The 72089-nt window shown below is 35.1% G+C and overlaps 3 protein-coding genes and 1 long non-coding RNA gene across 4 annotated transcripts; 2 read left to right on the top strand and 2 right to left on the bottom strand.

The window, feature by feature from the left end:
- Positions 1-36621: 36621 nt before the first annotated feature.
- On the top strand, positions 36622-39379 carry LOC139852770 (uncharacterized). Its single transcript, XR_011761173.1, has 3 exons — positions 36622-36726; positions 36818-38961; positions 39039-39379. It is a non-coding gene; the product is annotated as an uncharacterized lncRNA (long non-coding RNA).
- A 437-nt stretch (positions 39380-39816) lies between these two features.
- LOC139852721 (plant UBX domain-containing protein 4-like) lies at positions 39817-43718 on the top strand. The gene is made up of 4 exons (XM_071842049.1): positions 39817-40331; positions 41793-42093; positions 42874-42969; positions 43104-43718. The coding sequence occupies exons 1-4, from the start codon at positions 39850-39852 to the stop codon at positions 43479-43481; spliced, it is 1257 nt and encodes a 418-aa protein (XP_071698150.1). The 5' UTR covers positions 39817-39849; the 3' UTR covers positions 43482-43718.
- Positions 43719-64834: 21116 nt separating this feature from the next.
- LOC139853414 (uncharacterized) lies at positions 64835-67002 on the bottom strand. Its single transcript, XM_071842807.1, has 7 exons — positions 66989-67002; positions 66353-66451; positions 66102-66253; positions 65863-66013; positions 65267-65774; positions 64938-64998; positions 64835-64851 (listed from the first exon to the last, which is right to left on the bottom strand). Exons 1-5 carry the CDS (start codon positions 67000-67002, stop codon positions 65321-65323), a joined length of 870 nt encoding a protein of 289 aa, XP_071698908.1. The 3' UTR covers positions 64835-64851; positions 64938-64998; positions 65267-65320.
- Positions 67003-67038: 36 nt separating this feature from the next.
- LOC139853413 (OVARIAN TUMOR DOMAIN-containing deubiquitinating enzyme 4-like) lies at positions 67039-68391 on the bottom strand. The gene is made up of 4 exons (XM_071842806.1): positions 67985-68391; positions 67709-67859; positions 67480-67601; positions 67039-67083 (listed from the first exon to the last, which is right to left on the bottom strand). The coding sequence occupies exons 2-4, from the start codon at positions 67839-67841 to the stop codon at positions 67039-67041; spliced, it is 300 nt and encodes a 99-aa protein (XP_071698907.1). The 5' UTR covers positions 67842-67859; positions 67985-68391.
- Between the last annotated feature and the right edge of the window lie 3698 nt (positions 68392-72089).

Genomic DNA, 72089 nt, shown 5'->3' with positions numbered 1-72089 from the left:
TGTTTGTGAAAAGTGCCAACGGACTGGTCATATCGGTAAGGACTGCAAGGTCACCACCCTGAATGTGAAGGCGAACCACAATGGACCTAAAAAGTGCTACGAATGCGGACAGACGGGCCACTTCAGAAATGCGTGCCCCAACAAAAGAAAGGACGACGGACCACCGCGTGGTAGAGCTTTCAACGTTAATGCAAGGGATGCCCGAGAGAACCCCGACTTGGTGACAGGTATATTCACTATCAACAATCTTTTAGCTTCTGTCCTATTTGATACTGGTGCCGATAGAAGTTATGTATGTAGACACTTTTGCGATAAGATTAATTGGTCGTTAGTCCCTTTAAAAGAGAGTATGCTTGTCGAGGTCGCCAATGGAAAACTTGAGAAAGTTGACCATATTAGTCAAGGAGCTATTATCAACATAGCTGGTGTAGATTTTGAGATTGACTTGATACCCATTAAGTTGGGAAGCTTTGATGTTATTGTCGGTATGGATTGGTTGACCAAGATAAGGGCCGACATTATCTGTGGAGATAAAGCTCTTCGTATACCACAAGGAGATGGTGAGCCACTGATCATTTACGGAGAGAGATGTACCTTGAAGCTGAACCTCATTAGTTGCGTGAAAGCACAAAAGATCATGAAGAAGGGACGTCTTGCTGTCCTAGCGCATGTGAAAACGGTAGAAACCGAGGTGAAGAGTGTGAACGATGTACGTATTGTGAACGAGTTTTCTGATGTCTTTCCCAGAGTTGCCTGGATTACCGCCACCAAGAGCAGTAGAGTTTCAAATTGATTTAGTGCCAGGAGCTGCACCTGTAGCTCGCGCACCTTATCGACTTGCACCTTCCGAGATGCAAGAGTTACAAAGCCAACTACAAGAACTACTTGACCGTGGGTTTATCCAACTAAGTTTCTCGCCTTGGGGCGCACCTATTTTGTTTGTAAAGAAGAAGGACGGATCCTTCCGCATGTGTATCGACTACCGTGAACTCAACAAATTGACGATCAAGAATCGTTATCCTCTTCCCCATATTGACGATCTTTTTGATCAACTACAAGGATCGAGCGTTTACTCAAAGATCGATTTGCGATCCGGTTATCACCAGTTGAGGGTGAAGGAAAGTGATGTAATGAAGACTGCATTCAGAACTCGTTATGGTCATTATGAGTTTCTCGTAATACCATTCGGTTTAACCAACGCACACGAATCAGCATTTCAAACCTTGAAGAAGAAATTGACCACCGCACCTATCTTATCTCTTCCTGAAGGCATTGACGATTTCGTCGTTTATTGCGATGCATCAAAAAGTGGTTTTAGTTGTGTACTAATGCAAAGATCAAAGGTTATTGCCTATGCTTCGCGTCAACTGAAGATTCACGAGCGGAACTACACTACTCACGATCTTGAACTTGGAGCCGTTGTCTTTGCGCTTAAATTGTGGAGACACTATTTGTATGGAGCTAAAAGTACTATCTTCACCGACCACAAGAGTCTCCAGCACATCTTCGATCAAAAACATGTGAACATGCGACAGCGACAATGGAGCGAGACGCTGAATGACTATGATTGTGAACTTCGTTATCATCCTGGCAAGGCCAATGTTGTAGCTGACGCTTTGAGCCGAAAGGAGAGGATGGCACCTCTTCGTGTTCGGGCACTGAACATCACCATCCATTCAATTCTCAACAGCCAGATCCGAGTAGCCCAAGATGAGGCCCTTAAGGAGGAGAATATATCTCATGAACACTTTGAAACGACCCGTCCTAATCCATCTGGACGAAGTCTTCAACAGTTTGTCCCATTGCGAGGTTCTGACCTCTATATACCATGATTGACTCCATGTAATATGAGCAAATGCACAGCGGAAGATTTATTTCAAACTTGAGAATAAACATGCTTTAAAGTGTCAACCAAAAGGTTGGTGAGTTCATAAGTTTATCATAAAACAATAAAATTCTGTAATTTTGATAGACCACAAGATTTAAATGATGCATGGTACAAATGGGCCCGAATCCTATACCCACCTGTAATGTACATGCGATATCTTTTAAATACAGTATACCTTTATCGTGTACGAAACTATTTTCATAAATCTTAGTAACCGTACACATATCTCGTGCACAAAAATAACATACACATAACCTGTGTAAAAAATCATTCTCTCGATACATAACATTCACATTAATTGGTGGCAATTATCATGTCCACATAATTCAATGGTGGCAATTTTCATGTCCACATAATTCAATGGTGGCAATTATCATGTCCACATAATTCAATGGTGAAAATTATCATGTCCACATAATTCAATAATAATCCGCAGAACTTCTGTCTGCATAATAATTCATTCGAGGAATGTTTTGCTTGTGTCTATCTCGTCAAACATTTATAAAAGCATTTCATGTATTCGCAGTTCAAAATATATTTCAAAAGCATTTAATAAAGCAGTTGTAAAAACAGCGCATGTATTCTCAGTCCCAAAAATGTAAAGAGTAAAAGGGAGCAAATGAAACTCACCATACTGTATTTTGTAATAAAAATACATATTACGACATTGAACAATTGTAGGGTTTGGCCTCGGATTCACGAACCTATATCATTTATATATATTAACACATATACTTGTAATCGAACAACTAAAGTTACATATTATTAGAAATATAATTGATAAATTATATATCTTATCAATAAGTAATTTAAATATTTCTATTTTATGTACATTAACTAAATAATTAGTATTTGTTAACAAACGTTAGTATAGATATATTATATGTTTTAATTATAGTGTTTTGTAATTAAAATTCATTTGATAAAATAATATTATTAATAATAAATAAAAGGTTGTATTATTTTTACAATAAAAATACTAACTTTGATAAAAATTCTTAATACTAATAATACTTAATACTAATACTTGTTAATAAATATATTAATGTTAATAATAGTAATAATAATAATAATGATAATAATAATAATTTTTAATGATAATAATAATTATAATATTAATGTGAGTAATAACAATAATTAGCATAATAATAACAATAAGTAATAATAAAAGCTACCTTAAGAGTATAATCTCCCCAAAAAAATAGTCACTGCCGGGACTCGAACACGCGACCTTTCGCTACCCAACACAACTCATAACCATCCGTTCTAATTCATTTTTCTGATTTGTATCGTCAACTAAATGTATATAACCAAATCATAATTTAGCTGCCTGCGGCCCAAATTAACTCAGTCCATCTGCTTAGTAATATGAGCCCAACGTTGAAGTTCATAAAACCATTTAGAACACAAATGGCCTAATAATTAATTAAGCCCAAATCTTAGCCAAATACTTATGCTTAATGGCCATGGTATAAATCAAGTTTCTGAGTTCTGGATTCATGGCTCGATAGAAAAATAAAATAAAAATAAATTACGTACAACCAAGCAGCTCGCTACTGTTCTCGACATCACCATTATACGTTTTATTTTCATCACAGATTCATGATCTTTACAGCCATCATCTTCACATAAAATCATACCTTAAATTATCATCACTCATCGCCTAATGATTTAAAAAGGTTCTGTGGGGTTCTCGTTGGTTGAGTCTCGGTTTAAGAATAATTAAAAAAAAAATTAGTTGTCAATAATCAATCACAAGTGGGGTTAATTGGTGATTGGCTGTCGGTTACAAGAAAGGAAAAGGACATGTAATTGTATTATGAAATCATAAAATTTCATAGTGGGTTATTACTTTACTAGTATTTGGTCATAAATAAAAAGGAACATACTAGTTAAATTCACTTTACAGCGAAATTTCATGATGTCTTGATTTGTTAATAGGTGTCTAATACATTTAGGATTTTTAAAATTGAAAGGCGATTAGTGGGGATAATGTGGAGTGGTTAAAAGGTGTCGGGTTTTCAAATATTTAAGCAGAAAACAATTGTTAAGTTTTATATTTTAGAGAGAGAGAACGAGAGGTGGTGTGTGGTTGTTTTGGACTGTTAACACGGGAGGGAGTAGCTGCAGCATTCGAACCAACAGACAGAAACCATGAGGATGGTGATTGTGGTTGTGGCTTTGGAACAGAAACAGGAACGTATAGCTACAGCAGTTCTCGGTGACTTGGTGGTGTTAAGGTGGTCTTGGTGGTTAATGTAAGTTGTAAGAAACAACCTAGGTTAGTTAAAAATCGTTTTTGCAAGGTAATGGTCCGGCTTCAAAGTTTACGGTTTGAACATCATTGTAAACCGAGTATCTTCTAATCACTAGAATCATTTTTAAGTTGTCAAGCTTGATCTTCGAAAATCATATGTCGTAGTTGGAGTTTTGCAGCTTCATTTGCAAACGTATCATTGCTTGTAGACAATTATATTGTCATGTGACTCAACAAAATGATGTTTGTAGGAGATGGGTTGTAGGGTCGTAAATGTAACCGAAGGTGGTGATGATGAGGTGGTGTTTGATTATGGCTATAACTAGTAGTCGATTGAGGTGAGAATCTAACAAAACAACCAGTGATGATATACGAAGGTGTTTGGTGTAAAAAAAATATGATCGAACGTTAGTTAGTGGATTCATGGTGTTTAATTAGTTGGTGATGATATTTGGGTTTTGGTGAACAAATGGAAGACAGATAGGAAGGTGAATGGTTGATCGAGTGAAGTGTAGATAGATAAATATGGTTAATCTATACAAAATATCTCATAATTTGACAGTGAAAGGAACCAGGAAATATTCGAGAGAACAACGAAGTAATAACAAAAATATTAAAGTTGATATCGACCTTGAACATAATTTGCTTGCATCGATTTGAGATAATAGACTATTAGTATATTTCAATAAAGTTTGATTGTGATAGTAAATTGAATTCGCGTAATTTTTTGGTCTTCATGAATTTATATGTAATTAATATTAGTTTTTAATAAATATATTAATTTAATAATAATGATGATACATAAATCCATATACCTATATACATATATATTCTATATGTTAACAAGGAAAACAGAAATATATATTAGAAATTGATATTGCTCAATAACAATATATATATCTATCGCAATATCGTATAAAATACTCTCGAATCAAGGTATGCAAATTTATATCGGAGAGTGATCTGTAAAGAGTTTTGATGATTTATAACCGTGGTTGATCCCGATACAAGTTAAAGTCTAATTAGTGCTCTAAAATGGTAAAACAAGGCTTCAAATGATTGGGAATTCGGCCAAATGAAAGAAGATTGAAAAGAAAACAAGACAGTCAATTTTAGTACAATGGGACGCCGTCCAAGGAAGTGGGACGCCGTCCAGCTTTTTATACTTGGACGCCGTCCAAACTTTTGGGACGCCGTCCAAGCCTTAACAATGGGACGCCGTCCAAAAGCCAGGACACCGTCCAGAAGTAGGTTTCAGCGAACTTTTGACTTTCTGACCTACTTTCTCCACTTTATAACTCATGATTGAAGGCCAGTTTTAGAGAGTACGAACCAGAGAATACAGAGACGAATTTTGGGAGCAATATTGGAGAACTCCAAGCTCTTGGAAGAGGCTCAACATCAAGGCATCAAAGATCAAAACTTTCTTCATCCAAGAACTCATAGTTCTTGTAGGTTATTTCTTGTTTTAAAGCAATGATTTCTATTGATAATCTGATTATTATGTTGTCTGTCACAATGATTGTTGACTAGTTTCTATAATGTTTGTCTATATTCTATATGTTAACAAGGAAAACAGAAATATATATTAGAAATATATATTATATATAATAAGTTAAAGTAATATAATATAATAATGATAACAATAATATTACTAATATTAACACTACTTATAATAATATTAATATTATTAATGATAATAATAATAATAATAATAATAATAATAACACTTATATATATATATATATACACACACATATATATTTACATATTTATTTACACACAATTATTCGTGAATCGTCGAGAATAGTCAAAGGGTAATTGGTTACATGAACACAATTCAAAGTTTTTAAGACTTCAGCATTACAGACTTTGCTTATCGTATCGAAATCAAATAAGAGTTAAGTTTAAATTTGGTCGGAAATTCCCGGGTCATCACAATACCTACCCGTTAAAGAAATTTCGTCCCGAAATTTGAGTGAGGTCGTCATGGCTAACAATAAGAATGTTTTCGTGACGAATATGAGTTGATAAATAGAGTTTTATCATTATTGAGTAATATAGATAAAATGATTTGATTATGTAAAGCGTACGAGTGAAGCTGTTACAAAGATTGAGATAGAGCTTTAACTTTTTGACGTAGTCACGGTGGATTTCCGGAATTCTAGAGATTTAAAGAAAATCTTCGAAATCTAAGAGATTTGATTCTTCGGCGAATAAAGAGATTAAGATCTCTATAATTAAATACGGTGATCTGCCTCGATTTTTTTTATCAGATATTTCACTATAAATTAACTTCTTCCATTTCGTTACTTTTACCATTCCTATACCCAATTTCCAAATTCAAAAGTTTATGAAAATGCTAAATCCAGTTCTGATCCTTGTCCTTATCCTTACTATCACAACCATCATTCTCCTTTTCCAACTTCCACCAGAGGAATCTGCTTATTTCTACTTTGCCCTTGGGGTTATAGTGCTTTTAATTCTCCCGTGTCTTTATGTTGCTATAAACATTGATATACACGATGTGTAATTTATGTGTTGTTATCGGGCTTTATATCTTCCCTTATACTTCGAAGTCCTTGCTTCTGTTTCCTAATAATCATTGTCATCCACAGTTAATGCTCTCTCCTATTTTGCTGCGATTTATACTCCAATTTTCTATTTCTTTTGGAGTTTTGTCCCTTCGTTTCTTCTTTTTACGATTGGACATCTCTGGTAATGGTTCAGAATTCGTAGATATGGAGTTTCGAATTAATTTAATGTTCTAAACAAGAAAGAACGTTATAGCACGATTTGATTTGTCAAATTACCAGAATCACTAAGAATATAACTATCAAGAATATACTTTCTTGATATGTTCAGAAGTTAAGCAGAATGAAAGAGTTATGTAGCATGGCACATGATGACGTTATGATCTGTGAATCATCATGTCCCAATAGAAACTCAACATGACTTACTGTAATATAATCACGTTGATCAAGTGTCATTATATTATATTAACTCATGCATCAGTTCTCAACACTACTTCAAAAACATTCATATTTTAAGCTCGAAAGTTTACAGAATATAGAAACTAACAGTTTCTATATGATGTAACACTGATAGCACGAAGAGATTATTGATTTCAGATAAGAATAGTTATGAAAATATCTTTAGAAATATGGAGGATATTTGTAATGAAAGATATGATAATATCTTTGAATATCTAAGATTAGAGGATGATGGAAACTATTGTCCACAAGGGTTTAGAGTAAGGAGCAAGATATTCGCTAAAGACTTCAGCAGGCATTGAATCATTTGGATTCTTTGAAGTCAAACTTATTCTTTGTGATTTGTCCACGGCTTCCTTCATAGTTTTGCATAATCCGCTTTTTGGTACTAAATTTTTTTATTGAGTGGTTCCAATACTCCATTCTTTATCATCAAACTTTCGACGGTTAAGGTCGTTTACGATTATCTACGGTTTCTGCTGCTTCATTCAGCTTCCTCAAAATTTGGAGTATTGATTCGTAGACTGGGTGCTTTTCAGAATTTTAGAATAAAAGATCATAATTCTAAGATATAAGTGTTATATGTATTCATATATCTGTTGATGTAGACATGCTACAAGATTTCAAAATACTGATTGCAAATTCTCGGTAATTAGAATGGCAATTCTCGTTATAAGATATGAATGAGTATATGATAGAGTTTCAATGAGTATAAAGATTTTTTTGGAAAGTCAAAGATCAATGGAGTTGCTGGCAAGTTTACTTCTAAGGTGGTGGAATATAAACAGTTCCCCGGTAACGATGACGAAATATAAACTTATATATCAAAGTTATAATAAGGTTTATTCAAATGAAAAGTTGAAATTGGTTTGCTGAAGCTGTGACATAATTGGCTACTTTGAAAAGGAATTGCATGGTTATTTTCGGTAATAGCAATACCGAAGGAGCTAGCACAGATACGTGTTAAACGTTTACTCAGGTTCCGAGTATTTTTCAGGTGCATAACTATATGCATAAATCTTTTCTTCCGTGGATGAAGTGCAGTTGGTTCATCCTTTCGATTGAGGTGTTTTCAAGAATCATGAAAGATTTTGAACGCAGATTGTAATCGTCAAGATACAAATGAAGTTTAAGATGAAATCAAGTGGCAAACTTGAAGAATTGTTTAGTTTCATATGTTATAATCAACATTTTAATTCATTTTAATTGTCCAATATTGGTAGTCCACAGTTGATAGTCCACAGTTAACAATTCAATAATTCATATATAGTTTAATATATAATATTTGAATTAATTAATACGTATCGTGACCCGTATTCGTCTCAGACTTGATCACAACTCAAAGTATATATATTATTATAGAATCAACCTCAACCCTGTATAGAGAACTCGATCATTACTGCATATAGAGTGTCTATGGTTATTCCAAATAATATATATATATATATATATATATATATATATATATATATATATATATGCGTCGATATGATATGTCAAAACCTTGTATACGTGTCCCGATATTTAAAGTGCGTAAAATAAATACAGAAATTAAATGACAATAAATAAAATTGCGAGAATGTAAATTGCGATAATTAAATTGCGATAAATGAAATGTAACCAGTTAGCTAGGAACAGTTAGTGTGGATTCTTAACAAAATTCTTTTCATAGTTAAATTGTTTGTTTCTAACAAATTTTATTTTTCCAATGTTTTCTTCATTATGCCACTTGTTGGGTTCTGATAAGTCAAAACCCAAATATGAAATTGAATAAAAATGGTTATTCGGTGATTAACGGATTCGTATATCTGTGGACGTAAGTAGGGTAGTAAATGACTGTTGAATCAGATTCGCAGAATGTACTGTGTAACTGAGTAATGCGCAATCTAAATATTCCTCGTGTATTACCTACCCGTTAAAATATTTTTACCATTAACAGTTGTACAAAAGAATTTTTAATTACAATCTTTATGAAAATATACTTGCATATATATTTTCTTCAGATGCAATCATGGATTTAATGAGTTAATATGATATTAAACTCATTTGATTTACGTTAGAACAAGAATATATAATCTCTAAAACATTAGAGATTACATATTCGCCATGTTGAACGAAGATAAATGATGTAGAACTTCATGTAGAACAATGATTATGCTCGGGGTACCGATTGTGATGTTGAGGCGTGTGTTGTTGTGGTTTGTGTTGTTGCTAAAGCTGGTTGGTTTTGCACCACATTTTCTAAAATGATTACTCGAGCGCGAAGTTCGTTGACTTCTTCCATTATTCTGGAATGATTGTCGGTCGAAACGAGCGGATGAATAAGGTTTAGAATTTGTGAGATTATATAATCATGGCGAGATATTTGGGAAATGGTGCTTCGGACTGGTTCGCCGGTAAGTGCATTAGGTTTTTCGCCAAAAGGTGAATTTGGTTGGTGGAAGAGATTACCTTCTTCTTGTCTCCAATGATTAAATAGACTACGAACCCATCAGATGAATTAGGGATGACTGATTGGTTGATTCATTCCGATGACGCTGCTTCCGGAGCTTAGGTGAACATCCATGTCGGAATAGCTGTCGGAATAACTATTGGAATGGCTATCGAAATCTGAGGGACTCGAACTGGTTGAGGGATTCATCTCGTACGATCAGATAAAGGATTTTTGATAAGAAATAGATTATAGGATGTAGATTAGTACCCTGCAATACATAATTTACAAATGCATATATAATACTAAAATCCCATAAGTTACGGAGGAATCTACGGAAGCTGTCAGGTAAAGGTAACAATAACAGATACGCTAAGATATGAATTTATCTATACACTGTCTATGAAATAGAGACAGTAAGACGTGTCTAGACTTTAAGGATGATAAGTAAATAATTTTCGACAATAAATGATAAGCAAAACTTTTGACATGCAGACGCGGTCGAAGTCCAGACCCACTAATGCATCTAAACAACTATCAGTTAGACACACTAATGCAAAACCTGGTTCGCTAAGACCACCGCTCTGATACCAACTGAAACGACCCGTCCTAATCCATCTGGACGAAGTCTTCAACAGTTGGTCCCATTGCGAGGTTCTGACCTCTATATACCATGATTGACTCCATGTAATATGAGAAAATGCATAGCGGAAGATTTCTTTCAAACCTGAGAATAAACATGCTTTAAAGTGTCAACTAAAAGGTTGGTGAGTTCATAAGTTTATCATAAAACAATAAAATTCTGTAATTTTGATAGACCACAAGATTTAAATGATGCATGGTACAAATGGGCCCGAATCCTATACCCACCTGTAATGTACATGCGATATCTTTTAAATACAGTACACCTTTCTCGTGTACGAAACCATTTTCATAAATCTTAGTAACCGTACACATATCTCGTGCACAAAAATAACATACACATAACCTGTGTAAAAAATCATTCTCTCGATACATAACATTCACATCAATTGGTGGCAATTATCATGTCCACATAATTCAATGATGGCAATTTTTATGTCCACATAATTCAATGGTGGCAATTATCATGTCCACATAATTCAATGGTGGCAATTATCATGTCCACATAATTCAATAATAATTCGCAGAACTTCTATCTGCATAATAATTCATTCGAGGAATGTTTTGCTTGTGTCTATCTCATCAAACATTTATAAAAGCATTTCATGTATTTGCAGTTCAAAATATATTTCAAAAGCATTTAATAAAGCAGTTGTAAAAACAGCGCATGTATTCTCAGTCCCAAAAATGTAAAGAGTAAAAGGGAGCAAATGAAACTCATTATACTGTATTTTATAGTAAAAATACATATTACGACATTGAACAATTGTAGGGTTTGGCCTCGGATTCACGAACCTATATCATTTATATATATTAACACATATACTTGTAATCGAACAACTAAAGTTACATATTATTAGAAATATAATTGATAAATTATATATCTTATCAATAAGTAATTTAAATATTTCTATTTTATGTACATTAACTAAATAATTAGTATTTGTTAACAAACGTTAATATAGATATATTATATGTTTTAATTATAGTATTTTGTAATTAAAATTCATTTGATAAAATAATATTATTAATAATAAATAAAAGGTTGTATTATTTTTACAATAAAAATACTAACTTTGATAAAAATTCTTAATACTAATAATACTTAATACTAGTACTTGTTAATAAATATATTAATGTTAATAATAGTAATAATAATAATAATGATAATAATAATAATAATAATTTTTAATGATAATAATAATTATAATATTAATGTGAGTAATAACAATAATTAGCATAATAATAACAATAAGTAATAATAAAAGCTACCTTAAGAGTATAATCTCCCAAAAAAAAATAGTCACTGCCGGGACTCAAACACGCGACCTTTCGCTACCCAACACAACTCATAACCATCCGTTCTAATTCATTTTTCTGATTTGTATCGTCAACTAAATGTATATAACCAAATCATAATTTAGCTGCCTGCAGCCCAAATTAACTCAGTCCATCTGCTTAGTAATATGAGCCCAACGTTGAAGTTCATAAAACCATTTAGAACACAAATGGCCTAACAATTAATTAAGCCCAAATCTTAGCCCAATACTTATGCTTAATGGCCATGGTATAAATCAAGTTTCTGAGTTCTGGATTCATGGCTCGATAGAAAAATAAAATAAAAATAAATTACATACAACTAAGCAGCTCGCTGCTATTCTCGACATCACCATTATACATTTTATTTTCATCACAGGAACGTATAGCTACAGCAGTTCTCGGTGGCTTGGTGGTGTTAAGGTGGTCTTGGTGGTTAATGTAAGTTGTAAGAAACAACCCAGGTTAGTTAAAAATCGTTTTTGCAAGGTAATGGTCCGGCTTCAAAGTTTACGGTTTGAACATCATTGTAAACCGAGTATCTTCTAATCACTAGAATCATTTTTAAGTTGTCAAGCTTGATCTTCGAAAATCATATGTCGTAGTTGGAGTTTTGCAGCTTCATTTGCAAACGTATCATTGCTTGTAGACAATTATATTGTCATGTGACTCAACAAAATGATGTTTGTAGGAGATGGGTTGTAGGGTCGTAAATGTAACCGAAGGTGGTGATGATGAGGTGGTGTTTGATTATGGCTATAATTAGTAGTCGATTGAGGTGAGAATCTAACAAAACAACCAGTGATGATATACGAAGGTGTTTGGTGTAAAAAAAATATGATCGAACGTTAGTTAGTGGATTCATGGTGTTTAATTAGTTGGTGATGATATTTGGGTTTTGGTGAACAAATGGAAGACAGATAGGAAGGTGAATGGTTGATCGAGTGAAGTGTAGATAGATAAATATGGTTAATCTATACAAAATATCTCATAATTTGACAGTGAAAGGAACCAGGAAATATTCGAGAGAACAACGAAGTAATAACAAAAATATTAAAGTTGATATCGACCTTGAACATAATTTGCTTGCATCGATTTGAGATAATAGACTATTAGTATATTTCAATAAAGTTTGATTGTGATAGTAAATTGAATTCGCGTAATTTTTTGGTCTTCATGAATTTATATGTAATTAATATTAGTTTTTAATAAATATATTAATTTAATAATAATGATGATACATAAATCCATATACCTATATACATATATATTCTATATGTTAACAAGGAAAACAGAAATATATATTAGAAATTGATATTGCTCAATAACAATATATATATCTATCGCAATATCGTATAAAATACTCTCGAATCAAGGTATGCAAATTTATATCGGAGAGTGATCTGTAAAGAGTTTTGATGATTTATAACCGTGGTTGATCCCGATACAAGTTAAAGTCTAATTAGTGCTCTAAAATGGTAAAACAAGGCTTCAAATGATTGGGAATTCGGCCAAATGAAAGAAGATTGAAAAGAAAACAAGACAGTCAATTTTAGTACAATGGGACGCCGTCCAAGGAAGTGGGACGCCGTCCAGCTTTTTATACTTGGACGCCGTCCAAACTTTTGGGACGCCGTCCAAGCCTTAACAATGGGACGCCGTCCAAAAGCCAGGACACCGTCCAGAAGTAGGTTTCAGCGAACTTTTGACTTTCTGACCTACTTTCTCCACTTTATAACTCATGATTGAAGGCCAGTTTTAGAGAGTACGAACCAGAGAATACAGAGACGAATTTTGGGAGCAATATTGGAGAACTCCAAGCTCTTGGAAGAGGCTCAACATCAAGGCATCAAAGATCAAAACTTTCTTCATCCAAGAACTCATAGTTCTTGTAGGTTATTTCTTGTTTTAAAGCAATGATTTCCATTGATAATCTGATTATTATGTTGTCTGTCACAATGATTGTTGGCTAGTTTCTATAATTTTTGTCTAGATTAATAACCAAGGTATTGGATGTAATCCTATTGATTGTATGTATTATGTGTGAAAGATTGAAGGTTGAATTAAAGAACCATGCTTATTGATGTTTAATCATTTGTATCTAGTTAATTGATATGTTGTTGATAAAGAGAACTCTTGTTGATGTATCATATTGATTTACAATCAACTTGTCTTAGATTGATTGTTTACTAAACCGGACCAAGGGGGTAAATTAGATCAATACGATTAAACGATATAGGAATGAATTGTGTAGAGCGAACGCAAAGAGAATTGTTATTTAAGTCTTCGATCTTGCTAATCAACTAGTCACAAACGAAAAGGTCTAGGTAATAGGGAACCCTCACTTAGTACTTCTAGTTTGAGTACTCACTAAAGAGAACTCTTGGCGGGTCGATTTAGGTGATTAGCATATTTCATAGTTATTTGATTACAAACACAAGAACTATAGAGAAAAGGGAACCCTTGATCTTGTAATTGTGTTTGCGTGTTTATTTAAGAGAACTCTTAGTGAACCTATTAGATAACTTACACACATAATCATTCAATCAGGCCTTAATAGCAAAACTTACATCCAATACCGAGGGTAAAATATCTAGACAAACATTTCATTTCTTTGATCCAAATCAAACTATCTTACTTGCTTTCTTTGCATTTGTTTTCATTATAAACTTAAAAGACCAAAAATATTGTTTTTACTTTTTAACCTTCTTTGATTTGGCTAAATCGTTAAATAGCCACAAAAACATAATATCTTGTACTTTTAAGTTTCATTTACTTAGTTAATCATAATATAGTTTCTAATTCTAGTTTGGCTAATATAACTGTCCTTGGAACGATACACAGAACTAAACCATTATTTATACTACTACACGATCGGGTACACTGCCCGTTAGTGTGTAACAGTCTTTTTAACCGGTATTTTTCCATACAATAATTTATATACCTGAGTTCGCACATCAAGTTTTTGGCGCCGCTGCCGGGGACAGTTTTGTGTCAAAATAGAATTATTGACTAATTTGTGATTAACTAGTTTCTTAATTATTTTAATTTATTAATAGTCTTTGAATTTTAGACTTATAGAATCGATGCATTTAATAGTTTTGTTAGTTGTGTGATTGACAGATTTTAGGTTGCATATGCCACATACCCGAAGTTCAGATTCTCCATTACTTACACCGCTTACGGAACCTGATAGAAAGCTTGGTAGGATCCCGAAAGAAGTACTTGAACTTTTTGAATCTTCATCAAAACAGAAAACTTTTGATACAGAATCAAGTATAACCAAGCCGGGATATTCTGAATTTGGTGAGCCCGTTCCTCCTCCAAAATTTGAAATGAAAGGAGAAGCAAGACCGGTGGTACTGATAAGGCTAAAAAGGAACATATATTTCATAGCAATATCCCTCCTAAATAATAGGTTTTCATATGTAATTGTATTATATTTTCATTGTAATTGTTTAAATAAATAAGTGCGAAGACAAAAGGCGAAAACGAAGATTTGAAGACACAAACGTCCAAAAAGCTCAAATGTACAAGATACAATTCAAAAGGTTCAATTTATTGATGAAAAACGTCTAAAAATGACAAGAGTACAAGTTACAAAACGCAAAGTACAAGATATTAAATTGTACGCAAGGACGTTCGAAAATCCGGAACCGGGACATGAGTCAACTCTCAACGCGCGACGCAACGGTTCAAAAATTACAAGTCAACTATGCACATAAATAAAATATAATATTTAAATAATTCTTAAAATTATTTATATATTATATTATTATTTAATTACGTCGACAAGCTAAGATCCAAAAAATTGTGAGCTGAAAAATCAAACTCCACGACTCGCGGAGTTTGCAGGCTTAAAACTCCACGACTCGCGGAGTTTGAAAAATCAGAATTTCCCTATAAAATGAACTAGCTTCTGCCGAGTTCAACCATCCCTAATATCAATCTCTCTCTGATATATAATATATATATATATATATATATATATATATATATATATAAAATATAAATTAGTTTAGTTTTATATTAGATTAGTTTGGGTTATGCAAAGGTTATTTTACGGGTTTTAAAGTCGGAGCTCTGTCCGTGTAACACTACGCGATAAATAATCAATGTAAGCTATGTTCTCCTTTTTAAATTAATGTCTCGTACTTAAGTTATTATTATGTTTATTTATGACGAAGTAATCATGATGTTGGGCTAAAAATATTAAAATTGGGTAATTGGGCTTTGTACCATAATTGAGGTTTGGACAAAAGAACGACACTTGTGGAAATTAGACTATGGGCTATTAATGGGCTTTATATTTGTTTAACTAAATAATAGTTTGTTAATTTTAATATAAAGATTTACAATTGGATGTACCTATAAATAACCATATACACTCGATCGGACACGATGAGCGGGGTATTTATATGTACGAATAATCGTTCATTTAACCGGACACGGGAATGGATTAATAGTCTATGGAATTATTAAAACAGGGGTGAAATTATGTACAAGGACACTTGGCATAATTGATAACAAAGTATTAAAACCTTGGGTTACACGCAGTCGATATCCTGGTGTAATTATTAAACAAAGTAATAAAACCTTGTTACAGTTTAAGTCCCCAATTAGTTGGAATATTTGACTTCGGACATAAGGATAATTTGACGAGGACACTCGCACTTTATATTTATGACTGATGGACCATTATGGACAAAAACCAGATGGACTTATCAAATAATCCAGGATAAAGGACAATTAACCCAGGGTAATAAATAATCAAAACGTCAAACATCATGGTTACGGAAGCTTAAATAAGCATAATATATTTTATTTCATTTTTCCTCGTACTTTTATTTATTGTCATTTTAATTATTGTTATTTATTTTATATTGTTATTTAAATATCGTCATTTACTATATGCTTCGCTTAAAATATAAATCGACAAACCGGTCATTAAATGGTAAAAATCCCCTTTTATATATTATTATATATATATATTTATATATTTTTGTACAAATGTAATTATATAAAAATATAGTGTAACCGTCTCCCTGTGGAACGAACCGGACCTACTAAAAACTATACTACTCTACGATTAGGTACACTGCCTATAGTGTTGTAGCAAGGTTTATGTATATCCATTTTGTAAATAAATAATTAAAACTTGTGTATTTTGTAACGTATTTCGTTGTAAAAATTAATACTATTTCATATACCCCTCGCCGCACATCAGGTACCAAGACAATCAATGGCGGCCAAGATGAAGGCAACCCGAACCGGACAAGGTAGTGCCATTACTTCACCCACTGGTGAGGTAAATTTTGAAATAAAAGGACCTATTCTTCAAATGATTAATAACAGGTGTCAATTTGGTGGTGGTCCGAATGAAGATGCAAACGAACATATTCGTCTTTTTCAAGAGATATGTCTTCTTTTCAAACTTAAACCAGAAACTGACCAGGCCATATTTTTAAGACTTTTCCCATGGACACTCCACGGGGAAGCACGAAGTTGGTTGGATTCATTGGCCGAGGCTACGATAGAAACTTGGGATGGTATGTTGGAAAAATTTCTTAAGAAATATTTTCCAGCTTCTAAGTCCTCGAGACTCCAACACGAAATTACCCAATTCTGTCAAAAGCCGATGGAAACCTTGTACGAAGCATGGAATCGATTTTTCAAAATGCTGAGAGGTTGTCCAAACCATGGTTTGGATACTTTCCAAAAAGTCCAAATCTTTTACAAGGGTTGTGATGTTGCAACCCGAATTTCCATTGATCAAGCGTCCGGAGGTTCACTCATGGACAAAACCGAGCAAGAGGCTTATGAGATAATTGAGAAGCTAGCCGATTATTCTCATGAGTGGCATCAAGAACGACCAATTACTCGTAATGCTCAAGTCCAAAGCGCCGGTGCTTATGATGACCTTAGTTCCCTAAGTGTGAAAATAGACGGTGTTGCTCGAAACATGGACAAAATCACCAAGGAAATTCATAGTATGAAAGTAGGTTGTGAATACTATGGTGGACTCCATTTAGGGAAAGATTGTGATGCCGGTCTAAGAATGGCTCAAAAAGAAGAAGTGGTTTTCATAAGCCAAAGAAATAATAATCAATTTCAAGGAAGAGCCCAGTTTAACCGAAACTTCAACAACCCCTACAACCCTCAAGGTCAAAATTCCAATTACCAACAAGGGCCAAGAAGTGGGTACCAACTACAAACTCCGGATTTTTATCAAAAACCCCAACAGGAAGAAAAAAAGTCAAATTTGGAGAGTATGTTGGAAAAGTTGATTGCCTCACAAACCCAGCTTGTTACAAACATAAATCAAACGAACGAGAAAAATGAACACCAATTTAGGAACCAACAAGCCTCAATTCAAAATTTGGAGAAGCAAATGAGTGGTTTAGCTAGTTTACTTAGTGAGAGAAAACCAAAAAGTTTACCGGGCGATACCAATAAGAACCCCCGAAATGAGCACGCCAATGTTATTACCACACGGAGTGGTTTAGCATACGATGCTCCAAGAATGCCCGAAAATTCTGATTTCAATGTTCCGCTGAACCGAAATGATGAACCGGTTAAGGAGCCGGAACAAGTGGTTGAAAAGGAAGAACGGAAGAAACCCGTAGTGAAACCATATCAACCACCGCTCCCATACCCAAGAAAGCAACAACAAGAAAGGCTAGAGGCCGAAAGGTCAAAATTCCTAGATATGTTTAAACAAATTAACATAAATATGCCTTTCATTGATGTAATCTCAGGTATGCCCAAGTATGTCAAGTTCTTAAAAGACTTACTTACTAATCGGAAGAAAATGGAGGAACTTTCATCCGTCACCATGAATACTAATTGTTCTGCAATTTTGATGAACAAAATACCAAAGAAGTTAGCAGATCCTGGAAGTTTTACCATACCATGTCTCCTAGGAGATTTGGAATGCATTAAAGCATTAGCGGATTTAGGGGCTAGCATTAATTTGATGCCTTATTCATTATATGTTAAGCTAGACCCCGGGGTATTAAAACCAACCCGAATGGCAATTCAACTAGCGGACCGCTCTATTAAATTTCCTCGTGGAATTTTAGAGAATATGTTAGTAAAAGTGGGTACCCTAGTATTTCCAGCCGATTTTGTAATTTTGGACTTGGAGGAGGACACACGTGTGCCTCTTATATTGGGTCGACCTTTCCTCAATACCGCTAGAGCTATGATAGATGTTCATGGGCAGAAATTGACCCTTAGCATTGAGGATATTAAGGTCACCTTTTCCGTTGACCATGCCCTGCAATACCCTGAGTCTACTGATGATCAATGTTATTATTTGCAAACCGTAGATACATATTCAGAGTTGTTGCAGGAATTTTCAGAATTGAAAGGTTCGGGAGAATGCATTTTTGCAGAAGGTGATGAAGAGAACATGTGGAAGAAGTGGAGATGTTGACCGCTTTGATGGCTAACGGTTATGAGCCAAATGATGAAGAATACAGAAAGTTGAATTTAAAAAATGAGTACCGATGTAAAACATCGATTGAAGAACCTCCCATTTTGGAACTGAAGCCACTTCCAAGTCACTTGGAATATGCTTACCTGTAAGAGGATTCTACTCTCCCGGTTATCATTTCATCCGAACTCTCTGTAAGTGAGAAGTCTAAACTTGTTTCCATGTTAAAAGCCCATAAAACGGCTCTAGCGTGGAAAATTCATGACATCAAGGGTATAAGTCCTTCTTATTGTACGCATAAGATTTTAATGGAAGATAACTATAAGCCATGTGTACAAAGACAAAGGCGACTGAACCCTAATATGCAAGAAGTCGTTAAAAAGGAGATTGTCAAACTCATTGATGCAGGTCTTATTTACCCAATTTTGGATAGTCCTTGGGTGAGTCCGGTCCAATGTGTACCCGAAAAGGGTGGCATGACTGTTATCACCAACGAAAACGATCAATTAATTTCCACTAGGACTGTCACGGGTTGGAGGGTATGTATTGATTACAGAAAATTAAATGATGCTACCCGAAAAGACCATTTTCCCCTTCCTTACATTGATCAAATGTTGGAAAGGTTGGCAGGAAAGAATTTTTATTGTTTTCTTGACGGTTTCTCGGGATATTTCCAAATCCCTATAGCACCCGAGGACCAAGAGAAAACCACCTTTACATACCCTTATGGTACTTTCTCCTATCGACGTATGCCCTTTGGCTTATGCAATACTCCTGCCACCTTCCAAAGGTGTATGGTAGCTATTTTTCATGATATGATTGAAGACTTTATGGAAGTATTCATGGATGACTTTTCAGTCTTCGGTGATTCTTTTGACTCATGTCTTCATAATCTTGAGCGTATGTTGATTCGGTGTGAAGAATCTAATCTTGTTCTTAACTGGGAAAATGCCATTTTATGGTAAGAGAGGGCATTGTTTTAGGTCATAAAATTTCCTCTGCGGGACTGGAGGTGGACAGAGCTAAAGTGGAAGTCAAAGCCAAATTACCACCACCGTCAAATGTGAAAGGTGTAAGAAGTTTTCTGGGGCACGCCGGTTTCTACCGTCGGTTCATTAAAGATTTTTCTAAAATTGCAACCCCAATGAACAAACTTCTTGAAAAAGACGCTCCATTTGTCTTTACGGACGAATGTCTTAACGCCTTTAACCTCCTTAAAGCAAAACTCACTCAATCACCCATTCTCATATCGCCGAATTGGTCAATTCCATTCGAACTTATGTGTGACGCTAGTGACTTTGCTATTGGTGCCGTCTTGGGGCAGAGAATTGAAAAACATTTTCAGCCCATTTATTATGCTAGTAAGACATTGCAAGGAGCCCAACTTAATTACACTACCACCGAGAAGGAACTCCTGGCAATTGTCTTTTCGTTTGATAAATTCCGATCTTATTTGGTACTAGCAAAGACGGTTGTCTATACAGACCATTCAGCATTAAAGTACTTGCTTGCTAAGCAAGATACTAAACCCCGGTTAATACGTTGGGTCTTGCTTCTGCAAGAATTCGACATTGATATTAAAGATAAAAAGGGGGCTGAAAACTTAGCTGCCGATCACCTTTCTCGTCTTGAGAACCCGAATCTTGAGGTTCTCCATGAGACTGTTATCCAAGATAACTTTCCAGACGAAAATCTCATGAAAATTGAGAAAATCGATGATCCTTGGTTTGTTGACATCACCAACTATCTTGTAGGAGGGTACTTAGAAACCGGTTGGTCACATCAAAAAAGAAAAAAAAAATTTAGTGACCTGAAATACTACTTCTGGGAAGACCCGTATCTTTTTAGGCATTGCGTAGATGGTATGATTCGGAGGTGCGTTTCGGGAAAGCAATGCACTCAAATTCTTCTTGATTGTCACCGTGGTCCAACGGGTGGGCACTTTGGTCCCCAAATTACGGGGAGAAAAGTCTACGAGGCCGGGTTTTATTAGCCTACAATATTCAAAGATGCCTACGCCGTTTGTAAGGCTTGTGACGCTTGCCAACGGGCCGGTCAAATCACTAAACGGGATGAAATGCCTCAACAAAGCATCCAAGTATACGAGGTGTTCGACGTGTGGGGAATTGACTTTATGGGGCCCTTTCCAAAGTCTCATTCTTACCTCTATATACTCGTTGCCATAGACTATGTGTCCAAATGGGCGGAGGCAAAACCTCTACCTACAAATGATGGCAGAGTTGTAGTTACATTTTTGATGGAACTTTTCTCAAGGTTCGGCATGCCAAAAGCCCTTATCAGTGACCGCGGCACCCACTTTTGTAATAAGCAGTTCGAGAAAGTGTTGAAAAGATATGGGGTGACCCATAAAATTTCAACATCTTATCATCCCCAAACAAGTGGGCAGGTGGAGAATACCAATCGATCTTTAAACGCATACTTGAAAAGACCGTTGGTGCAAATACAAAAGAGTGGTCTGTTAAGTTAAACGATGCATTGTGGGCCTTTCGTACGGCTTACAAAACACCCATTGGAACCACTCCTTTCCGAATGGTATACGGAAAAGCATGCCATCTCCTTTTAGAGATTGAACACAAAGCGCATTGGGCGCTTAAGGCATGTAATTTGGATTACCAAGAGGCGGGTCGGTTACGTTTGACCCAGTTAAATGAATTAGACGAGTTGAGGCTTGAAGCCTATGACAACTCTCTAATTTACAAAGAAAAAACCAAACAATGGCACGACAAGAGATTGAAAAATCCAAAGGAATTCATTGAAGGGGATCGTGTCCTTGTTTACAATTCTCGTTTCAAGTTATCACCAAGAAAGCTTAAGTCCCGATGGTCGGGACCATTTGTTATTAGAAGGGTGTACCCTTATGGTACAATTGAAATGGTGAACTGGAAGGGCGATACTTTTAAAGTTAATGGCCACCGGGTCAAGTACTATGTTGATGGTCCCCTGGAAATCCAAGATGGGGTTAGCCTCAACTTCGAGAACAAAGCTTAAATCAAAATGGGGACTAGTTGGGTGAACGACTCGTTAAAAAAATGGTTCACAGGTGTAAATATTTTGAATTATGTGTACGATTGTTTTTAGTTTTGTGCAAAATGATTTACGTTTGGATTATAAACTGGCGAGTGTCGAAAAATTTGGTCAGAATGTTGCAGTTGATCTGGACGCCGTCCCACTCATCTGGACGCCGTCCCATTTTTAAAACCTGGACGCCGTTCCAAAATTCTAGACGCCGTCCCACACTTTAAAGTTGGAAGCCATCCAGCAATCTGGACGCCGTCCAACGTGTCTGACTCAGAAAAAAAATACGCGTTTTAAACCCTATCCACCCCATTTTTCAACCACAAAACACACTTCTATCAAATTTTCTCTGCCAAACACGAACCCACTCCCAAAAACCCTAATTTCTTACTTCAAATTCGTGATTTCTTCTATCAATTCCAAGCTCCAATCATGTTTTCTAGGGTATGGTTACTTCATTTTCACACTTTCCTTTCTCAATTACTTGAATTGTATGTTTATATGTATACATTGGTGAAAGATAAGTGTGGGGTGTTTGATTTTCATGATTCTTGTTAAGATTAACATACCTTAGTTGTTTAATTGCCCATATTGTCTTGATTTTGCAAAAATTACATGTTTTTAAGGGTATGCTCATGATTCTAGGGTTTGTAGTAACTGAATCCGAATTTAGGGTAATTAAGTCAAGATATTGAGTTTGTGTATGATGTTTATGAAGCTTGTGAAAGGTTTAATTGTAGTTGATGATGAAGATGTTAATTTGGCCGGGTCATAAATTGAATTGTGGTGAATTTCTAGCTTGCTTTGAATTTTTATGTTCTTATGAAAGATGTATGCTAGTTTCTCACATGTTTAAGCCTTTTAAAGTGGATTGATGGTATGGAATGCTATAATGTAGTGGCGTTATAATGGTCCTTTTGAGCTAAAATTGTGAAAATTTGTGTTATGATTTGTGATGAATATCATTAGAATGCAAGTTTAAATGCTATGACCTATGAACGCAACATGCTTGAGTCCTAAGTTGATGCTAAATTTTGAATTTGTGATTTTCATTTTTGAAAGTGTATTAGCGAGTTTGTGTTGACTTTGGTTGACTTTCGTTAAAAATTTTGACCATACGCTTTTACTTAAATGAATCATAATGCTTATGAACTATGAATAGAATGACTAAGTGCTCTTGCTATCCGGTTATGTTTTTAGCTAACATTAACACAACGGTTTCTATGTTCTTTTGGTTTGGTGTTATTATGTTTTGCAGGGACAATCTAGCAGAAGAGGACAACCAAAAAGAGGGAGGACCTCAGGTTTGGTTCCACCACCACCACCACCGCAACAACATTCATCATCCTCATCTGGAGAAGATGAAGAGGAGGATCTAAATGATCCTCGAGTTTGGTTGACCAGGTTCAAAACGACAACTATTACGCAGAAACATTTGAGAGGATAAACAGTAGGCCCATAAATGCAACGTGGTACTTTATTTGAGGCCCATTGGATGAGGCAAATATGCACCAACATGTTTCCCGTTTGCTAGCCATCCCCTACGATAGGATCGTTACCTACGCATGGGAGCACGTTTTTAGCATCCGCGAACCAATTTTTCCGGTGTTGTTAAAAGAATTTTACTCAACAGTACGGTTTAATAATGTTCGGGATTATCTGTCGAATGATTTTCTTCGGTTTCGGTTAGGGGGCGAAAATAGAGGGATGAGCAGATTTGAGTTGTGCAGAGTGTTGGGGATTTTTGAGGAACTTACCGACAACCAATTGGGTGATTACTTGCGGGGTTCCGATTACGTTGGTCGAGAGCCCATTAATGAGATTGCTTATTGGCGAAGAATTTGTGGGCCGAATGCATCTACACCATTCAAATCGAGCACACACAGGTATAATGAGATTGCATCCCGGGATGATAGACTTCTTCATCGACTTATTGCATGCACTTTCAATGCAAGAGTCGAAGGCAACGAAAAGGTTAAAACGTTGGATCTATGGATAATGGATCAAATAAAACGAGGTTGCTATACTGATATTCCTGGATTGATAGGAAACTATTTTCTGGCCATCGCTACCGAGACACGGAGAGAAAAGCCACTTCTTGGAGGCCACTATATCACGAGGATTGCTCGTCGCTTCGACATAGATTTCAGCCGATTGATGGAGTGTACTAACGTCATGAAACCATTAAAGAAAATTTCTTATATCAACGCTGAAATTCTCATGAAGGATGCAAATGGGCATTTAGTACCTTTTGTGGCAGGTGGCGCAGGTGGCGCGAGTAGTAGTGGAGCAAACGTGCAGCAGGAACAGCAGGTAGAGGAAGAAGCAGAAATGGAAGCCCAGACAAATGTTCAAGGTCAAGGTCCTTTGTATCCGTCTCAATCTGGTTGGGATGATTTGGTCAACAGTATGAACAGTATTAGGTTGGGTCAGCAAGATATGGAGCAACGCCAGATTGCTCAAGTGCATAACCAGGGATGGAACAGTTATGGTATTGACTGGAATAACCATAACACCGAGTTATATTATTCCAACTCCGATCAGTACTATGGCACAACACGTCTGACGCCCCAATACTAGGGCTGTAAATGAGCCGAGCTGCTCGTGAGCTACTCGAGCTCGGCTCATTAAAAACTCGATTCGAGCCGAGCCTAAACGAGCTCGAGCCCGAGTTCGAGCTTAAGCTAAGGCTCATTTCACAAACGAGCTCGAGCTCGAGCTTTACATTTCGAGCTCATTTAAGCTCGCGAGCCTAAACGAGCTTTCGTATATAACTATATTATTTATTTATATTGTAAATAAATATTATATAATTATATATTATAATTATTATTTTATATAATTATAGTTATTTATTTAATTGATGTCGTCAGAAACACTCAAGTGAAGAGAGATAGTTGCAGATATTAACGATATCAATTCGTTTTTAAGTTCCCAATAATCTTTTCAGTTTTCAATCTATATTTCCAATACACTCCGTATATGTCACCGCCAATCAAGCCAGTTACATGATATTATTTCTTCAGTTTCTTTTACTCTTTTCAACATTCATCTCCCTTCCCATCATTCTGACTTTTTTATTCTAGACCTTCATCTTCTTTCACATATACTACCATTTTTCAAATTCTCCACAAGGTTTGAAAGCTGCAACTATCTTTAAGGTAATGTTTTTTTATTTCAATTTTAAGTGCATGCATTTTAAATTCTAATACTCTACTAGACGCTTTAATTAGTTTTATGTAATAATTTGGATTCAAAAGGTGCAAGATAGTAAAAAATTATGAACATATACAAAGAAGCTTCACGTAAATTGAAAGTATGTTTTGGACTTTTGGTTTACCATTTTAATGACACTATCAATTAAAATCGTAATTTGAATTTCATTTACATAATGCTACGGAGTATTTGTTATTGCAGGTCATTCAAGTGATCAACCTTTGTAGCTTATTGAATCAAGAATCCAGACCGGCATATTTTTTTTTTTTTTATCTCTTTAGAGATGTTTTTCTTGAATGCTGCTTTTTTAATTGTTTTGATTTATGTTTCACATATTTCACATTTGTTTGTGAGATTGAGTATTTTTGCTGGAGTTGTTCTTGTTTATGTTTCACATCTTAATATTTGTGTATGTATGAGAAGCTACAAACTTTCTGATTATATTTGTAGTTATGATCTATTTTTATTCTGTTATAATAACTACTGTATTAAAATAAAATTGAATTTGAACTTGAAACATTGAAATTATAAGATGGATACAATTAGTAAAATAAATTTGTGACACTAATCTTTGATGAGGTTACTCAAATCAACTAACGAGCTTGGGTTTTTATTGACGGGCTCGAGCTTTGCATAACGAGCTCGAGCTTTGCGTAACGAGCTCGAACTTTGCGTAACGAGCCTCACGAGCCAAGTTCATTGTTTTAAAAAGAAAACGAGCTGATAACGAGCCGAGCTCGAGCTTTTGACATTAATCACGAGCCGAGCTCGAGCTAAAAATCTAAAGCTCAAATCGAGCCGAGCTCGAGCTCGAGCTTTTTAAAACCTAAACGAGCCGAGCTCGAACACCATCAAGCTCGGGCTCGGCTCGGCTCGTTTACACCTCTACTCAATACTACACTGATCCAGAAAACCCACCTCCACCTTACCCAATTTATGATACTAACGCTTCAATGCAGGATGCCAGGAGCCGATTTGAGCAGGAATACCCCCGAGGACGCCGAAGCAGAGATGGCTCAGAAAACTACTTTTGGCCTTACAACAACTGAAGGCCTGCGAGCCCATGATCATTTTGTTGAAACATTTTTGAACAATTTATTTGTTATGGTGTGTTTTTAAACAATGTTTGGTTTGTAATATTAACTAATCGTGTGGTTTGATCTACGGTTGTGGTTGTAAAAACACCGTTATTTTTATTATTATGTGTGTAGTTTGTTATTTTGTGCAGCGTAGTTGAACTTCAAAGACTGGCATTAAGTTCAGCAACATTTGATATTATGATGTATGTATGTTGATAATCGAGGAATGAACGATGCTCTTATGCTGGCAGTAAGTTCAACGGCATTCGTCTACATGTTCCACGATTTACAGGTCAAAAATTTGAAAATTTCTAAAAACACCCTATTACTTTGCCCTCTAAATTTAATCATTTTTCTGATTTCATGCAATGAGGGCCTTGCATGATCTTAAGTGTGGGGTGGGAGATAGAAATTTATCGGGAATTCGTTTAAAAAAAAAAAAATTAAGGCGTTTATGATAAAAAAATTTAAATTTTTTCAGGTAGCCTTAGAAACGAAATTTGTCCAAAACCATTTTTACATACATTGTGTTCTAAAACTAGAAAAGAAATGTTGAGTTATGTTTTAAATTATTAACAGTCTTTGAAGTTGCACTATCATTCAATTATTTGGATAAAAATCCTACTAGTTTAGTAGAGCTAACTTGTAGGTCACTTGTACTAAAACGAGTGTAAACCGTGAGAGAGCGGTGATTGTATAGCGTGGTCGGAAACCGGATCTCGCGCCAGATCGAAAACCCTAAGGACGATCCTCATTGTTTCTCCTAACAAGGACAATGTTGCGTCCGACCACTTCTTATGACCAATAGGATGTATCTATTCCATCCTCAAGGAAGTAAAGTCTTTCGAATGACACGCTTACTGATTCAATTCAGAAGATGTAGTCCAGACCAGTTGTAGAGTGACGAAAAATCTTGTAAAGTCATTGGTAAAATCGACTGGAAATCTATCAGGCCTCAACATCAAACAGGGAAACTGGTAGTCGAAGCTTTTCTCAGTGAGGGAGAATTGCTGGCCAAATGGGAAGCGCACCATGATACACAAAATGTTAGTGAATTGATCAGATTCCTAGTGGATAACCTCCGGAAAGGTAAGATATCAGCTTTTAAGCCTGATGAACCTCAATCTTTATGGTTGATTTAACGGATTAGATGATTACCTCATAATTGTCAATGATGTCCGGACGTAATGTGTATCCTCCTAAGCACATTATTTTCTTATCGACATCTCATGATGTTAGGTACCGTGGGAGGGATTGGCTTGACCAGTAGCGGGAAACCCGCACTCATTTTTCAAAATTCAGAAAATCTGACAAAATCGGAAAACGTGCCTAGTAGTAAAACTACCATGATATTTTCAAAACCATAAAGCGTTTTCATCAAGGTCCTGATTTCCCTAGGATAAAATTTTTCGGATACTTGACTCTAATCTCTCAAAAATGTGTGTGTGTATTTTCATTGTGTATATAGCGTGAGTGTGATTACAATATATGTGTGTTATAGTTAAAGCATGTGTTAATATAGCGTGAGTTGCGTTTCAAAAGAACGTGTGTGTTTCGTGTGCTTCGAGTAATTTGTGTAAAGTTTGTAATCTATATTATGTAAGTATGTGTGTGATATTGTTCTACTTTGTAAAGAAAGAATTGCTTGAGGACAAGCAAGGTTTAAGTGTGGGGTGTTTTGATATTGCTCAATAACAATATATATCTATCGCAATATCGTATAAAATACTCTTGAATCAAGGTTAATGAAAGCATTTCTACAAGTGATACGCCAAGATATGCAAATTTATATCGGAGAGTGATCTGTAAAGAGTTTTGATGATTTATAACCGTGGTTGATCCCGATACAAGTAAAAGTCTAATTAGTGCTCTAAAATGGTAAAACAAGGCTTCAAATGATTGGGAATTCGGCCAAATGAAAGAAGATTAAAAAGAAAACAAGATAGTCAATTTTAGTACAATGGGACGCCGTCCAAGGAAGTGGGACGCCATCCATCTTTTTATACTTGGACGCCGTCCAAACTTTTGGGACGCCGTCCAAGCCTTAACAATGGGACGCCGTCCAAAAGCCAGGACGCCGTTCAGAAGTAGGTTTCAGCGAACTTTTGACTTTCTGACCTACTTTCTCCACTGTATAACTCATGATTGAAGGCCAGTTTTAGAGAGTACGAACCAGAGAATACAGAGACGAATTTTGGGAGCAATATTGGAGAACTCCAAGCTCTTGGAAGAGGCTCAACATCAAGGCATCAAAGATCAAAACTTTCTTCATCCAAGAACTCATTGTTCTTGTAGGTTATTTCTTGTTTTAAAGCAATGATTTCCATTGATAATCTGATTATTATGTTGTCTGTCACAATGATTGTTGGCTAGTTTCTATAATGTTTGTCTAGATTAATAACCGAGGTATTGGATGTAATCCTATTGATTGTATGTATTATGTGTGAAAGATTGAAGCTTGAATTAAAGAACCATGCTTATTGATGTTTAATCATTTGTATCTAGTTAATTGATATGTTGTTGATAAAGAGAACTCTTGTTGATGTATCATATTAATTTACAATAAACTTGTCTTAGATTGATTGTTTACTAAACCGGACCAAGGGGGTAAATTAGATCAATACGATTAAACGATATAGGAATGAATTGTGTAGAGCGAACGCAAAGACAATTGTTATTTAAGTCTTCGATCTTGCTAATCAACTAGTCACAAACGAAAAGGTCTAGGTAATAGGGAACCCTCACTTAGTACTTCTAGTTTGAGTACTCACTAAAGAGAACTCTTGGCGGGTCGATTTAGGTGATTAGCATATTTCATAGTTATTTGATTACAAACACAAGAACTATAGAGAAAAGGGAACCCTTGATCTTGTAATTGTGTTTGCGTGTTTATTTAAGAGAACTCTTAGTGAACCTATTAGATAACTTACACACATAATCATTCAATCAGGACTTAATAGCAAAACTTACATCCAATACCGAGGGTAAAATATCTAGACGAACATTTCATTTCTTTGATCCAAATCAAACTATCTTACTTGCTTTCTTTGCATTTGTTTTCATTATAAACTTAAAAGACCAAAAATATTGTTTTTACTTTTTAACCTTCTTTGATTTGGCTAAATCGTTAAATAGCCACAAAAACATAATATCTTGTACTTTTAAGTTTCATTTACTTAGTTAATCATAATATAGTTTCTAATTCTAGTTTGGCTAATATAACTATCCTTGGAACGAGACACGGAACTAAATCATTATTTATACTACTACACGATCGGGTACACTGCCCGTTAGTGTGTAACAGTCTTTTTAACTGGTATTTTTCCATACAATAATTTATATACCTGATTTCGCACATCAGAAATATATATTATATGTAAATATATAATAAGTTAAAGTAATATAATATAATAATGATAACAATAATATTACTAATATTAACACTACTTATAATAATATTAATATTATTAATGATAATAATAATAACACTTATATATATATATATATATATATATATATATATATATATATATATATATATATATACATATTTATTTACACACAATTGTTCGTGAATCGTCGAGAATAGTCAAAGGGTAATTGGTTACATGAACACAATTCAAAGTTTTTAAGACTTCAGCATTACAGACTTTGCTTATCGTATTGAAATCAAATAAGATTTAAGTTTAAATTTGGTCGGAAATTCTCGGGTCATCACACACTTGAACATACTTGTCTCTCGATTCGAGGTTAGGGAGACTGGACTCCGATGTTATGCCGGAAGAATTTGGGTACCTTGTTATGGAGATCTACGAAACTTTATACTTGATGAAGCACACAAATCGAGATATTCGATTCATCCCGGAGCGGGCAAAATGTACCACGATTTTAAAGAACAGTATTGGTGGCCGAATCTTAAGAAGGACGTTGCAACTTATGTTGGTAAGTGTTTGACTTGCTCGAAAGTTAAGGCCGAGCATCAGAGACCCTCTGGATTACTTCAACAACCGGAAATCCCACAATGGAAGTGGGAAAGGATCACAATGGATTTCATCACCAAGCTACCAAAGATGGTGGGCGGATACGATACCATCTGGGTTATCGTTGACAGTCTTACCAAATCTGCACACTTTCTAGCGATGAAGGAAACGGATACGATGGAGAGACTCGCTCAACTATACATCAAAGAGGTTGTATCTCATCATGGTGTACCTTTATCGATCATCTCAGATCGCGATCCCCGTTTTGCTTCTAGATTTTGGCGTTCTTTACAAGAAGCCATTGGAACCCGTCTCGACATGAGTACTACTTATCACCCACAGATCGACGGGCAAAGTGAACGAACGATTCAGACCTTGGAAGACATGTTGCGTGCATGTGTCATTGATTTCGGAAAGGCCTGGGAACGGCATTTGCCACTCGCCGAATTTTCTTACAACAACAATTATCACTCGAGTATTAATGCCGCACCTTTTGAAGCATTGTATGGCCGCAAGTGCCGATCTCCTATTTGTTGGGCCGAGGCAGGCGAAAAGCAAATCACCAGACCCGAGGTAGTCCACGAAACAACGGAGAAGATTGCTCAGATTCAAGCTAGACTTAAGACGGCCCGTGATCATCAGAAGAGTTATGCCGACCGTAAACATAAGGACTTTGAATTCAACGTTGGTGACCGTGTAATGTTGAAGGTTGCACCTTGGAAAGGTGTGATTCGTTTTGGAAAACGTGGAAAGTTTAACCCACGATACATTGGTCCTTCCGAAATTTTGGAGCGTGTTGGACGCGTTGCTTACCGTTTGGATCTTCCAACACAATTGAGCTCAGTTCATCCTATCTTCCACGTGTCAAACTTGAAGAAGTGTCTTGCTGCACCTGAACTTATCATACCACTGGAAGAACTTATAATTGATGACAAACTCCACTTCGTGGAAGAACCTGTTGAAATTATGGACCGTGAGGTCAAAACTTTGAAATGCAACAAGATTCCGATCGTCCGAGTATGATGGAATGCCAAACGAGGACCTGAGTTTACCTGGGAGCGAAAGGATCAAATGATGCAGAAGTATCCTCACCTTTTCCCAGCTCCTCCATCTACCTCAGCTTAAAATTTCGGGACGAAATTTTCTTTAACAGGTGGGTAATGTAACGACCCTGGATTTTCCAACGTTTACTTATTAATAGTTATTATTAATACTTGTGTTTTAATGAATGTATTGTTTATATACATTTACTTGTTACCGCGATTGACTATTAATTGCCCGACACGTCTTTGTGACACACGTACATTACACGAATAATATTTTAAGATATTATTTACATTCATGATTAAGTTTTATTAATCATTTTTAATTAACTAAGGTTACTAGTTAATTACTTGGGCTTTATTGGATTTATTTGTTAACTACTTGAACTTGGGCTTTTATTAGTGTTAGTGGACTTAGAAGCCCACTCTACTCACCTTAATGGATTAATTAGCCCATTTTATTTATGCAAGTATTACTTTTAAGATGAAACTAGATGGATTAGTGCATGGAATCTAGTTACTTGTTATTTACACATCTTTCCCATGCAAACACCTCTAATAACCATCTTTTTAAGCCATTACATACAAGAACCTTGTGGACACATCCCTTCCCCCCACACTTGTGAAAACCGTCGGCCATACTAGGTGTAGGAGGGAGTTCAATTTTTTTTTTGATTACTTATTCATTAGTATACCTCATTCACTTTACACACACACACTCTTACTTGCATTTTTCTCTCAAACACTTCTCTCATTTTGCTCTCTAAATTGTAAGTAACAAGAACTTCTCTTCTTCCTTTTCTCTTGTCCAAAACCGAAACCAAACAATACATCATCATCATTCTTTTACTTGCTTCTTGTAGTTGTTTAATTACTTGAACTTTGTTGTTGTTTACTTACATGTTGTTAAGAATCAAACTCTTTAGTTTGTTCTTCATATTATCTTGTTTATTCAAGAACATACAAGAACAAAACTTTCTAGTTTATGTTCTACACTTAATGTTTTAAAGAAAGAAAGTTCATGTTGTAAAATCATACTTGAATTCATGTTAGTAAACTTAAAAGTTTACTTCCTTAAAGATCAAGACTTTGGCTTGAATCTTTAAAGTATGAACAACCATGAACTAGTTACTTGTTTATTTAGTTTATTACTTCATTTCTTGCATCTTTAAATTCGTGATTTAACTTGTTTATTTAGTTTATTACTTCATTTCTTGCATCTTTAAATTCGTGATTTATGTTGTTCTTGGTCAAGTGTTACTAGTTAACTTTGATCTCATTTTTCTTGAACAAAAGTTAACTTTATAAGTTCAAGAACATGGAAGTATAACTTTTTAGTTATAACTTCATACACTTGTGTTAGATTTAACTTAATAACTTTAGATCTAGACTTTTAGGTCTTGGATCTTCAATATCTAACTAAGAACTATGTTCTACAACTTAAGATCTTGATTAGTTAGTTTACTTTCAAATTTGTAGTTCAATATTACTTTTATAACTCTTGTATTTGTTGGATCTAAGGTCTTGATGTAACTTTGGTTCATCAAACATCATACAACTCTTAAGTGAGTTGTTCTACATATCTTAGACTTACACTAGTGTCATGATAGTCAAAACTTGGTTAATATTACCTTTAGTGTTCATGTATGTGTCGGATCTAAGATCTTGATGTAACTTTGGTTCATCAAACTACTTGCAACACTTAATTGAGTTGTGCTATTTATCTTAGACTTACACTTGTATTATGATGGTCAAAACTTGGTAAAGATGATGTAAACCCATCAACGAGTTGTACACTTGAAGCTACAAGCATCAAGGATGAGAACCGTGATGAACATCAAGCACCAAGAACCCACCGGAACCTACTTTTTACTGTTTTCTGGAACTGATCAAAATACCTGGGCTACTGTAAAGTTGATTTTCAGTTATCCCTATTCGAGTAGATAATTTTTCATTTAAGACTCTTCTTAATCCGAGTTACGGTTTAGGATCTATGGCCCTCCGAACGTCACTATGTCCTTTTAACGTTGTGCTGAAAATTCTGACCTACTCGAACTTAAACCGTCGCCACGGTCAAACGAAGACTAGTTTGGTTCTGGAATTTTTACAGCAAATAAAGGACTTATATACGGAGCCATGGCCACTAGTCTCACCTTATTTCAGTAGGTATAGAGGCCGTGGTGACTGATCGAAGTGAGCCTTTGTTTTAAACTCTTTTCATGAACGAAACTTACTTTACACCTTTGATTGATGATGAATGATGATGACCCTTAAGACCTAATTTACATACATTTAAACCTATTGAGATGATTTACTAACTTAGTACTATTTGACTTAGGTTGAGGACTTTCCGGACCTACGTACTTGCTTACTTCCCGACTCAACTTTACTACTACTTTACCACTGTGAGTTATAGCATCCCTTTTTACTTTAACTATTTTGGGAACTGAGAATACATGCGCATTTTACGTTTTACATACTAGGCACGAGTACTTAAACTTTATATATGTGTGGGTTATACAACGGCATAAACTTTCCCCTTAGCTCGGTAACGTTTAGTCATTGGTCTTTGAACCGGTGAACGCGAATCTTAGATATGGATCCAAAAGGGTTTGACATCCCCACTCGGGCTAGTAGCGCTAGCATTTAACGGGTGTTTAATACTTCGTAAACATACGCACTCGCCAAGTGTACTTTCAGGGGGTTATAAACGTTAAGTTAGTTACCAAGTGCCCACGGTTAAACATATACTTTATCATACTGTTTTGAAATGCTCTTTGTAGCACTGAAATCTCGTGGCCTACCTTACATACTGTTATACTTAAACTATAGCTCACCAACCTTTGTGTTGACGTTTTTAAGCATGTTTTTCTCAGGTGCGTAAGGTTAGCCGCTTCCGCTGTTGTACTAGTCTTGCTGTAGACACCCGCTGCTTTAGAGATGTCACCGCATGAACGTTTATCTTGCATTCATAAACACTATTACTTTTGAAACTATGATTTGTAACGACCATTGGGGTCACGTACAATTATTAATTGCTTCTATTCATAGAAGTATACTTTTGATGTAAAACATTCGACGTTAGTTATGACGTCACATTTTATCATGAATGCAAACGTATTTTGAAATAGCATATAGTGTTTGACCTTGTAATGATCCTGTTGTTGATGATTCATACACAATGGTTTTGAACGGGGCATCACACATGGGCGAAAAGTTTTTACCCGGGGGCAGGTAACGGGTCTCAACGTGCAAAAAAAAAACCCGACGAGCGGGTCGCGGGTATGTAAAACCCGTGCCCGTTACCCCCGGGCGCCATCCCTAGTATGGTCTGTTTTCACTTTTCATGTCCTCTAGATATTACAAATAAAAATTGTAGATTGTATTTTGATGAATTGTTTACTAAGGTACAATATAAACAACTAAATAAAGGGAAACAAACACAAAGAAACGTACAATCATAAATAAGATAAACACGAAGCAGACAAGGGCAATACCCGCTAACCGAAAACTTCATCCTCCTTCGTACTTGTAGGACATGGTAAAGAGACGTCATCGCCAAAGTTGTTGGTGACTCCATTGCTCGCACCCGCTTTGAAAGAAAAAGACGATCCATTTCCGGTCCTATCTCCGACGAGAGTATCCGAGTGTAGGACCCCAAACCTTGCAATATAAACTCATCGAAAAAATCACATTTTCTAACCACGATCCGAACCCGAACCCACAAAAGACCCGCCCACCGGGGCGTTTTTTAAATCATTTTGGATCCCTATCCCATCTTCATCGTCTTCAATATTGTCCCGTAAACTCAAGATGCTAACTTCTTTTTTACCATATCCTCCGACTTATATTTAGTACCAAATCTCTTCACGCCTAGCCCACGAAATTTACTCGAATACGAAAACTAATCCCGCCACATCCGTACAAATACAAAACATTCTACCCTCACCTTACCCGTAGCTACAAATGCAAAAATTATCCAACAAACGCTTCAATTCCGATCCCTTTGATTGAGAAACATCCGAAACCGGAACTACATTCGCTACCCCGTTCATTTTTTTTGTTTGACGAACCCTTGCCCTTAGAGCGCCCTATCTATTTCTGTGTATTGTACATTATACGCAATCGAACTCCCACTTTGCCCAACAACCACATCATCAACAAACACTTGATTTACCCTTAAATGGTTGCCCCCGACAAGGTTGGAGAACTCGGATCTCGGGGAGATCTCGTTTGGACATTTTTGAGGAGATCTCGGCATCTCGGAAAAATCTCGGGGAGATCTCGGACGTTGACTTGTGTTGACTTTCTAGTTTTTTTAATATAAATATGTATAAATATATAAATATATGTATATTTATATGGATTTTTACGAGAAAATTTGATAAATGAGCGAAAAATTAGAAGAAAATCCGAGAAATTGCGAGAAAATCCGAGAAATTACGAGAAAATCCGAGATCTCACCGAGAAAATCCTAGAAATCCTGACGTTGACCGAGATTTTAACCGTTGACCGAGAAATCTCAACGAGATGGGAAAATATTCTCGGCTGAGTTTTGAAACCGAGATCTCCCCGAGATCTCGCCGAGAAATTCCGAGATCTGCAACACTGCTCCCGATCATAAATAAATTATAATAATAAGGAAAGTTCTTTTATACAATTACTTTTTGCATATAACGTAAAAACATAGGTAAAAAGTAACAAGCGTAGCTAGAAAATAAACAAACAATACATTAAAATGATGACATTCAAGTGTGTGTATTTTCTGGCGAATTTTTCTTTCCGGATCGATTATCAATCTTGAAAGCAAGAACATTTGACGACTCATCTTCAACCAAAGTACCCGATGGGGGTGGGGGTGTAACTTCACGATCTGCAAGCTTTTGAAAAAATCCTTTATTTGACGAACTGAAACCCAAATTAGACTGCTGGCAATTTGACCATCTTGAGCCTCCAAATATACTTTTTGAATCTCTTCACCAAAATTCAAATCTTTAATATTATCTTTAAGCCTATAAGAACACAAAGCTTTAGTCGTGCTCACCTTTTTTTCGCGCGTTTGTCATCGATAACTACGTGAACATCAAAACATCACGCTTATCTATAGATTCTATTAAAACACTAACCTGATGATGTCATAATTAGTCATTTTTCCTTTATAAAAAAAAAAGCAAAACAAAAAAGAAAAAATTTGAGATGGGGTTAGTGATGTCATAAAAAATTACTCCGTAACATATTTATAAATATAATTAAGAAAAGTAAACAAAAAAATGTTTTTAATCACGCCTCTTTTTGCTCTGTTCTCTTCTTCCGACTCCATGAGTCCTTCAAACCCTAAAATGGCACTTTATCAAAAAAAAAAAAAAAAAAAACCTAAAATGGCAGCACCTTCTTCTTCATCCTCAGGTTAGGGTTTCTTTTCTTCAAATAATTTAGGGTTTATGTGTTACTCGATTATTACTTTTAATCTCCTTCTTCTGTGATTTTTTTTTCTAAGATTGCATATGAAAGAAGAAGCAGATATACGGAGCATGATTTACCCCAAAAAAGCTCCACGCGATCCTGAAACATTCAAACCCTAAAAAAACAGCCCTTAATTCGCGAATTTCTCAGCAAAAAAAAACCGTAACAGGTACCCAAATGATTTTAGGGTTATTTGCTTAACTTGATGATACCTCTATCTTCAATTTGATGATTCTTTTATCAGTTTAACAAAACTAGAATGAAACTATGTTAAGGTATTTTTTTAAATCATATATCTACACTACTAGGTTTCTACCTTTAAGCTTGACTGATTCGATTTCTTATAATGCGTATGTTCATGCTTTTTTTTGTTGATTTCTATAAATGTGCAAGCTTTGTTTGTGAAATATTGAGTTAGAGACTTTTATGACCGTTATTTACATACATTAATATTTGTACAACGTGTAATTATTGGTGAATCCAGTTAGGTTTGATGAGTTTTTCGATTTTGTTTTCAATTTGTATTATCAAATTGAAGGATTTTGCAGTAAACAACAGCTTCTGGACGGATGTTGTTGGAACAAACTCCAAACAACAACCTTTGAGGTAATTTAATTCATATTGGAGGAAAATTATGTGATAAGTATGATAATAACACAGCCTTGGTATTCACTGAACACATTGGAAGATGACCCTGTATTGCTCCATCCAGTAAGCCCATTTTTCTACTTTTGTTTTTATAAAGCATCCATCTTCTCATCTTATTTCAAATTATACAGGTTCTAATTAAGTCATATGTATCTTGATTAACTCACCTTATTTGTTAGATTAATTTGTAGTGTTTTAGGATGTAGCTTGTATATAGGTTTGTTCATCTCCTTCATTACTCTAACAGAGACCGATTGAGTTGCCTCCATCTCCTTTAGTTGTTAAATTTTTTATCTTCACAGAAGATTATGTGTTTGAGAACTGACGTTGTTATTGATTTTGCAGTGCTTTTGGATTAGATATATTAAATGATATAATCACATTGTTTCCTTTTGTCATCAGTAGAAGCTGAAAGAGCGTTGCAATTGCATAGTTTTTTTGTGCTTAATGTTTGGAACTGCATTTTCATCACATGACGTCTAGGGTCTTTGAACTTTTCTCGCAAATCGGGAATTCTATCTTATATTTATATTATTATATGTCTGCTTTTTTGGGTTAGATGCATCTCCCTAAAAATACACATAGTCATTATGAAAGTGAATGGAAGGTGTTTGATGAAATGCTTAAGAGAAATGCAGTCATACAAGAAGTTTGATGAGCTAATGTTTTGGTTATAATGCAACTATTGATAGTGAATGCTTCTTTAGTTGTTGTAAATATCTTATTTTAATATTTTAATTGTTTATTTTTAATAGATCCAAATCCATGGAACTAATGGGTGGAAATTAAAAAAGTCTCAATAGATTTGAATGTGGTGCTCGTCGGAGATATATCACCACCGCCCCTTTCTTTACCTTTTCTCCAGAGATATGACGACTCCAGTGCATTACGAAGTTATTCGCTTGAGATACAACCTTGATTTTGCGTATGGTGGATGTGGTGTTGATTATTGTAGAGGTACATGTTTTTTGGAGTAATACTAAACGAATTAAGTTTTTGATTTCTTTATTTAGTTTCACTGTTTTTCATTTTTATTGCCAGTTTTAGGTTTCACACGAATGAGTTGGTAATATCGTTCGAAATTTTTGTTTCACTGTTAATGTAGTTAAAAGGATTATTAATTAATCTGATCAAATGTAATATGGCTTCTAGAAGTCATAAACTATAGATATATATGTTAACATATTCTTTTACAGTTAGTCTTGACAAATCGAATGTCACAAGGTAACAGCTCTGGTGGATGACATGACTTTCCGGATGCAAGAAGGTGGTTAAGTAAGTCAAATATCGTGAATTTTTTGTCACATTTTCTTTAAAATTTTTAAAAAATATAACAACTTTATTTTGGTAGAATAATTGATGCCAAGAATTTTTTTGACTCATAAATGGCTGAAGGGAAAGGCAAATGCAATGAAGTTACTGATGCAAACTTGCCGTTCAAAAAAAAATAAAAAAAATAAAAAATGCAATGCAATGCAGTTAGGTAAAGTAACTAAATTTTTGTTGCTAATATTGATGGATGTTGTGAAGGTAATATTTTATGAACCACAATAAATTTAAGCCCTCAAATCTAATATTGATCACTGATTTATTTGTTTTTATGTTAGTTTGGCGTAAAATTAAGGAAGCATTAAGAAAATCAAAGGTGATGAGAATGCAAAAGTGGCAAAGAAAGATTCAGTGGTATCGATATTCAAGTCTCAATGAAAACGTGGAAACATACTTAAGGCAGGGTAGGGACCAAAGCTCGGATGTGGTGACGGAAACTGTTGAAGTTCCACATATAAGGAAGCTTTTGAAAGTTATACCTCTAATGTTTATATGTTTTATTTGTCAATCAAAATTTTGAATGTGAAACACTTTGTAGCAACTTTCATTATCCGATTCTATTTATAAATCTGTAGGTGTGTGTTTGTAGTTTATCTAATGCTTATGTTTGTAGTTTATCTAACACCTTAATTTTTCATATCAAGTGTATAATGAAATGTTTAAGTGTTATCGTTTTACTATTTTGTTGAAGATGTTCAAATTCAAAGTTTTATTATATATTTTGATTTAATCGTTAGGATTATCATTAGTTATAAATTTTTTTAATATTCATTAGAGATAATGTGTCGGGAAAAGAATAACAATTTCTTTTTCACTTATATAACAATAGCAATTGTCATTTTAACTATATCATACAAAAATTTCATTTAACGAACCCGTGATTCCACGTCCTTCTACTAATCAATAATTTGCTAGGATAATAATCTCGAAATTTAAAACCCAAAGCCCACCGATATCCTAAAGGCCGGCCCATATAGAATAAACCCGGGCCCATCGTTTACTACATGTATATAAAAGATCCATCAGATCATATGCTACGTAGACTCTCATAGCGGTCAATAGGTATTTTCTCGCGCAAGAAATCAAACAATGGAAGAAGATACTCCGGCAACGAATACCAACAACCCTAACCACGAATTCATCACCGCATTTTCAGATATCACTTCCGCTTCAAAGGAAGAAGCCACTTTCTTCCTTGAATCACACAATTACGATCTCGATTCCGCCCTTTCTACTTTTTTCGAAACCACCACCGTTGCCGCCGGAGAACACGCTCCGGTACCTCACCGGAACCCTAATCTTTCTGATGATATCGAAGTGTCTCCTGTTTCTTCTCCTTCTCGTTCCCGATCAGCTTCTCCGCCGCCATCGCTAGGGTTACAACAATTGGCCGGTGAAAATCCGTACAATCTGAGATCGAGAAATAGTGGTGCGGATAAGAAGGCGTCTGGTAGTCGGTCAACGCGGTCAACTGGACGGATACGGACATTTGCTGATCTGAATCAACCTGGTGATGAATCAGGAAGTGATTCAGATGAACCTAATGAGTATTACACTGGTGGTGAAAAAAGGTACAATAATTATTACTCAAATGTTGGGTTTATTTATTTTATCAGTTCTTGTTTATTGTAATCTATTAGTTATTAGTTATTATGAATCCGATTAATTGATAATTGATTTGTTTATCATTATGAACATATCATATCTTGATGATGACAATGATATATCTAGATTATCAAGATTAATAACGATATTTCATGTAGTTTTTAGATACTTTAATTTGAATTGCTTCTAAGTGCAGTTATGTAAGATTATTGAGTAGGACTGAAGAAAAGAATATTCTTTTATTAGCATGTAAAATGTATTAATATTTCTGAATTAATAATAGATCATTTATCAAATAGATGAGGGTGCTACATGATATGCAATATGTTCATATATGAGTTTATTGAACACAATTAATCAGATTAATGCTTTTTTAAACGCGTACGAAACCTACTATCTGAATACATTATCTAATGCCAGAGGTTATAATGTTATTCTACCTATAGGTTTTCAACCATGATTTGATTGATAATCAATACAATTCGCTGACGTAAATATCATATATTTAGATTTTCAGGTTCCAAATTTTAATGTACAGAACGCTTTATATGCATTGCATGATAAAATATTTCATTATATTCAATCATGCAAGAATAACAAACTGTTTTTTCTGTTTTCAAACGCTTTTGTGTGTGATAAAAGTATATTTTTGAGTTTGACCCTGGAAACTTATATTAGTTCATTATTTTTTATACGAGTAAAGTGTACGTCTTTTCTCAGTTAAAAATAACAAATCTCCGACATACTCGATTTTTTTCTCGATTTTTACTGTTCTTTACTATTAATGTATTTCTTTCTCTGTAAAAACTTGGGCTTGCTATCCCTTATTGGGGAATATTGTGTGAACATAGGTATTTTGTCAGTTGTTGTAGAAGGTTATCGTAGCTTGACATAAAAAAGATACATTGAAGACCGTGGCGGATCTAGGATTGGTAGTCACTGGAGTCACCGGTTAAAACCCCTAAAAATTTTCTACTGAATGTGTTATTTCATTGGTGTCACTCAAAAAAATGTACACTATCCAATGGTGTCACTAGTTAAAAAACCCAAAAATTTACCACTACATCGCGTATTTCAGTGGTGTCCCGTGCCACCACTGGGTTATAAATAGATCCGCCTCTGATTGAAGAAGTAATGATGGCAATTTACATCGTTTTTTTCTGCTAGTGTTCTTCCGCAGTACGGCAATTTATATGGTTTAACGTTGTGTTTATATTCCAATGAAATGAGATTCAACATGCTATTGGCTGTCTGGCTTAATATTATAAGCGTTTGGTGTTAAGTACAACCCTCTGTATTTAATATGTAAGAATGACTTGTTTTTTTTGCTGGTTGTTATATACATTAAGCAGCAGCAGTGCACATGACATCCATTTATTTTATTCATAAAATTGTAAAAGCAATCTGACATTTGTCTTTGATTGCAGTGGAATGCTTGTGCAGGACCCAAAAAGGGTGAATGATGTGGAATCTCTGTTTAAGCAAGCTAGACAAGCAGGGGCAGAAGAAGGAACTCATGATCAACTTCAGCCATCATCTTCAAGCTCAAGAAGCTTTGCTGGAAGAGGAAGACTACTGTCCGGAGAGGCAACAACACCTGCTGCTCCCCAGCAACCTGAACCTGAGGTTAACAACACACATACCATCACTTTTTGGACCAATGGATTCACAGTGAATGATGGTCCTTTGAGGAGGCTGGATGATCCTCAAAATGCATCTTTTTTGGAGGTAGTACAATTTTTTAACACGATTTTGATCAACATACAATAAAACTCAAAATAAATCAAATAGGTTCCGTTGATGCCTAAAACATTTGTCTGCTGGCCTGCTCTCTTTCGATGCATCTTCTTTTATTCTGTTTAACAATGAAGAACTCTCTTTTATAATTCAGCATAAAAGGAAGAGTTCTTATAATTTGTATAGATTTTCCTAACGTTAGTTTCTAAACGGGTAAACGTTTAAGGTTTATCTTGTGCAGGCTACCTGGGGAAGAAAGATATTTTTTTACTCAAATGTGGAGTTATCGGCCATTTTTCAACCATTTTTCCCGGCCTTCCTAAAAATATGCTGCTAGTGACTATGGAGCATGAAACCTTTAATGAACAAAGTAGGACCCCAACCACTAGGCTATAGGAAATCAGGACTCCTAAATATACCTAATATTAATTTTTATACTACTAAAACTACTAATCACAATCCTTGTGTTAAATTTCGTATCTGCTATTTAAATTTTGTTAATGCTATGGGATAAAATTTCGTTTAAGGTTATTACTTAGAGTTATAATGGTTCCTCTTAAGGTAATTATTTTTTAATTTGATATAATTTGTTCAAGGCTACCTGAACTAGAATTTGATCAAAGTTGGTTTCTTTAATGTAAATTGTAAAATTCTAATGTAATTAGCCTTATAAGAGATGGTGCCACCGTTAATAGATTATGTTGTTGGTAAATAAATGATCTGATTCTGGTTTAATTACTTATTATCATCCTACTATACTTGGTGATGTAGAGCATAAGAAAGTCCGAGTGTCCGGAAGAACTCACGCCCGCTAAAGGAAGAGCTCCTGTTCATGTAAGTCTCGTGAGGAAGCTGGAAGAATACCCTGTAAGAATTTTTTTCCCCCTAGTTATGTCTTAAAGAATCAGTAAATCATAACCTGAATAGACTCATTCATTCTTAATTAAATTGGTTGACTTTTTCTAATCTACTAATTTATACATGCATACACATATATGCAGGTCCAGAAACACCGTCCTGCTGCTTTTGTGGGAGTGGGCAGAACCTTAGGCACAACCACCGCTTCGGATGACACTGTAGTCGCCCCTTTGGCCCCTACAAATGCTGCTCCAGCCCCATCTATGGGCTTAGTTGTGGACAACACATTACCATCTACTTCTATTCAATTGAGATTGGCTGATGGGACCCGTATGGTTTCTCGCTTCAATTTCCATCACACGATAAGCAATATCCGTTCGTTCATTGATGCTTCGAGGCCTGGAGGGAGCAGGGCTTATCAACTGCTAACAATGGGATTCCCTCCAAAGCAGCTTAATGATTTGAATCAGACAATTGAAGAAGCTGGGTTAGCCAATTCAGTCGTTATCCAGAAACTCTAATAAGTTTACATCTCCACATTTGTACTTGAACTTGAAAATTTATTAGTGTTTCTTGCTGGTTTTAACACTAGATTTACACATGCATGGGGGGTCTTTTTTGACTCTACATGGTTTGCACAATTGGGTTCTGTTGACTTGTTATTAGAGTATTAGATGGTGTAACATTTCAACTTTTTTTAGTATTATTTTCAAATAATAGAATATTGGGTATGTTATTTAATATCATGAATTTTCCCTAATACGAGCTCTGATTTAGGTCAGACCTATATTTTGATGGGCCACGATTTTTGTGTTTTATGCCTTCTGAGATTTGGTCCGAGTCACGGAATACGAGGCAAGACGTCAGCGAGTCTTGGCGGAAAGGTTTTGTCAAAAGTTGAAAATTGAAGGACTAAATGGTAATTAAGCTTGTGTCTGGAAATTTATGACAAAAAGGATTCATTTGGATCAATTGTTCTTCCAACAACACACACATTTCTCTGTTCTTGTGTCTGGAAATTTATGACAAAAAGGATTCATTTGGATCAATTGTTCTTCCAACAACACACACATTTCTCTGTTCTTGTGTGTAGTGTGGAGGTTAGAGAGGAGAATCAAAGAAGGAGAATAGAGACTTGAATCACCAATCTTGTTATCCACAAGTTAAAGACATGTTTAGGGCTTCAATACCTCTTAGATAGAGGTATAAGAATCCGTCCCATCTAAGTTTAATTTGTGTTTAAGGATTGATGAGTTTGAACAAGGGGTTAGAATGTTGATTAAAATGATTAAAGATCATGCATGCAAGGTGTTTGATGAAATGTTCTAAATAGAAGTTGTTGATGATGATTGTAACATCCCGTTTTTCCCGTACATATCTAAAGGCACAGGCCTTTGCCACGCCGCGAAAGTCCTGATCGCGCCGCGGTATTCAACTGAAATCAAGGTCAGGAGGCCTGTTAAACAGGTCGAAATATCTTTGTATTGTCGCGTCGCGATGACCTTTACCGCGCCGCGGCATCTCAAGCAAAACGAAGTCAGGAAGCATGCTAAGGAGGGTCAGTTTTTCCTTTATGTGTCGCGCCGCGACAAATGGAGCCGTGCCGCGGCAGTTCTGCTGAACTGATTCCGAAATTAGCTCATTTTAAGTGATTTTAAGGGGCAAATTGGTAATTTGGCGTATAGATCTGATGGGAGCATTTAATCTCCACCACTTATCCACTTTCCTCATTTCTTTTCCATTTTCTTTCTCTATTTTACTCTCGAACATAAAAACCCATTTGTATTCAAGTGAGATTTGTGAGTGAAGAATTGAGAGTTGATCTTTGGAGCAAGAATTAAAGTTGTTCTCCTCGTTCTTAGCTACGAGTGGATAGTGTTGGTAAGTCCTAACCCTATGTTTTGAGTTTTAATTAGTTTATGCTAAGGTTTGGTTCGTTTGGTTCGTTTGGAACTTGTAAGACCCATTTGGAGGTAATATGGGTGGATTTGGGTTATGTTGATTAAAGGAAACCCTAAATAGCTATAATCTAGGGTTTGGTTTTATGATTTGAGGTTGTAAGTGTTAAATGGTGTTTTTAGTCACTAATACACTTGTAATTGAAGGAAGAATTGTAAATGGGTTAAGTTAACCAAATTGTAAGTTAAGTATTGAAATGGGTCAAAAGAGTAATGTCGACCTAGTTTGGGCGAAATGAGTATGAATTACCCTAAGTTTGCATTAGTTAAAGGTAGTAGACTTTAAATCACTAGCTTTAGTGATTTAATATGTGTCTTGACCATTTATGGGCGGTTTTGGTGTAAATGAGCTATTTAATGCTAATGGATCATTAAATGCTCAAGTGTAAGTAATGTGGTTAGCTCCACTAGTTGTGTATTGAAAGTGTAATTAATGTATTAGGTACATTGCTTTGAAGTTCGGAAGTGCATAATCATCATCCTTGTATTAAGGTGAGTGGAATAATTATGCGTGTACGTATATAATGTATTTATTTGTGTGGTATGAATGTGGAAGTGTCGCGGTGTTCAAGACACCACATTCTAAGTAACGAGTAGTATTGTCGTGGTGTTCAAGACACTACTCATTGTTTGATTGACATGTGGTATTGTCGCGGTGTTTAAGACACCACATTGTCATGGGAGTGGAATTGTCGCGGTGTTCAAGACACCACTCATTGGTTTGATTGACATGTGGAATCGTCGCGGTGTTCAAGACGCAACATTGTCATGAGGGTGAGTTAGTCGCGGTGTTCAAGACATCACCCGGGGGATTAGTGATTACGCGGTGTTTAAGTAACACTAATGGATGTTATGAACTCCGACGGTCTTTTACGAGTACCGTTCCCTTGTACGATTGGTTAACCATGGTTGTGTGAATTTGTATTTAGCATATTAAATTGTGAACCTTATGCTATTGTTATTGCTAGCTTATTGTGAATTACGGATAGTAATTTATGCATGATGTTTGCATGGTTGTCGAATTGCTAGCTTGTATGCGGTATTGTGTAAGTGATTGCAAGTAAGTAGATTATATATGAACACGTATAATTATTACATTCACTAAGCGTTAGCTTACCCCTCTCGTTGTTTATCTTTTTAGATGCAGGTGCGGATAAGGGAAAGAGGTGGTTGGGCACTAGGTGTCCTTTGATGATGTTTGTTGGAGCTTTTTGGAAGTTGGCCTAACATTTTGGGTAGTTTAGCCCCAAACCATGCTCGAAGTGTCGTTTGGATTATAAACTATCATTTTTAGTGGGTCGAACTTGTATTAAACTTAATTAATGGCCTTCGTGCCTTTGTAAACATTTAAATTGTGGTACGTTTTAAATGAAACTTGTGGAATGGTTTACATATTTAATTGGCGCGTAAATGTGTATTATAAAAAAAAATTATCGTATGGAATACGGGTTGGGTTGTTTCAAGTGGTATCAGAGCATGGTCTAAGGGATTTAGGCGACTTGAGATAGGTGCCTAGACTTAGACTTTATTGTGTGTGCGCTTTATGCGGGACTTGTAGGACTTCGGGTCGGATCGGGAATCGTTATTGCTTGGGTTTATGTGATCTAACCTTGCACTAATTGTTTTGTGTTGTAGTTGTAATCATCAAGCGAGATAGACGTTGTACTAACGAGTTAATGCGACGTGCTCGCGTAGCAATGACTAGCTACCATTGTTACGGGTGCAAATCGTGTCAAACGAGTGATGTACGACGATTGTTGAGCAAGATGGGGTGGTAAGGTGTATATGTATATATATGCGTGCCATGTCTTTCCACTCGTTGTTTAACCTCTTTCGTTTTATAGAATGAAGATGAGAAATGGACACGACACCGATAATGGGGGCACGAGCGAGGACCCCGAGTTCACGGCCAAAGTTGAGGCCATCTTTAAACGTCAAAAAGCGGAGTTTCTCGAAGACGTTAAGAAGATGTTTCTAGATACGATCGACGAGCAACTAGTTAATGTGGTTAGGGAACAAGTTAAGCTTGTTCTACAAGGAGATAATGTGGGGAGACGGGACTTCTTTTATAAGAATTTCAAGGACACTCAACCTCCCACCTTCGATGGTGAACGGGACCCACTTAAGAGTGCCCGTTGGATCTCCGATATGGAGGGGGCCTTTCGTATATGTGAATGCCCTCTCGATAAAAAGACGAGATATGGCTGTAGCATGTTAAGAGGCGATGCTAAATTGTGGTGGGACGCGAAAATCCAAGTCTATGGTGAAGAACAATGCATGGATTTTACTTGGGACGAGTTCAAGGCGGATTTTTTTGATGAATACCGAACTTCAGCCGATCTTACTAGGCTTAAGGACGAGTTACGTTCCATGAGGCAAGGGTCGATGGATTTGAACACTCTCAAATCTGTGTTTTTGTCCAAGACCCAACTTTGCCCGGAGTATGTCGGGAATGATAAAATGTTGAAAGAAGATTTCTATCGAATCTTGAATGATAGTTATCAAGAGAAGATTAGTGTGAACGTAGTGAAGAGTTTCGATGAGTTGTTTAATATGGCCAAAGGTTTTGAGGCGCTCGTGTTAAGAAAGAGTGGCTTTAATTTTTGCAAGAGGAAGTTCGAAGCTACAAGTCATTCGAACAAGAAGGGTAAGGGTGCAACCGAGAGTGTCGGTAGTGTCAAGAAAAGTGTTCCCTGAGAGTTCCGTTATTCTTATCAAAATTGTGGACGAAAGGGACATATGGCCCGTGATTGCACCAACCCTCCTTCTACAACCAAACTCACTTGTTATAATTGTGGTAAAGAAGGGCATAAGAGGCCGGAATGTCCCAGTTTGAACAATGATCATGTTAAGAAATTGGAGAAAGCGGCGGGTACGGCTAGAGGTCGCAACTACTTGATGACGAATGAAGAAGCCAAATAATCAAATGAAGTCGTCTCAGGTACTTTCATGGTTAACTCTAGTCCAACACGTATACTTTTTGATAGTGGTGCTAACTTTTCGTTTGTGTTTCCAAGATTTGTGCCTAAGTTGAATAAACCGCTAGCTAAGTTAAGTCATCCGGTAGAAGTCGAAATAGTGGATGGTAAAACGGTGCTAGGGGTTGATGTTTGTAAAAATTGTAATGTTGTGTTTGGTACCGAAACAATCTCATTCCGATGACTTTGGGTGATTTTGATATTGTTGTTGGTATGGATTGGCTTGATCTAAATAGAGCCGATATTGCATGCCATGATAAATTCATTCGTGTGAAGACCCCAAGTGGGGAGAGTTAATTATTCATGGCGATAAACGAAGAAGACTTGTGCCGATATGCACTTTTGCACGGGCACGTCGTTCCCTTGTTAGTGGTGGCATGGCTTTCCTTGCCCATGTTGTTGATACTCATGATGAGCCACCACCCATTCGTGAAATTTCGGTGGTAAATGAATTTGAAGACATTTTTTCGGATGAGTTACCGGGCGTTCCGGCGGAAAGACAAGTTGAATTTCGCATCGAGTTGGTTCCGGGGGCTACCCCCATTGCTAAAACTCCTTATCCTTTAGCGCCGACGGAAATGAAAGAATTGTTAAATAAAACCCAAGAGTTGCTTAAAAAGGGTTTTATTCGACCGAGTTCCTCGCCATGGGGTGCTCCGGTTTTATTTGTGAAGAAGAAAGACGGTAGTATGCGGATGTGCATCGATTATCGGGAGTTGAACAAAGTGACGATCAAGAATCGTTATCCATTGCCTTGGATTGACGATTTGTTTGACCAACTCCAAGGTGCAACGTATTTTTCTAAGATTGACTTACGGTCCGACTATCATCAAGTACGGGTCCGTGAGGAAGACATAGAGAAAACGGCTTTTCGAACGCGTTATGGGCATTTTGAGTTTGTAGTTATTCCTTTTGGTCTTACGAATGCACCGGCGGCATTCATGGATCTTATGAACCGAGTGTGCCAACCTATGTTGGACAAGTCGGTAATTGTGTTCATTGACGACATACTTGTTTATTCTAAGAGTATGAAGGAACATGAGCACCATTTGCGTGAAGTGTTGAAGACTTTGCGGAAGGAGAAGTTGTATGCTAAATTCTCCAAATGTGAATTTTGGCTAAGGGAAGTTCAATTCCTTGGCCATATTGTGAATAAAGAAGGTATCCAAGACGGTGAAGAGTTGGGGAAAACCGACTACGCCTACAGAAATTCGAAGTTTTCTCGTATTGGCCGGTTATTATCGTCGGTTTATCCAAGACTTTTCTAAGATTGCTTCTCCTTTGACGAAGTTGACAAGGAAGAACGTAAGGTTCAATTGGGAAAACGAGCAAGAAATTGCTTTTCAATTGTTAAAAGAAAAGTTGTGTCAAGCTCCGGTGTTAGTGCTACCGGAAGGGGTAGAAGACATGACGGTTTATTGTGATGCTTCTTTAAATGGGCTCGGGTGTGTTATAATGCAAAGGGGTAAAGTCATCGCTTACGCCTCTCGACAATTAAAGGAACACGAAAAGAGATACCCGACTCATGATCTCGAATTAGCAGCGGTGGTTCATGCGTTGAAAATTTGGCGCCACTACTTGTATGGTGTCAAGTGTACGATTTATTCGGATCATAAGAGTTTGAAACATCTCTTTGATCAACGAGATTTGAATTATCGTCAACGTAGGTGGATGGATGTGGTAAAGGATTATGATTGTGAAATTTTATATCATCTGGGTAAGGCGAATGTGGTCGCGGATGCGTTAAGTCGAAAGAGTCAACATCCGGAAATACGAGTAGGATCGTTACGCATGATTATTACTAACGATTTCCTTGTAAAGCTTGGTGAGATTCAAATTGAAGCTTTTGTTAACAACAAACATGAAGAACGAATTGTGGGGCAAACGGAGTCTATTACTTTAGGCCCGCACGGCTTGTTATCTTTTCAAGGAAGAGTGCGGGTGCCTAAGATGGGTGGTTACCGACAAGTGTGAAAGGACCCATCCTAATCCACCTGGACGAAGTCATCAACATTTGGTCCCATTGCGATGATCGGCTCCAAGTAATGTCCTTATATTGAGCAAATGCACAGCGGAAGACTTAATTCGTACCTGAGAATAAACATGCTTTAAAGTGTCAACCAAAAGGTTGGTGAGTTCATAGGTTTATCATAACAATCATTTCAATATGTTAATAGACCACAAGATTTCATAATCATAAACATAATACACTCGCAAGTGTATGTAAAGCTTTCTAAGTGGTTGAGCACTTGGTAACCATACTTAACATTTAACCAACGTCGCATATTCCCTTTATTATGAAATCTCACTACACCGTACCAAGTGTAGTCACCAAAATGAAGTACTGTGCAACCGTTGAATACTGGTCGTCCAGTCCGGTTGGGGTTGTCAGGCCCGATAGATCTATCAACAGGATTCGCGTTTACAATACCCATGTAAATAGTAGTTACCAAGCTACAGAGAAATATGCCAGTGGTACAACTCAACGTAGAATATATTTTTAAGTACTTGTGTCTATTTTGTAAACATTTATAAAAGCAGCGCATGTATTCTCAGCCCAAAAATATATATTACAAAAGCAATTAAAAAGGGAGCAAATGAAACTCACTTTTGCCTTGAAGGTATTTAATTCGACTTGGTCTCCGATAGATATCACGAACCTAACCATATATATAATATATCAACATATTTTCTTTTTAAGTAATCGTTACATATATATATATATATATATATATATATATATATATATATATATATATATATATATATATATATATATATATATATATATATACTTTTAATACTTTTAATATTTTCTTAGTCCGTAGTTAGCAGTCCGATGTTAGTGGTCCACAATTAGTTGCTTAAATAAAATAAATAAAGAATCCATCGTATTCGTATTGATCAGAATTAATCTCACCCCATGGTACCATGTTGTCAAATGACGTGTTGCGTACATAAAGTACCGTGTTGTCAAATGACGTGTTGCGTACAATCATGAGGTCTTATGATTAATCTTCTCGTGTTGTTTACGGGTGGTCCTGAAATATATAAAATCAAATCATAAGTAATTATATATAAAATACCATATTAATTAGAAAAGATATGATTAATTTACTTTTTCTCCAAATATTTTCGTAGCTAAACTAGCTTCGGATACCCAATCTTGTTTTAGTCGTAGTTTCTTCATTACAACTCCGTTTTTGTTGGTTCAACTTGCCACTTCCTTGGATCGAGTTAAATTTTAAGAATATGAACTGAAAATACCTTAGTTTGTATTTGAAATCATAGGTTATAGGTCAAACTTTGGTGAAACTTATGAAAGTGATCATTTTCCATCATAAAAACAACATTTAATGGTCATTTTTCTAAAAATACTTACACTTTGAGTTAAACCATGAAATTTTTATGTGTTAATGTATTCATAAGAAATATCATTTTTCCAGAACATGAACTTCCAATTCAAAGCTCAAGATGGTTTTTAATTATCCAACCCAAAACAGCCCCCGGTTGCACTCCGACGACGTAGATTCAGTTTTTAAGATGTTCTTTGTAAAATCAAGTTATATATTGTTAGGTTAGCATATCATTATAATATATTACAGGTCTTGAAATGTTTTAAAAGTCAAGTTAGAAGGATCTATTTAGTTTGCGAACAAGTTTGAAATCATTCAAACTATGTTCTTGTTGTTAAAATTTTATACCACAAAATAAGATAGCTATATGAATATGAATTGAATAAGATTATGAACAAGGTTACTACCTCAAGTTACTTGGACAAAGTTACTGCAAAAGATAAGAAATAATCTTGGAATCAAAGAGTGGTGGAGTTAGATCAAAAGGTTGGAAGTAAACTTCTTCAAATGGGTGGTTATTTTGATATGTTCTTGAAAGAGTTTTCTTATGGTGTTTAAGGCTTGTAATTGAAGCTAAATGATGGGGAAAATGCTTGGAGATGATCAAGTATGAAGTTAGGAGTATTTTGAGAGAGAAATGAGGGTGTAGGTATGAGAAAATGGAGTGAAGAAATGGTGTTCATTTATAAAAATGTTTTTAGTTTATAAAGAAAGAAAAGGATTCCTAATTTTGTTTTCTTACTAATAATTCATACTACTTGACAAATCATAGTTACCTCATATCTAGGGCAGTAATAATGTTGATTAGGATGTTGATTTGATGTGTATATACCAATAGTAAATACGTATAGAAGCTGGGTATGATACGGGTACATATACCCTAGATATACGTATAGAAATCTTGAGGAAACGGAACGAGAATTCAAATATAGCTATCTTTTGTGAATATACTTATATTGTTTTATGTATTTAAGTCCTTAAAAAGTGATTAAATACATTATATATGATACATGTATAAGCATTATAGATTATAAGTATATATATCAAAGAATGTTACGTATAGTTATCGTTTTGAAAACTTAAGTTAGTAGTTTCAAAATATACTTATAACTCATTGTCATTAGTACACAATGAGATGTTAAACCATCCTTAGATCATGTTAAATATATATAAATACATATATATACACAAACGTATAATTATCGTATGTTATATAGTTCGTGATATCATCGGTCATATTGGACGGTCAAACGTTGTGTAAAACTCTTTTCAAAAACACAAGTCTCAACAATTTGGATTGATTATCATGTTGGTATGGTTTAATTTATGTAAATATTAATCTCATAAGTATAATTTGGTCGAAAAATTCCGGGTCATTACAGTACCTACCCGTTAAAGAAATTTCGTCCCCGAAATTTGATAGAGGTTGTTATGGATAACAATAAGAAGGTTTTCATGACAAATATAAGGTGATAATGGAGTTTTATCATCATTGAGTAATGTAGATAAAACGATTCGATTATGCGAAGAATATAAATGAGACTATCGTAAAAGAGTGAGATGAGTAAAATATATTCGTCTTAACCGATGACGTAGTTATGATTGATTTCCGGGATTTAAGGGATTTAAAGAGAATCTTACGTAATAAGATTTGGTTCTTTGGTGATTAAGGAAATCAGGATCTTCTTTGATTATATGCAATAATCTGTTTCGATTGCTCTGTCGGATATTTCACTATAAATTCACCCCTTCGTTTCCTTATTTTCCACGACTCACACCTTCTATTCTTTCTCCCTTGATTCTTACTTTAAAGCATTCATCAATATGCTTCATCCAGTCCTGATTCTTGATATACTCCTAACTTTTATATCTGTCATTCTTCTTTTTCATCTACCACCAGAAGAATCTATTTACTTCTACTATACTCTTGTGTTTATAGTGTTTCTAATTCTCCCGTGTCTCTATATTGCTATCTGCATCGATATACACGGTTTGTAATTTCGGGGTTATTATCGGAGTTTATATTCTTCATTATTTTTCAGAGCTTCATGCTTTCGTTTTCTCTTCCCGACTTCGATTCAAGCGAGTAATGGTCCGGAATTCGTAGATATGAAATTCAGAATGAACATAGCTAATGCTCTAAGAAGAAAATGGTAATAGAACGATTTTGATTTGTTAAATTACCAGAATACCCTGGAGAAGACCGAGTCATCCAGAAAAATATTCTCTTGATATGTTTAGAGATTAGATAGAATGTAAGAGTCGTGTAAATGGCATATCATGACGGTACTGTGAATCATCATGCTTCATTAGAAACTCAGCATGACTTACTGTAATATAATGACGTTGATCAAGTGTCATTATATTATACTAATCCATGCTTCAGTTCCCAACACTACTTCAAAACATTCATATTTTAAACTCGAAGGTTTCAGAATTTAGAAACTAACACAGTTTCTTTTATGTTGCAGATATTACGGAGAGATAAATGATCTCAGATAAGAATAGTTGTGAAAATATCGCCAGAAATATGGAGGATATTTATAATATAACATACGAGAATATCTTAGAATTTCTAATATCAATGGATGATGAAGAAGATTTGTCTGTGAAGGTTTAGAATGAGAATTAAGATGTTTGCTAACGATTTCAGCAGGCACATAATCATTTGGATTCTTTAAAGGCAAACTTATTCTTTGTGATTTGTCCACAGCTTTCTTCATAGTTTCGCATAATCCGCTTTTCGGTACTAAATTTTCTATCGAGCGTTCCTAACACTCCTTTCTTTATCATCAAACTTTTGGCCATTAAGATCATCTACAACATGCTGCTTCATCAGCATTTTCAAAGTTAACTGATCTGGGTCATCGGTTATCAAACCGAGGTAGTTTCAGGAGAATTGTGTTTTTTAGAATGATTAATCGCTGATGGTAATATTGTGGAATATAAAAGGTTCCCCAGTAACAATAAAGAGTACGCATATATATCGCGGTTATAATAAAGTTGTTTCAGATGAAAAGTCGGAGTTGACTTGCTGGAGCTGTGACAAAATTAGCTACTTTGAAAAGGGATTGCAAAACGATCTTCGGTAATAACAATGTCAAAGGAACTAGAACAGATACGTGTCAAACGTTTACTCAGTTTCTGAGGGTTTTTCAGGTGCATAACTATATGCATCAATCTTTTCTTCCGTAGATGAAGTGCGGTTGGTTTATCCTCTCGATTGAGGTGTTTTTAAGAATCATGATAGATTTGAACGCTGATTGTAATCATCGAGATACAATGAGGTTTAAGATGAAATCAAGTGGCAATCTTGAAGAAATGTTTAGTTTCATATGTTATAATCAATATTTTAATTCATTTTAATTGTCCAATGTCATTAGTCCACAGTCGATAGTCCACAGTAACAGTCCAATAATTCATATATAGTTTAATATATAATATACGAATTAATTAATACGTGTCGTGACCCGTATACGTCTCAGACTCGATCACAACTCAAACTATATATATTATTGTAGAATCAACCTCAACCCTGTATAGAGAACTCGATCATTACTGCATATAGAGTGTCTATGGTGATTCCAAATAATATATATAGATGCGTCGATATGATATGTCAAAACATTGTATACGTGTCCCGATATTTAAAGTGCGTAAAATAATTACAGAAATTAAATGACGATAAATAAAAGTGCGATAATTAAATTGCGATAAATAAACTGCGATAAATAAAATGTAATCAGTTAGCTAGGAACAGTTAGCTGGAACAGTTAGCGTGGATTCTTAACAAAATTTTTCATAGTTAATTTGTTTGTTTCTAACAGATTTTATTTTGTCTTATGTTTTCTTCATATGCCACTTGTTGGATTCTGGGAAGTCAAAATCCAAATATGAAATTGAATGAAAATGGTTATTCTACGGTGAACGGATACGTATATCTGTGGTTGTAAGTAGGATAGTAAATGACTGTTGAATCAGCTTCGACGAATGTACAATGTAACTTATTAAGATGAAATCTAATTATTCCTCGGGTATTACCTACCCGTTAAAAAAAAAATTTCACCATTAATATTTTGTACAAAAGAACTTTTAATTACAATCTTTATGAAAACATATATACATATATATTTTCTTCAGATGAAATCATGAATTTAATGAGTTAATATGATATTAATCTCATTTGCTTTTCGGTTTGAGCTAAAATAAGAAATCTCTAAAACTTTTTGAAACCACATATTCTTCGCAGAATATCAATGAAGTTATGGATCAATACTTCATCATTCATTATTGTTGGTACTCCTTGGTATCTATGGTGCGTATGATGTTGATGTTTGTGGGACAAATTATGATGTCGAGACGTATGATGCGGATGTTGTTTGTTAGTGGTGATGATGGTATTGTTGATGTTATTAATGGTGGTGTTGATTACGCTGCTGGTGCTGCTGCTGGTGTTTGCAACCTTCGCACCATGTTCTCCAAAGCCGTCACGCGAGCGCGAAGTTCGTTAACTTCTGCTAGTACACCGGGATGATTGGCGGTTGGAGCGAGCGAATAAACAAGATTTGTAATATGGGATAGTATATAATCGTGACGAGATACTCTAGAAATGAGAGAGAAAATGGTGTTTCGAATAGGTTCGCCGGTAAGTGCTTCAGGTTCATCGCCAAGAGGGCAATTTGGTGGATGGAATGGATCACCTTCTTCTTGTCTCCAGTGATTTAGTATATTACGAACCCATCCCCAATTCATCCAGAATAGATGATGGGAAATTGGTTGATCCATTCCGGTGACGCTGCTTTCGGAGCCCGAATGGAAATCCATATCGGCATAACTGTCGGAATCTGAAGAATTCGAACTAGATGCGGAATCCATCTTGTATAATGGGGAAAATGAATTTTTGGTATGGAATAGATTATAGGAGTTAGATTTGGTACTCTACAATACATAATTTACATATGTATATATAATACCAAAATCCCGTAAATTACGGAGAATCTTTGAAAAGGTATCAGTCAAAGTTCGCAATAACAGATATGCTAAGATAAGAATTCGTCTATACACTATCAATGCAGTAAATGCAGTAAAACGTGTCTAGACTTATGAATGATAAGCAGGTAATTTCCTAAGGATGATAAGCAAATGATTTTCGACTAGAAATGATAAGCAAAACTTTTGACATGTAGACACGGTCGAAGTCCAGACTCATTAATGGATCCTAACAACTACTAGTTAGACACACTAATGCAAGACCTGGTTCGCTACGACCACCGCTCTGATACAAACTGAAAGGACCCGTCCTAATCCACCTGGACGAAGTCATCAACATTTAGTCCCATTGCGATGATCGGCTCCAAGTAATGTCCTTATATTGAGCAAATGCACAGCGGAAGACTTAATTCGTACCTGAGAATAAACATGCTTTAAAGTGTCAACCAAAAGGTTGGTGAGTTCATAGGTTTATCATAACAATCATTTCAATATGTTAATAGACCACAAGATTTCATAATCATAAACATAATACACTCGCAAGTGTATGTAAAGCTTTCTAAGTGGTTGAGCACTTGGTAACCATACTTAACATTTAATCAACGTCGCATATTCCCTTTATTATGAAATCTCACTACACCGTACCAAGTGTAGTCACCAAAACGAAGTACTGTGCAACCGTTGAATACTGGTCGTCCAGTCCGGTTGGGGTTGTCAGGCCCGATAGATCTATCAACAGGATTCGCGTTTACAATACCCATGTAAATAGTAGTTACCAAGCTACAGGGAAATATGCCAGTGGTACAACTCAACGTAGAATATATTTTTAAGTACTTGTGTCTATTTTGTAAACATTTATAAAAGCAGCGCATGTATTCTCAGCCCAAAAATATATATTGCAAAAGCAATTAAAAAGGGAGCAAATGAAACTCACTTTTGCCTTGAAGGTATTTAATTCGACTTGGTCTCCGATAGATATCACGAACCTAACCATATATATAATATATCAACATATTTTCTTTTTAAGTAATCGTTACATATATATATACTTTTAATACTTTTAATATTTTCTTAGTCCGTAGTTAGCAGTCCGATGTTAGTGGTCCACAATTAGTTGCTTAAATAAAATAAATAAAGAATCCATCGTATTCGTATTGATCAGAATTAATCTCGACCCATGGTACCATGTTGTCAAATGACGTGTTGCGTACATAAAGTACCGTGTTGTCAAATGACGTGTTGCGTACAATCATGAGGTCATATGATTAATCTTCTCGTGTTGTTTACGGGTGGTCCTGAAATATATAAAATCAAATCATAAGTAATTATATATAAAATACCATATTAATTAGAAAAGATATGATTAATTTACTTTTTCTCCAAATATTTTCGTAGCTAAACTAGCTTCGGATACCCAATCTTGTTTTAGTCGTAGTTTCTTCATTACAACTCCGTTTTTGTTGGTTCAACTTGCCACTTCCTTGGATCGAGTTAAATTTTAAGAATATGAACTGAAAATACCTTAGTTTGTATTCGAAATCATAGGTTATAGGTCAAACTTTGGTGAAACTTATGAAAGTGATCATTTTCCATCATAAAAACAACATTTAATGATCATTTTTCTAAAAATACTTACACTTTGAGTTAAACCATGAAATTTTTATGTGTTAACGTATTCATAAGAAATATCATTTTTCCAGAACATGAACTTCCAATTCAAAGTTCAAGATGGTTTTTAATTATCCAACCCAAAACAGCCCCCGGTTGCACTCCGACGACGTAGATTCAGTTTTTAAGATGTTCTTTGTAAAATCAAGTTATATCTTGTTAGGTTAGCATATCATTATGATATATTACAGGTCTTGAAATGTTTTAAAATTCAAGTTAGAAGGATCTATTTAGTTTGCGAACAAGTTTGAAATCATTCAAACTATGTTCTTGTTGTTAAAATTTTATACCACAAAATAAGATAGCTATATGAATATGAATTGAATAAGATTATGAACAAGGTTACTACCTCAAGTTACTTAGACAAAGTTACTGCAAAAGATAAGAAATAATCTTGGAATCAAAGAGTGGTGGAGTTAGATCAAAAGGTTGGAAGTAAACTTCTTCAAATGGATGGTTATTTTGATATGTTCTTGAAAGAGTTTTCTTATGGTGTTTAAGGCTTGTAATTAAAGCTAAATGATGGGGAAAATGCTTGGAGATGATCAAGTATGAAGTTAGGAGTATTTTGAGAGAGAAATGAGGGTGTAGGTATGAGAAAATGGAGTGAAGAAATGGTGTTCATTTATAAAAACGTTTTTAGTTTATAAAGAAAGAAAAGGATTCCTAATTTTGTTTTCTTACTAATAATTCATACTACTTGACAAATCCTAGTTACCTCATATCTAGGGCAGTAATAATGTTGATTAGGATGTTGATTTGATGTGTATATACCAATAGTAAATACGTATAGAAGCTGGGTATGATACGGGTACATATACCCTAGATATACGTATAGAAATCTTGAGGAAACGGAACGAGAATTCAAATATAGCTATCTTTTGTGAATATACTTATATTGTTTTATGTATTTAAGTCCTTAAAAAGTGATTAAATACATTATATATACGATACATGTATAAGCATTATAGATTATAAGTATATATATCAAAGAATGTTACGTATAGTTATCGTTTTGAAAACTTAAGTTAGTAGTTTCAAAATATACTTATAACTCATTGTCATTAGTACACAATGAGATGTTAAACCATCCTTAGATCATGTTAAATATATATAAATACATATATATACACAAACGTATAATTATCGTATGTTATATAGTTCGTGATATCATCGGTCATATTGGACGGTCAAACGTTGTGTAAAACTCTTTTCAAAAACACAAGTCTCAACAATTTGGATTGCTTATCATGTTGGTATGGTTTAATTTATGTAAATATTAATCTCATAAGTATAATTTGGTCGAAAAATTCCGGGTCATTACAAAGTGCTCCTTGATGAAGCACATAAGTCAAAGTATTCCATTCATCCGGGTGCGATGAAAATGTACCTTGACTTAAAGAAGGAGTATTGGTGGCCAGGCATGAAACGTGATGTTGTTAAGTATGTTGAACAATGCGTCATATGTTTTCAAGTTAAAGCCGAACATCAAAAGCCGTACGGTAAGTTACAACCATTGGAAGTCCCGAAATGGAAATGGGAGCACATTACCATGGACTTCATTACCAAGTTACCAAAGACGGCGAGAACCCAATATGATACGATTTGGGTGATCATTGATAGATTGACGAAGAGTGCTTTGTTTCTTCCCATTCTGGAAACAATATCGTCGGGGACTTTTTCCAAGTTGTTTATCAAGGAGGTGATATCGAGACATGGGGTTCCTATATCTATTGTTTCGGATCGAGATACTCGTTTCACGTCTCGGTTTTGGAATAAGTTTCATGAAGATATGGGTACTCGGTTGAAAATGAGCACGACGTATCATCCTCAAATGGACGGTCAAACCTAGCGTACGAACCAAACATTGGAGGATATGTTAAGGGCGTGTATTATTGATTTTGGTGGTAGTTGGGATGAGCACTTACCATTGGTGGAATTCTCGTACAATAATAGTTACCACACTAGTATTGGAATGCCACCTTATGAGATACTTTATGGGCGAAGGTGTCAAACTCCTATTTGTTGGGGTGAAGTGGGACAATGAGAAATCGGGAGTACCGATTTGGTCCTAGAGACGAATAGTAAGATTGAGATGATTCGGGCTCGACTTAAGGCGGCGCAAGATAGACAAAAATCTTATGTCGATAAAGGTAGACGAACGATTGAATTTCAAGAAGGTGACATGGTGATTCTTAAGGTTTCTCCATGGAAGGATGTTATCCGCTTTCGAAAGCGAGGAAAGTTAGCTCCTCGGTTTATTGGTCCTTTCAAGGTTTTGAAACGTGTTGGTGAGGTTGCTTATAGACTAGAGTTGTCCGAAGAGCTTGCGGGGATCCATAACACGTTTCATGTTTCCCATCTCCGTAGGTGTCTTGCGGATGACTCGACTTGGGTGCCGTTAGATGAAATTACGTTGAATAATAAGCTAGAATACGTTGAAGAGCCGATACCCATTCTTGATGAAAAGGTTAAGTTTTTGCGTAACAAAGACGTTAGAACTTACAAGGTGCAATGGCAACATCGAAAGGGTTCCGAGTTTACGTGGGAATCCGAAGAGTTTGTCTTGGTTTATCTTCCGGCTTGTCATGCGGCTTGGATCGCGAGGACGCGCTCCGGTTCAAGTGGGGGAGAGTTGTAACATCCCGTTTTTCCCGTACATATCTAAAGGCACAGGCCTTTGCCGCGCCGCGGAAGTCCTGGTCGCGCCGCGGTATTCAACTGAAATCAAGGTCAGGAGGCCTGTTAAACAGGTCGAAATATCTTTGTATTGTCGCGCCGCGATGACCTTTGCCGCGCCGCGGCATCTCAAGCAAAACGAAGTCAGGAAGCATGCTAAGGAGGGTCAGTTTTTCCTTTATGTGTCGCGCCGCGACAAATGGAGCCGCGCCGCGGCAGTTCTGCTGAACTGATTCCGAAATTAGCTCATTTTAAGTGATTTTAAGGGGCAAATTGGTAATTTGGCGTATAGATCTGATGGGAGCATTTAATCTCCACCACTTATCCACTTTCCTCATTTCTTTTCCATTTTCTTTCTCCATTTTACTCTCAAACATAAAAACCCATTTGAATTCAAGTGAGATTTGTGAGTGAAGAATTGAGAGTTGATCTTTGGAGCAAGAATTAAAGTTGTTCTCCTCGTTCTTAGCTACGAGTGGATAATGTTGGTAAGTCTTAACCCTATGTTTTGAGTTTTAATTAGTTTATGCTAGGGTTTGGTTCGTTTGGAACTTGTAAGACCCATTTGGAGGTAATATGGGTGGATTTGGGTTATGTTGACTAAAGGAAACCCTAAATAGCTATAATCTAGGGTTTGGTCTTATGATTTAAGGTTGTAAGTGTTAAATGGTGTTTTTAGTCACTAATACACTTGTAATTGAAGGAAGAATTGTAAATGGGTTAAGTTAACCAAATTGTAAGTTAAGTATTGAAATGGGTCAAAAGAGTAATGTCGACCTAGTTTGGGCGAAATGAGTATGAATTACCCTAAGTTTGCATTAGTTAAAGATAGTAGACTTTAAATCACTAGCTTTAGTGATTTAATGGGCGGTTTTGGTGTAAATGAGCTATTTAATGCTAATGGGTCATTAAATGCTCAAGTGTAAGTAATGTGGTTAGCTCCACTAGTTGTGTATTGAAAGTGTACTTAATGTATTAGGTACATTGCTTAGAAGTTCGGAAGTGCATAATCATCATCCTTGTATTAAGGTGAGTGAAATAATTATGCGTGTACGTATATAATGTATTTATTTGTGTGGTATGAATGTGGAAGTGTCGCGATGTTCAAGACACCACATTCTAAGTAACGAGTAGTATTGTCGTGGTGTTCAAGACATTACTCATTGTTTGATTGACATGTGGTATTGTCGCGGTGTTTAAGACACCACATTGTCATGGGAGTGGAATTGTCGCGGTGTTCAAGACACCACTCATTGGTTTGATTGACATGTGGAATCGTCGCGGTGTTCAAGACGCCACATTGTCATGAGGGTGAGTTAGTCGCGGTGTTCAAGACATCACCCGGGGGATTAGTGATTACGCGGTGTTTAAGTAACACTAATGGATGTTATGAACTCCGACGGTCTTTTACGAGTACCGTTCCCTTGTACGATTGGTTAACCATGGTTGTGTGAATTTGTATTTAGCATATTAAATTGTGAACCTTATGCTATTGTTATTGCTAGCTTATTGTGAATTACGGATAGTAGTTTATGCATGATGTTTGCATGGTTGTCGAATTGCTAGCTTGTATGCGGTATTGTGTAAGTGATTGCAAGTAAGTAGATTATATATGAACACATATAATTATTGCATTCACTAAGCGTTAGCTTACCCCTCTCGTTGTTTATCTTTTTAGATGCAGGTGGTTGGGCACTAGGTGTCCTTTGATGATGTTTGTTGGAGCTTTTTGGAAGTTGGCCTAACATTTTGGGTAGTTTAGCCCCAAACCATGCTCGAAGTGTCGTTTGGATTATAAACTATCATTTTTAGTGGGTCGAACTTGTATTAAACATAATTAATGGCCTTCGTGCCTTTGTAAACATGTAAATTGTGGTACGTTTTAAATGGAACTTGTGGAATGGTTTACATATTTAATTGGCGCGTAAATGTGTATTATAAAAAAAAAAATTATCGTATGAAATACGGGTTGGGTTGTTTCAATGATTGACTAAAATCGGTCCCTTAGACCTTTTATGAACTAATATTAGTCAATAAAAGTTTTTTAATTTTTAATTGGAATTGGTGATGCGTTGGTTAAAAACGTATTTTGGACATATTTGATTTGTCGTATTGAAATAGTCTTAACTCCTAAATGTTAAATCCAGTTTAGATGTGCAAGTTAGAATGATTGATTTAATATGTTGCTTATGGATATGGATAGAAGTCGGTCAAACTTGCAAAGTTTGACAAGTGGTACAGGCTGTCTAAAACGATAATCGTGTTAAATTATGAGTAAAGAGTTAAAAGAAAATGAGCTTTTTCATTTTTTGACTTGCATCTCGTGTTGTAAATTTGTAAAGAATCAATCACACGAAAGTCCATGTGGTTTGTTGAATATAAGAAGTTTCATCCCTATTTTTTTCTAGCACGGATACATCTATAGTTTGCAAATCTTGCACAGATAATCCCCGACGGACGTCTAACGGAGGTAGTATCCTTGCAAAATAATGCAAACCACGGGACTATCCGCGTAAGAAAAAAAACTTAAGGACTAAATTTGTAATCTCTGACAAACCACTAGTACCATAGTGATTAGTGTATTCATTTCAAAATGTTTTACTCCGTAATTCTGTACAGTTTTCTTCATATATATCAGGGCAAATTTAAGGATAAAATATTTAATGTGAATCAAAATATTTTGAAAATAGCATATGATGCGAGATAAATATTAAAGTACAAATCATCTTATTAAAATTATCATGTATAATGTATGAATCACCATTTTATTTGACACATGGATTTTGTAAACTCATCATCAAGTGCATGTATTTTTCTTGATATGTATATATGAAACAATTCAGCTTAGTTTAGTTTCCATGTACTTTTTATAATCAATTTATTATGATCTATAACTATCACAATATGTTTAGTGATTGACATGCTAATTAATATTCTTATAAGAGGTATGTTCCAACCTTTAGTTTATATATATTATGGTTGCAGACTTGCAGAAACAACCTATATTATGACATATTTAGTATGCTGATGTCAATTTACATAAATACCATGTTAACAAATTACAAAGACATATGAAGAAACATGATTGGACCACTTACATCATACTTGTATATACTCATAATATATACGTCCCTACCATTCAAAGTCAATACTTTTCAACTTTGACCTCAAATATCTTTATTTGTGATATATAATAGCTGATGAAAGCTATATCAATAAAAAGTACATTTAAAACCTAATTCACTCATATAATTTTCATCAAATATTATATAACACAAACAAAAAATATTTAAAGTCAACGTTGAGAAATTAAGACTTTGAAAAGTCAAAACAGGATACTTATTATGGGACGGAGGGATATAATTATATAGTCGAACAAAACACCCCAAATTGAAGAAAAGACTCCAACCATTTACATATATCGTCTTACAAGTTTCAACTGAACAAATAACCTATTGATGATAATCACTTTGATGTTGGATGTTCTAAAATCAATATCTTTGTTCTGTGTTTGAACTACTGTATAGTATCTTAATTGTTCTAATCGTCTTCGGTGTCTTGTACGAGAACCCCTCTGACCTTCGATCTTACATTTTTTCAGTTTGGAAATAGTTAGCGTATAAAACAGAAAACAGGATATACTTCCACGGGCGGTTTTATTTAGGGGCAAGCGGGGGCAGCCGCCCCCAGTGGATTTGCAATTTTCAGTGTAAATTTTTTGGATTTTTCGACTTTGCCCCCGGTGAATTTTTTTTTTGGCCCCAAAACCTACATATTTTGCCCCGAAACCTTGAGATTTTGCCCAAAAATCTCCAAATTTTACCCCAAAACTTTCAAATTTTGCCCACAAACCTTCAAATTTTGCCCACAAACCTTCAAATTTTGCCCAAAAACCTCCATAATTTTACCTAAAAAACCTCCTTTTTTGCTCAAAAAAATTACTACGGTTTTAATTTTTTTTTGCCCCCAGTGAAAAAAAATCCTGGTACCGCCACTGTATACTTCATATAGTTTCGCACAATGAAATGCAAAACAAGAAGAATCATGGATGGCATACTTATGCGTCTCTAATAATGTCAATCACATCATTTGGGACTACAAGTGTACGATTGATGATTAGTTTTGTTTATGTAATTACATGTTAAAAAACAAAAAAGATGTTACCTTTCAGAGTATCCACAAAGAGAACAAAGGGGGTCCGGTCCAGTCCAGTCCACATCATCATCGGACTCGTTTGTTATCAGTTGACCGAAACGCCTTTGCCTGAGGACAAGAATCTTGTACTAATATATACATATAAGTGAAAGTTGTTAAATTAAATAATTATTATATCACTAGAAACTACGAACCTGCACAGCCAATTTTATCAAGCCGTACGCTTAACTTCATCAGGCTCTTCTTTCTCCACGTCTGTCCATGTATTATCACATTTACAATTAGAGCATTAGCAATCTGCATATATGATAATGCACATGTACACTTAAGTTAAAACAACCAAAATCAATCAATTTGTGCTTGGTTTTTGTCTGATCACATCTCACCTAAAACTCAAAAAACTATCAATATTTTATATTCTGTTTCAATCTACAGTAAATAAAAAAAGAAATAAACAGCATACCATCACCTATGAAGGTTTAAAATAAAGATATGATAACATTAGGGTTCCATACGACCATACAGGTAGTAGTGGTGGTGTATCTTCTTCCTTAACTACTACTGATGATGATGCCATTCACCTTTGAACCACCCCATATCGTCTTCTTCTTCTTCTTACTTGGTTCACCCTCACTACTACAGGTGGTACTGGTGGTGTATCTTCTTCCTTAACTACTACTGATGATGATGATCCATTCACCTTTGATGATGATATGCTCCTCAGACCAGCCCCACAACCTTTTGACTTCATAAGCGGATGCTTTGTTGTATTCTTCCCCATTCCATTTGCAACAAACCATCGCGATCTAGCCTGTTGCAGTTGTTGTTTACCGTTTGAACCACCCCATATCGTCGTCTTCTTCTTCTTACATGTTTCACCCTCACTTTTCACACCTGCAACATCAACTTCTGATATCTTCAACTCACCAACCAAAACGCTTCCTTCTTCACCTTTTTTAACCTTCTCTTCTTCAACAATAATAACTCTCTCTTTTTCATCATCATCATTCGCACTCTGGGGAAGTTTTTTCCTGAAAATAGACGATGCACGGATTCCTCCTTAAGATACTGCTTCACAACAATACTGGATTAAAAAAAAACACTAATTTACACAAACACCTGTAGAACTCGGCTGCAAACAGATCTTTGTCACTGGAAAGCCGCCCAGAAGCCACCATATCAAAAGCCAGCTCCGATACTGAAGGATTAAAGGTGTTGTTGGTCAATGGAACATTAATGTTATTATTCTGTAAGGATGTCAATAATAATCCTGTATAAAGTACAACAGTTTAATTAGTGACGAATGAAATAATCGTATTATTAATTCTAAAGTCTCGATCTTGAATAATCCTTTTTACCAGGAATATGTAACGCATCGTAATGGCCAAACCCATGGAACAATACTTTGATAGCATCTTCCTTGCTGTATTCATGACCGAATTCAGCAATCGATATTAGACCACCACCTGAAACCTCCTTATCATTATTCATGTACACCCTAATTGGCATCCTGTATATATATAGATATGGGAACAAGTAATTTAGTAGGTCATAAAACATAACTCCAAAACCCACATAAGTAAATCAGTTGAATCAGAAATAGACTTACTTGAGAACATGAGATGCCATGAGCAGTTCAGGTTCGCCTCCCCATACACGTGTCTTCCTTATTTGTGACACATACGAATCAAAGTCACCTTCAATGAACCTGAAGCATGTTTAAATATAATGTTTAATTTTGTATGCGTCATATTAATCTTAATCACTTGTAAAACAACTAGTTGTGGAGCCATCGCTTCGCGCCGGGGGCTCCGTTTTGAATGCGAGTTAAAAGAATTTTTTTCGACATCTAATATTGAAGGGTTGTTCCTTTTGTGAAAGTTGCTTCTTTTAGCGTTTTTTTTTTAAAGTTAGTTGATCTATTTTGTAAAAAAGAAGGTTTTTCGACATTTTTTGGTAGCATTGAAGGGTTGTTCATTTTATGAAAGTTGTCTTTTTTATCGTTGAGGAAGAAAAGAGAGTAAAAAAAAAAAAAAGTTAGTTAATTTTTTTGTAAAAAAGTATTTTTTCGACATCTTTTGGCAACATTGAAGGGTTGGTTCTTTTACGAAAGTTGCTTATTTTATCGTTGGAAAAAAGAAGAATGTGAAATGACGAAAATACCCCTGATTACTGTTGATGAATAGTGAAACAGTGTTTTGTAAACAGTGTTTTGTCTATTAGTATATGTATAAATATAACAAACATGAGTAGATACATTGTAAAGGTACAAGAAAAAAATAAATCCTACACAACTCACCGTTCCATTTCCTCCCGTCTTTTGACAAATTCATCCGCCACCTACAAAAGTCCCACACGCAAAAGATATTATTACAGAGCAAAAAAAGGTAACGAGTTTTAAAACAAAATTGGGGTGATGGCACAGATTACTTTTTACATTTTCCATTTCATGCGTATTTAAGACACTAAAGAGAAGCTAAAAATATAGAACCTAATAATATGTTATCCATGAAAAACTAGCTATGTTTGCTACCAAAACAGTAAAATCAGAACTTTCAAACAGTTACCATATATCCGAAAGTTAATTCAAGTCCAAATTTACATCTTTAAATACATAAAAAAAACATAGTGAATATAGACTAGTTCATGAGCAATGGAGTGAGCTATATAAAGGAATTATTATGGGAATTAACTGATTATTATTAATATTATATATGTACTGGAATTATAACATACTTTAGCACGTAATTCATCAGCCAAGTCTCTTTGAAGGCTCTCACTAGGAGCAACCTTCCATGATCTTAAAAAAGCTCCATGAGCAACAGCCCTAAACAAACATCTCCCATCTCCAGGTATTCCTGTAAAAAAAACATATATATTTCAGAAAATTTAAATTCGACCCAATCCCACACACTGTGACCCAACCCGGCCATTTTGACATCTCTACTAATTCTGCTTAACTCACCTATGACTGAATAATCGGTGTGCACTTGCTTTGCATTTGAAAAGTTAGTGATCACTTCGGCGGGTACCGGTTCAGACGTCGAATTACAAACATCCTCCTTTTTAAGCTTTCTTCTTCTTCTTCTTCTTTGCATCACTTGACTAGGATCAACCTGCATATATACCACAACAAATTAAAACAATAACTGAATGAGTGCTTGAAATAACTTCAACTAATTAAAAATCTTGTATTGGGCGTAGAATTAAAATTAAAATATACATTTACATGAAAACAAACCTTTCTTTCTTTCTTTAGAGCAAATACCTAGTCCAAAAGTGACAAGAAAAGTGACGCCAAACAAACCATTATTAATATTTCTTCCGTTCGAGCAACCACTGACGGCAAACGTGACGTCATAACGGCAGCCAAGTATATTCCAATAACCATCACCTCGTAAAAACTGCAGCCAATTATATTCCAATAACCATCTGTCATTGTCATTGTACGTATAAGTTTTGCTGCCTATTTTCGTGTTTTCCATCTCCATCAGAATGAATGTGAGTTTTATGGGAGTAACCCTAGGTTTATTTTGGGAGCCGATCGTGATGATCTTCAGGAATGGAAATCGCCGTACGCTATTTTGGTAACCGATTTTGATTACTTTTTGGAGGATTAACAATTGTTTCAGAAGCTGTTGGTAAATCGTCTTGGATCGGATTGGTTAGGAAACGAACCCTAAATAATTTGATAGATAAAGGGCCTTTTTTCAGTTGGTGAACCGATATTTTATGTGCCTGTTGAGCCTTTTAATTCTGCTGGTGGGCTGACTATTGCTTGTTAGGGCCGATTGGTTGTGGCCCAACTTCGTCTACTTTGTTTTAAAAAAAAAATTAAGCAAGTTTATTTATTGGGACTACAAATGGGTGTTTGCAATGTTGTAAAAAACCCGAGACTCGTCGATTAATCCCCGAATAATCATTTTGAAGAGAAATCCGTTCCGTTTTTACAAAAACCTTTTAATTAATTGGACAACATCAATTGATGGGTCAAAATTGAATTTGATCAAATTCGATTAAAGTCAAGATTGGTCAACATTTTAACATGAATTTAAACTATAATTATATAGTTTTTAAATAAAATGAATAATTTTAGACAATTATGTCAAAATTTATGTTTATATTTATGGTTTTCATCTATATTTACACATATAATTTTTAAAATTTAATATATAAGTATATAAAGTACATCCGATTAATTCCCAAATTGCCGATTACTTCTTTCAAAGTCCCGACCGATTAATCCCCGAATGGCAAATTTTGCAACCTTGGGTGTTTGTGTGCGGATAACTTGTGTGGGAATGTGTGTGTAAAAATTTCAAACGGTAAATACTATTTAAAATTTAAAAATAATAATAAAAGATATACGGAGTAATAAAGAACAACAATTACAATCGTACTTTGCGGCTTCACAAACAAAAAAAATCAAAAATCTAGCTAGACCTACAAATAGGACTAGTCAAACTAAGAACATCTATGACGTGCTACATCATGACATTAAAGAAATAAAGTCGCAAATAAAATATAAACGCACCAACTACAACAAGAGGCGATTCTATGTTATAATTCGTGGGATCACGGGACACCGCTAGTTTGAAAATTTTTAGTAGAAAATACTCTGTAAATTGTATAGGACACCACTAAATATAAATGTATGACCCCATATATTTTTTAAATATGTAGTTTTTCCTTTAAATTGTATAAGACACCACTAAATTATACTACTCGGGTCCCATATATTTTCGAATTTATAGTTTTTTTTAAGGTAAAGTATCACTAAAATAACAATCTAATATAATTGGCACTGAAAAAAATTTCGGAACCCCATTGAGTTATGATCCTAGAATCGCCGCTGACTACAACAAGTTGAATTTTATTAGCTAATTGTCAAAATATAAACTCGCTAATATAATAAAATGTATATATATAATTGACAAAGAATTAATATTTTAATATAACTAATTAATCTTATAATATACAATATTAAATAATTAATATAGCATGATTCGTGCAAGTATTATATAAATATGTAATATATATATATATATATATATATATATATATATATATATATATATATATATATATATATATATATATATATATATATATATATATATATATATATATATATATATATATATATATAGTATAATCTTATAAAAGACTAAAAACATGATGTCATTAAAAAGGTTTACTAAAGCTTAAAAAAAATCAAAAAATAAAAAGAAAAAAAAACTAGCCTATATACTGATGTCATTAAGCGTAATTAATTTTTAATTAAAGAATTAAAATTCAATTAGAAAATTACGCAGTAGAGGTTTTTAAAGGAAAAGAAAATACAATTACAAATTTACGGAGTAATCATTTGACCAGCTCCACGCGTGGCTTTTATACCTCGAGCTTAATTCGTCCTTTTCCCAATTTACGTTTGAAATTCAAAATCTGAATACTTATGGCCATCACGAAACCATTCATCCTCATCCATCTTCTTCAATCTTTGTACGTGTTGGATCTTTGAATGAATGAAATTGATGAGGTAACAATTTTTCTTCATCTTCATTTAGGTATTGAAATTGATTCATGCTTATGGAAATGGTTCATATTAGGGTTCATAATCAATTGAATTGGTTCATAAAATAGAAATTAGGGTTCATAATCAATTGAATTGGTACCAGAAAATTATTGTAGCGGTTGCCATGGTGTTCATGTTGTTTTTGCTTCTGCTGCACCGTTTGGATTTTAAAAAAAAAAAGGTTTGAATGAATCTAAAGAAGCTCCTAATCATAGACCTTTTTAGAATTTTGTTTTTTTATCGCCACTGTGAATTAATGCTTTGTTGTTTCAATTTCAGTTTCTAAATTGTAAGCCTGTACATGTTCCTTAGATGTGATGCATGTGTAGAAATTGTGGTTGTCAGATGGTGATTATAGAATTGCACGAAAGATGTTCGATAAAATGTTCCTTAGAAGATTATATGGTATGGTTTTTAATTTGGTTATTGACATTAATTCTTGAGCTCTATGACCCTTTTATTTGTTTAAAATTAGGTTGTTGAATATGATGCAGGTATCGATATCTTCATAAAATTTCATCAAGGTAACTTTTTTTGCTTGTTTTGTTATATGGACTACAAGGTCGGTGAAAAGAAATTAGGAGTACAAGTCAGGTGAAAAGAAATTAGGACATTGAGTGAATTAAAGTAGTTCTTGGTAAGGGTTGTTTGCTTTGCTAAGTGTTGTCTGCAATTTATTTTTGTTATAAGGGTTGTTTATGAAACATGATTTAAAGTGAAGATTCTCTTGATCTTGAAAGATTTGGCACTACTTAGAAACTTGGAGAGGATGGACTAACTTAGAAACTTGATGTGCCAATATTGATTACCTATGTTATAGAAAGTAATCAGTCCAAAGAATAAGATGTTTGGTTTGATTTTGTCGTACTTAGGCCCTTATAGTGAAAGCTGAAGGAGAGAGATAATGAAGAATATAGAAAAAGAAGGAAGATGAAGGCGTTTGGCAAGTTTCGTGTGGGTGCCAGCAGCAGTGTTCCAAAGTGTCCCAACTTCTTAGTCTTATGGACATAGTTCTAAAAATATGACATAGGATTTTAAGATATTTACTTAATTATCTTTGAATTTGATCATCAAATTTGATTATTTTATTATTTTCTTTGTTGCAGATTAATGCACATATTTTAAGGGGAATTTAAAGAGGTGTGTTGTTCATATTTGCTTTGTATATTACCTTGATTATGATTATGATGATGTTTCTATGTTGCTATGTTGTTGAAGAATTTACATATATCTACAGAAATTGAAGATGAACTGAGTCATGATGTCACTTCTAACGAGAATTTCAGTAAATGAAAAGGTGTTGAAGTTACTGATCTAAATATTATGAAGAAGAAGAGGAGTGTTCGATATGAACAGCCAAGAGGAGTGTTGAAATGGGTTTTTGTTTTTATTGATAATTTTGTTAATATTATTACAATACAGATGAAAGTATGCAATTTCTTTTCAAACAGACATTCTTTATGTGTTCATTTAAGATAAAGATTGAAAATTTGAAATGGGTTTTTATTTTTCTTGCTAATTTATTAAAATTATTACAATGCAGGTAGATTTAGTAGGTGGGTACTATGATGCAGGGGATAATGTCAAGTTTGGGTTTCCTATGGCTTTTACCACCCCAATGTTGTCATGGAGTGTGCTTGAATTTGGTGGATTGGTGAAAAGTGAATTGGGCAATGCTAAAGAAGTCATTCGTTGGGCTACTGATTATTTACTTAAAGCTACTGCAGTTATTTATGTTCAGGTACATTTACAAAATCTGTACATAAACTTC

This window comes from Rutidosis leptorrhynchoides, chromosome 6 (genome assembly GCF_046630445.1).
Source record: "Rutidosis leptorrhynchoides isolate AG116_Rl617_1_P2 chromosome 6, CSIRO_AGI_Rlap_v1, whole genome shotgun sequence".
Taxonomy (NCBI): domain Eukaryota; kingdom Viridiplantae; phylum Streptophyta; class Magnoliopsida; order Asterales; family Asteraceae; genus Rutidosis; species Rutidosis leptorrhynchoides.
The sequence above is the reverse complement of the archived record's forward strand: the minus strand, read 5'-3'. Positions and strand labels throughout refer to the sequence as shown.

Excerpts from the sequence above, each read along its gene's own strand:
- LOC139852721 (XM_071842049.1), top strand. The coding sequence starts at position 39,850 with ATGGAAGAAGATACTCCGGCAACGAATACCAACAACCCTAACCACGAA. Across the intron at positions 40,332-41,792 it reads TACACTGGTGGTGAAAAAAG|TGGAATGCTTGTGCAGGACC; the intron begins GTACAATAATTA and ends CTTTGATTGCAG. Across the intron at positions 42,094-42,873 it reads AAAATGCATCTTTTTTGGAG|AGCATAAGAAAGTCCGAGTG; the intron begins GTAGTACAATTT and ends TTGGTGATGTAG.
- LOC139853414 (XM_071842807.1), bottom strand. Across the intron at positions 66,014-66,101 it reads CGATGCGTTACATATTCCTG|GATTATTATTGACATCCTTA; the intron begins GTAAAAAGGATT and ends TACTTTATACAG. Across the intron at positions 65,775-65,862 it reads TTTGCAGCCGAGTTCTACAG|GAAAAAACTTCCCCAGAGTG; the intron begins GTGTTTGTGTAA and ends GTCTATTTTCAG.
- LOC139853413 (XM_071842806.1), bottom strand. The coding sequence starts at position 67,841 with ATGCAAAGAAGAAGAAGAAGAAGAAAGCTTAAAAAGGAGGATGTTTGT. Across the intron at positions 67,602-67,708 it reads CACCGATTATTCAGTCATAG|GAATACCTGGAGATGGGAGA; the intron begins GTGAGTTAAGCA and ends TTTTTTTTACAG. Across the intron at positions 67,084-67,479 it reads CTGATGAATTACGTGCTAAA|GTGGCGGATGAATTTGTCAA; the intron begins GTATGTTATAAT and ends GGACTTTTGTAG.